Source organism: Anastrepha obliqua, chromosome 4 (genome assembly GCF_027943255.1).
Source record: "Anastrepha obliqua isolate idAnaObli1 chromosome 4, idAnaObli1_1.0, whole genome shotgun sequence".
In the NCBI taxonomy this organism is placed as follows: Eukaryota; Metazoa; Arthropoda; class Insecta; order Diptera; family Tephritidae; genus Anastrepha; species Anastrepha obliqua.
The window spans coordinates 25,494,523-25,566,611 of record NC_072895.1 but is presented as its reverse complement, the minus strand read 5'-3'; the positions used below and the strand labels follow the sequence as shown (position 1 = coordinate 25,566,611).

At 36.9% G+C, this 72,089-nt stretch overlaps 3 protein-coding genes across 3 annotated transcripts; 1 reads left to right on the top strand and 2 right to left on the bottom strand.

Moving 5' to 3' along the window:
* The first annotated feature begins 37,566 nt into the window (after window positions 1–37,566).
* On the top strand, window positions 37,567–38,550 carry LOC129246203 (uncharacterized). Its single transcript, XM_054884804.1, has 2 exons — window positions 37,567–37,746; window positions 37,819–38,550. The coding sequence occupies exons 1-2, from the start codon at window positions 37,730–37,732 to the stop codon at window positions 38,354–38,356; spliced, it is 555 nt and encodes a 184-aa protein (XP_054740779.1). The 5' UTR covers window positions 37,567–37,729; the 3' UTR covers window positions 38,357–38,550.
* On the bottom strand, window positions 38,534–39,978 carry LOC129246202 (uncharacterized). The gene is made up of 2 exons (XM_054884803.1): window positions 39,604–39,978; window positions 38,534–39,545 (listed from the first exon to the last, which is right to left on the bottom strand). Exons 1-2 carry the CDS (start codon window positions 39,934–39,936, stop codon window positions 38,634–38,636), a joined length of 1,245 nt encoding a protein of 414 aa, XP_054740778.1. The 5' UTR covers window positions 39,937–39,978; the 3' UTR covers window positions 38,534–38,633.
* A 6,483-nt stretch (window positions 39,979–46,461) lies between these two features.
* LOC129245225 (uncharacterized) lies at window positions 46,462–48,233 on the bottom strand. The gene is made up of 2 exons (XM_054883268.1): window positions 47,022–48,233; window positions 46,462–46,657 (listed from the first exon to the last, which is right to left on the bottom strand). Exons 1-2 carry the CDS (start codon window positions 47,969–47,971, stop codon window positions 46,654–46,656), a joined length of 954 nt encoding a protein of 317 aa, XP_054739243.1. The 5' UTR covers window positions 47,972–48,233; the 3' UTR covers window positions 46,462–46,653.
* Between the last annotated feature and the right edge of the window lie 23,856 nt (window positions 48,234–72,089).

The following is a 72,089-nucleotide window of genomic DNA, read 5'->3' as shown; positions in this document are numbered from 1 at the left end:
TCACAACAATTTGTAAATTCTTTTCACAATAATTTTTAGGGAATCCTTGCTTATGGAAGTTGTTAACAATAAATATTCACTAATTTTCACTTGATCTGCCAAATTTAGCTTACATTACAATCACTTCTGTAGCCGTTGGTTTCTCCCACGATTCTTTCCTTTTCCAAAACAAGTTGTTGTGTCCTTCGTTGACTCCAGTTAGGCTCAGTTCTTCTGCCAGTTGGGCGCCAATTATTGTTAGAGCACTATGTGCTTATTAAAAAGAAAACCGGAGGTTTTTTGTTTTTAGCGCGATGCGCTCTTCTTTATTACAAGTCAAAACAGAACTGGACTTAACTTGTACTGTACTATAAATCAAAATCTAACTTGTCCCTATTCTTGGCACAATTATTTTTCTGGCAAATACTCTATTGTTGTTGTTGGTCTGAAAAGCGTGGAATTCCAATGTTGTTGTAGTTTGCATAGGTAGATGAATATGCAGTTGTTGTTGTAGTCTGCACTTGTCGGTAAGTATGAATATGATCCCTACCGCTGCAGTTGTGTGAATTTAATTTGTGGGACCACGAAAAGTTTAGCTTTCCCACGCTAATGCAAAGTAGCTAAGTCTGCACATGGTATACTTGTGTCACTCGTGGGAGTCATGTGTTAACTTATATTCTTTAACTCTTTGTAGTACTTTGTCACTGTTGGTGCTTTTGCGTATGACCTCAATATTAATTGGAGTTTGTATAGCGACAACTTGATTAATTTCACCATTGTCGAAGTCTTCATCTGGACCCGATGCGTCAGCATTTGCTCGATCTGTTGTTTTCCGATATTTTATTTCAAATTGGTACCCCATGAGCGTAATAGCCCATCGCTGGATACGTTGAGGCGTCATTGTTGGGAGGTTTTTATCGGGACTAAATATGCTGACTATTGGTTTGTGATCCGTAATCAGCTTAAACTTCTGCCCGTATAAAAACTGATGACATTTTTTGACTCCGAATATTATCAGATTTTGACCCTTTTAAATGACTTATAATTTCACTTCTCTGAACAGAGTGACTTTTATCGGAATATATAAGAGATGGATCTACCACATCTGGAATTTCAAAACATTTCTTTAGAGGGAGTAAATGCTAATTATCTCCGAAATTTGCAATGACAGCCGGAGTGGGCCATAGACCTTGCTCAATTATATCACGCAAGGGTGAGGGATCCATTTTGGGTGCATCGACAAACCAAGTTTTGGTCTCGTGGTATTTTTTCTTCAAAACTTTGAAAGCTAGATCACTTGCTAATCTATTTGCATAATCAGTATCAATCTTCTTTTCCATGGTGACTTGTTCATAAAGTGCTTGAAGTCCTGCAATGTAGTCAATGAACGGATGTCCCCAGTGCCTGAATGATCCGTAAATCGTTAAGACCATCTCTACAGAATTTTCCTCCATTATTAAACTTTTTATCAATTCAATTTTTTTCAGAAAATGTGGGAAGTCTTTTATTGTCTGATTTATATGACCTTTGAATTTAGGGAATTCTGGTATCTTATCACGAAATTGTCGAGCAAGTTCGGTAAGACGTAAATTGCAGATAGGCTCAATGGTTTTAAGAGCAGTGTAGGCTTCAGAGCCAGCCGTAGACAGGAGCATATCTCCATATTGATATACTTTATGCATTTTATAAATGTTCTCCTTAGTGAACTTGTTGCGGTCAATTAACATTTTCAAATCTTTGAAGAGCACGAATCCCTCGGTGACTAGAATGAAACCAAAATTGGGTAAGGTGAACGAAAGTCCTTTAACAGTTTCTGTCCACTTCACTTTCTTTGTGGGTCCAAGATTGAGATTTTTAGCTTCAAAGAAAGTTTTTGAGTTTAACGCCAAAACGACGCGGTGTAATTCCCAAAAATAGGTACCCCATTTCAAAATATCTTTGTCAAAATCATAAGGCTTGTTTAGAGGGATCTGTTGTCCTAACCAACCACGAATGAAAGAATCAGGAATAATTCTCGTCTCGTTAGCGTCATTAATACAGTCTAGTAAGAATTTGTCAAATTCATGGATATCCGGTTTGTGATTAAGGTTGAACGATCCAAACTGTTTATGAAATTCGTTCTTGTGCAGTGTATCATAGTTTATCACGTGATTTCCTAGTGCAGTTTTTCGACTGTCCCAAATGGTTTTTGACCAACGTTTGTTCACATCCCCGACTAAGAGATATTGCTTGTGAAGCATATTTTCTGTTCCCTCTACAACGTTACGGTAAGTCGTAATGTTTGTACAATGTGTCATGTAGTCAAAATTTTCCCAAATTGCAGCTTTCCCGTACGATATCGGTATATAGTTCGATTTTGAAAAGTCCGTTATTTTACCGTATAACCCTTGAATTAAAAGTAGTATACAAAATCTGAAAGAGAAAAAAAAACTTATTACTTCAGGTTGCCTTTGTGGACCTTCCTTATCTATTAGAACGGTGGATTCTAAATCTTTCTGTACCGTTTTTTCTATAAAAACTTTAGAAAACTTATTGCCTATTCTTTTATTTGTCTTTACATAGACCTTATCTCCTGGATTGAAAAATCGCGTCACTTTATCCTTATTGTGTGTTTCCAACTTATTTTCCTGAGCTTTTACTAATTTCGCCTCAATTTCAGTATTAAGCCACGTTGGCATGGAAGAAATTAACTCAATCGGTTTCCATCCAGTTACTGAATGAATGGACCTGTTGTACTTTGAAGTGGCAAGAAGTACTAATTCATCAGTGTCATTTATTGCCTGTTAGGTTGCGTATAATGTGGGGAGTATTGCGTCACATATGACCTTCCGTTGTTATGTCCTGACTGAATTTCACCACTGTTATTGAAAGAATTCGCGAATGAATATCGGGTATGATTTGCCTCCAACTCCTGTACTAGTGCTAAAGCGCTGGGCATATCCGCGGGTTGCGATGAAAACATTATATCGCTCATAGGCCTACGCAAACCTGATATAAACACCCTCAGAGCGTCTTGCCTATATTTTTGGCATAGTGACCTAATCAGCTCATTGTTACCCTCGTGTAATATTATTGTTTTATTTATTATCAGCGGAAACTTCATCATAAAAATCAGCAATAGAAAATTTTCCCTGGCGTAGAGTCGACATTTCCTGTTCAATTAAATAAACTGGTCTTTTGGCGGCGTATGTGAAGTCCAGACGTGCTAAAATTGCCTTAAAATTAAGAACCGTATTGAATGACGACAACACTTGATCGGCAGAACCGACAATTTTGTTTCTAATTATCGCTACAGCTTGGTAGTGCTTGGAGCTACCGTCGAAACTTTCAAACAGTTAATAAGCAGCAAATGCTGCTTACCTCCAGCTAACATACCGCGTGATGTCGCCATTAAATTCAGGCAGCGACTTTACGATTTCTAGAGACTCTTCACATCGCACAGTTTGATCTATTATTACTTGTTGATATTCTTCAACCCTAGTCGGGGTTTCTAGGATCCTAAGCCTATCAGTTAGTTGTACTGTCGTTGCTTCAAACGAAGCTCTAGTCCTTTCTGTAGCAGCTGAAACTGCGGCTGTCACTATTCTCAACTGATCCTCGTTCATTTTAATATTTATCACTGATCACTTGACAGGGAAATTTCTTTTTAGAAACGCTATTAACTCAAAATAGTTCTCACATTAATTTTTAGGGAATCCTTGCTTATGGAAGTTTTAATTTCACAACAATTTGTAAATTCTTTTCACAATAATTTTTAGGGAATCCTTGCTTATGGAAGTTGTTAACAATAAATATTCACTAATTTTCACTTGATCTGCCAAATTTAGCTTACATTACAATCACTTCTGTAGCCGTTGGTTTCTCCCACGATTCTTTCCTTTTCCAAAACAAGTTGTTGTGTCCTTCGTTGACTCCAGTTAGGCTCAGTTCTTCTGCCAGTTGGGCGCCAATTATTGTTAGAGCACTATGTGCTTATTAAAAAGAAAACCGGAGGTTTTTTGTTTTTAGCGCGATGCGCTCTTCTTTATTACAAGTCAAAACAGAACTGGACTTAACTTGTACTGTACTATAAATCAAAATCTAACTTGTCCCTATTCTTGGCACAATTATTTTTCTGGCAAATACTCTATTGTTGTTGTTGGTCTGAAAAGCGTGGAATTCCAATGTTGTTGTAGTTTGCATATGTAGGTAGATGAATATGCAGTTGTTGTTGTAGTCTGCACTTGTCGGTAAGTATGAATATGATCCCTACCGCTGCAGTTGTGTGAATTTAATTTGTGGGACCATGAAAAGTTTAGCTTTCCCACGCTAATGCAAAGTAGCTAAGCCTGCACATGGTATTCATGTGTCACTCATGGGGGTCATGTGTTAACTTATATTCTTTAACTCTTTGTAGTATTTTGTCACTGTTGGTGCTTTTGCGTATGACCTCAATATTAATTGGAGTTTGTATAGTGACAACTTGATTAATTTCACCATTGTCGAAGTCTTCATCTGGACCCGATGGTAATCTCGCTAATGCGTCAGCATTTGCGTGATCTGTTGTTTTGCGATATTTTATTTCAAATTGGTACCCCATGAGCGTAATAGCCCATCGCTGGATACGTTGAGCCGTCATTGTTGGGAGGTTTTTATCGGGACTAAATATGCTGACTATTGGTTTGTGATCCGTAATCAGTTTAAACTTCTGCCCGTATAAAAACTGATGATATTTTTTGACTCCGAATATTATCAGATTTTGACCCTTTTAAATGACTTATAATTTCACTTCTCTGAACAGAGTGACTTTTATCGGAATATATAAGAGATGGATCTACCACATCTGGAATTTCAAAACATTTCTTTAGAGGGAGTAAATGCCAATTATCTCCGAAATTTGCAATGACAGCCGGAGTGGGCCATAGACCTTGCTCAATTATATCACGCAAGGGTGAGGGATCCATTTTGGGTGCATCGACAAACCAAGTTTTGGTCTCGTGGTATTTTTTCTTCAAAACTTTGAAAGCTAGATCACTTGCTAATCTATTTGCATAATCAGTATCAATCTTCTTTTCCATGGTGACTTTTTCATAAAGTGCTTGAAGTCCTGCAATGTAGTCAATGAACGGATGACCCCAGTGCCTGAATGATCCGTATATCGTTAAGACCATCTCTACAGAATTTTCCTCCATTATTAAACTTTTTATCAATTCAATTTTTTTCAGAAAATGTGGGAAGTCTTTTATTGTCTGATTTATATGACCTCTGAATTTAGGGAATTCTGGTATCTTATCACGAAATTGTCGAGCAAGTTCGGTAAGACGTAAATTGCAGATAGGCTCAATGGTTTTAAGAGTAGTGTAGGCTTCAGAGCCAGCCGTAGACAGGAGCATATCTCCATATTGATAGACTTTATGCATTTTATAAATGTTCTCCTTAGTGAACTTGTTGTCGATCCGAGAATGGATATCAGCGTGTGAAAGCGTGCAGCATATGTGTCTTTCATCATTAGGACACAGTTGCGGTCAATTAACATTTTCAAATCTTTGAAGAGCACGAATCCCTCGGTGACTAGAATGAAACCAAAATTGGGTAAGGTGAACGAAAGTCCTTTAACAGTTTCTGTCCACTTAACTTTCTTTGTGGGTCCAAGATTGAGATTTTTAGCTTCAAAGACAGTGTTTGAGTTTAACGCCAAAACGACGCGGTGTAATTCCCAAAAATAGGTACCCCATTTCAAAATATCTTTGTCAAAATCATAAGGCTTGTTTAGAGGGATCTGTTGTCCTAACCAACCACGAATGAAAGAATCGGAAATAATTCTCGTCTCGTTAGCGTCATTAATACATACAAAATACACAATGTAAATAGTGGCTTTATATTGCTCATAGGTTTTAATAACAAGTTTGACTTCTTTGCACTTGAATCCAAGAGTATTTAGTTCATTTTTCACTTCTTCTGTGGTTTTGTTTTCATGTCCATAGAGGACAACAATAAACGACCTTTCGTTTTTAAGGTCATGAGTAAAAAACTGGCACGACTTTTAACAGTTCCTTTATTTTATGTTTTACGTATCACTTGATTCACTTATAATTTTAACACCGATTGATATTTTTTTTAAGAAAAATCGGATATACCATTTTTTAGCAAAAGATTCATTATAAAGTCACTATCTTGCACTAAAACCTTGATAGGTGGGAGCACCACCTTTGGTGGGTGGTTTATCGTTTGGGACGTTTTCATTGCACTCCATATTATCTACCTGATTTTCAAGAGCCTGTAAGGGCGTCCAATAATGTCTCCTGTTATCATTTTTATTACTCACACTTGGTTTATTAGTGCCCAAAAGTTTGGTTAATTTACCATATTTGAAGACATTTCGTCTTCAATTTGGTTGCAATTTTTTCATTTCACTGGCTGCCAGGGCCGTCGGCTAGAAAAAAAAAGAACATTTTTTTTTAACATACTTATACAAGTAGTTGCGTGTGTTTGGCAATCGTGTGTCCAATTCTTAGCCTAATAAAATGTTTTATATTTTTGATTGGTAAGGTAAGGTAACTTGATAGCTTCGCGCATAGAGCATTTTTTGTCGGTCTTTATTATTACGACTTGTTTCATTTGTGTGAACTTAGGACACGAAAGAATCGAGTGCACGGTTGAGGTAAGTGAGGAGGAAGACTGCATGAGGGAGTTTATGTATGCCCAAGAATCTGACATATCCTGCATCTCATAGGATTTGGGTAATATGGCCTAACTTTGGTGGTGTATGTATGGAATTCATGTCCATAAATATTAGGATAAAGTTGAACATGCCAGGGATATGAACACTGTTTGCCGCAGGTATAGTGGTTAGTTCTGGTAGAAACTTGTCAGTCCCATCATTTCCGCCTGTGTATGCCGCACAGTATCTTCCTTCCCACACGTAACTATCCAGATGGGCTAGTAGATAGTGTATTAGTCCCATGTTTGTCAGTTGTTCATTTCGGATTGGTATTCCAACCCACGTCACATCTACCTGCCGATTGTTGAAATCGGTGGGCTGTTTGTTCACTGTGACTTGGGTGTTTGGCAGTCTTGCAGACATCCATCCAGTGAATACCTCAAGGGACATAGCTATGCAGTTGTATTTCTTGGGCTTTGGTGCTGTGTACGTCAGGGATTGAAAAGTTAGTTTAGTCCCAGATAGAAACTTATTTGGAGTAGGGTCAGTGCGGTACAGGTGAGATATTAACTTTTTCTGGTAAATGATACGTGTCAAATGTTATTAAAACTACACCACTCGGAATTGGTTTACCGTCAACAAATTTCGGGAACTTAAATACGGAGACAACACCCTGTTCGCTTAAATTTTCAATAATTTCGCTCTCTGATACTTCGTTCAGGCAAGGTGCGTAATTAGTGCCTTTAGTTGATGTTTTAAGATTTATTAGTGGAAAAATGAGAGCGAAATAAAATACTTGTTTACCCATCAAGCTATCCAAAAGAAGAAGGACGTGTTTATTATCCTAACACTCTAAGTTGGCTGCTGTTTACATATACATATGAAACACGCCTAATGTGTGGTGAAATTAGCAATTAAGTTTCGTTCACAATTACAACATTACTGCAATTGAGATTGTTGTGAAGCTCTATTTTTACATTGCAGACTCCTATAAGATGTGTAGTGGAGATACATTTTTTTGCAATGTTGTTGTTTTTTACTAGCAACAACAAATTACCGTCCCTATGTTCCGAAATACTTACAATTTCTGTACTTATGTTTTTTAGGGCTTTGTGAACCGCGAAGCATGAATATTTATTACGTGTCCGGCCGGTTGGAATTTATGGCGCTTGCAACCAAGTATATGGGGTTATCTTTTTTAATGGATGGTAATGTGGGAAAGTTTTCACTAATTACGTTTTGAGTTGTTTTTCTTTTGGTTTTTGGACTTGCTGATAACAGGAAAAACCTGTTATCACCAAGAGGGTGTCCCCCGGGGGACATAATGATTAAACACTACACTACACTATGCACAACGATACACGTGGCTGTTCGAATTAGAAAAATAGTATGTGCGTATGAAAATGCAGAATACGCTTTGAAAAGAATAAAGCACGAAGTAAATCACCAGAAACACTGTACGCACAACCTTCCGCGTTGAGTATCAGTCGATGACTGTTAGGATATTTAATAAGGGGAAAAAATGCTATCGCTATCTTGTAATATTCTTAGCTTAGAGGCCGTTAAAATATCACTTATAGTGATATTAGCAAAGTATTCGGTGAATAGAACTGTTTTAGCATCTTCACTGTCTGGAAAAGTAGGGCTGATAATGTTGTGCCTTCCCAATGTAACCGATTGAACAATATTTGTCAGGTCCGCCAGTACCGCTCTCTTTTTATTGCCGTGGCCAACCCTAATAAATGGCCTGAGTCCACTACCGTTGCCTTCGTAATCTGTGGTTCGTTAGCCTCTACAAGCTTGCGTTCCTTAGTCGTTACTTCATTAGAATCGCCAAAGTCGGGTGTTCCGGCTATATATTTAAGTGCAGTGCCCGGGATGTTAATACCATGCGAATGACGATGATGTGCCTTAAGAGTTTCCAGCAAGGCAAGGATTTGGTCGGCGTCTACCTGAAGTAAGTTCTTCGCAGGAATTTTATTTTTGATTAATGCACACAGCAGTTGCTTGACCAGAAGTTTTCCGTCACAGACTCCCAAGTTTGGTGTAAAATTTTGATTATTCCATCTCCTTTGGCCTGAATTGTTCTCCCTATTTCCCCAATGATTTGTAAAATTTTGTTTATTCCACCTCTTTTGGCCTGAGTGATTATCTTTATGGCCTTCGTGGGAATATTTTTCACGTTGTTTATATTGGTAATGTGTTTTATTCTGTTTAAACTAGGGGTGGGACTATTCGAATAAAAATTATTCGAATAATAAAATCTTTTATTCGAGAGGTATTCGTAATTCGAATAATATTTATTCGAATTTTTTATTCGTTTATTCGAATAATGCTATTCGAATACCTCACTATTCGAATACTTCACTATTCGAATATTTTTGGTAAATATTTATTTAGATTAGCGGACTACTAATCGGTTTATGTACAAGTGCATGCACCATGAGAAGGGCCAATGTAATTTTTATATTTTTAAAAGCATTTTCTCCCTGATGTTAATGAATATATAGTGAGGTATTCGAATAGTAAGGTGTTCGAATAGTAAACTATTCGAATAGTGAGGTATTCGAATAGTAAACTATTCGAATAGTAAGGTATTCGAATAATGAACTATTCGAATTATTTGAAACGAATAGTATTATTCGTTTTATTCGAATAATGTTTATTAACTCGTTGAGCCCGGCGTCGGTCCCTAGGGACCGACAGTGAACTTTCCGTTTGGCCGGCGTTAAAAAATAAATGTATAGTAAGACCGATAGTTAAAAAATAAATGTATAGTAATTTTAATGAAGTTTATTGAAACACTCTAAACAGAAATATGGGTTGTTTTTACATCTATTACAAAACGTGATGACCTTTTTAGTCACATTTCTGGCTTTCTTGCGTCCAAATAACGTTGAATTTTTTTCATAACATCCTGAACAATATCTTCTGATTTTATGAACGTCTCCTTCTTTTTTTTGTAATTGGTGAACAGATTTTTTTTCAATATGCCTGGGAATTTCCTCATCTGATTGTTGTGTAAGTGCATCCACCAATTGTCTTCGAAATAGTGTGACTGATATATTTTTTCCAGTTACTTCTTCAAACATGAGCAGTGCGTTTAAAACAGCAGTGTTCAATAAAAGCTCGAAAGCCAACTTTTTATACCATTTTGTAGCCCTTCTCAAGGGACTGCTATAGGCACTCATCTGGTCCGATAAATCAATTGGTATCTTTGCCTTATTATATTCATCAATGATTTTTGGTTTGGTGCAAATTCCTCTTTTCGTATTTACATTCACCATTTCATTAGAATATTTTGTAGATAAGGCCAAAACATCCCTCTTATCTTTCCACTTCAATACTGTAATGCCATTATTATTCTCTTTGACGATAATTTCTCCGCGTTTCAATTTAGTAGTTAGTACTTCCTTTGGGTTTCCTTTACGGTTTATTCTAAGTGTGCCAATTAGATGGGTATTTTTGTTTATTAGCTTATTCGCCAAATCAACACTGGTGTACCAGTTATCGGTACATAATGTGTGACCTTTATAAAATAAAGTGTCAAATAAAGACATTACAATGTTTGAAGGCGTTGTATTTTCCTTATCAAGTGTTTTCCCGGCGTAAACACGAAAATTGTATGTATATCCACGCCCACAACACAATTTAAATATTTTGATTCCATATTTGTGCTTTTTTTGTTTCATATATTGCCTGAATATAATTCGGCCTCGGAATGGAATCAGTGACTCGTCAATACATACTGCCTCGGGTGGATCGTAATATGTTTGAAAATTTTTATTCAATTCGTCTATGAGATATTTAATTTTCGATAGACGATCACGAGCGTCAAAAAGTCTATTATCTTCGAAATGCAACATTTTCATGAGAGCTTCGAACCTATCTCTGCTCATTACTTTTTGCGGGAATGTTTGAGCAAATAATGGGTCTCGGGACCAATATAGACGATAGGATGGAAGCTTCACCATTCCCATCCATATTATCAGCCCAAATAAACGTTTTACCTCATTTTTGTTTGTTGGTTTCCATTTACCTGAATATCTAGAGTCGACTCTGGACTGAACAGCATAAAGATTTGTCTGCTCACTGATGTGTTCAAACATTTCGTCAGTGACAAAAAGTGCATAAAAATCTTCGACTCTTCTACAATTCTGCACTTTCTCATTACTTTTCTTGGCACCGCAAGCACTCGTAAAAGGACCAAAATTTGGTTGATTGCCTTTTGAATCAAACCATTCATATTCATCACTAATTTCGTTCGCATTTATGTCAATGTCCATTGCCTGGTCTGATGAACTGTTATCTTCCAACGATGGCAATCGTAATACACGGCCACGGCGACGTGTGGATGATAAAAATAATTCACTTGACGCCTCACTATCGCTTTCTCTTGCGGACATTTTGGGTTTTATACAAATATTTTTAAAAATAAGCAAAAATTTTTAGCACTGAATATCTAAGTATTTTCAAAGTGTACTTTTGTCTGCTGCAATTCGTTTCTAACTAATCGCTCCAGTCTCCAGTCTGAATATTCCCGATTGCTCGCTCGTTGCCGGCCAAATGGAAAGTACAGTAATATCGATGCCGGGCTCAACGTGTTCGTTTCTAACTAATCGCTCCAGTCTCCAGTCTGAATATTCCCGATTGCTCGCTCGTTGCCGGCCAAATGGAAAGTACAGTAATATCGATGCCGGGCTCAACGTGTTAATAATCCCACCCCTAGTTTAAACTGTTCGTCTGTTCTTCTAAACTTTTTGAATTTTGTCCGGGCGCAACTGTCTTAATATCGTCGTTTTGTCATTATTTCTAATATTGTGTATAAATCATGTTCCTCATATATCTTGTCCAACAATGTCCCCTGAGTGATTTCTTTTAAGCTGTTCACCAGTACACTGTCTATATTACTTAAATCTATACCTGCATCTCCTTTATAATAAACATTAATTTTGTCTGCTTTATACTTAATTTTTTGGGCTTCTGTGTCCAATTCACTTACCGTGTTTGCTCGCAGATTACAGATTTTTCGATATATTTGATGAGGCTCCACGTCTGGCTTGTATCGAAGTTTAAGTGCCTTCTTTATTTGACTCCAGTTGGCCGGTTGACGAATGTTGATGACTACGTCCTTTGCTTCACCTTGGATAACTCTATAGAATATTGCTTTTGTCGCTTCTCTTCGCGTTCCTTCGTCGTGAATAGTTGATAGCACATTTTCGACACTGCTCATGAAGGAGTTGACTGTTACCTCGCCTGCTCCCGTAAATGTCGGAAGGTGGGTAATGTTGTTCATTATTCTCTGTAGATCGTTGTCATTGTTTGCGTGTCGTTGTAGTAGTTCGATGTACGCCTGTCTTAGCTCTTCCAATTGCTGTTCTCTCCTCGCCAGTTGTTCCACTATATCCTCTGGCGGCATCCTTCCTTGAGCCTGCTCCATCTTGCTTCTTTCGTCAAAACTTCGCTGTCTTTTGCTAATTTTTTCGTTTGTTGGTTTATCAGCTAGCTTGTTTGCTAAGCTGATGGTTCTGTTTTTTATGTTGGTGGTGTCTACTTTATAAATATTCACTGCACTGCACTATTTGTGTTTAGTGGTGTTAACTAGTGTTCACTGCACTGTAGTATTAAATTATAGTGGCGTTCACTTTGTAAGTGTTCACTGCACTATTTTCTTAGTTTATACCCTGGAGGGTCCGGTCAACTCCTGAGTTGGCTACGGATTCGCAGGATTAGTATGGGTATTATAGTGTTTATAATTTTTGTTCACTACTTTATCCCGTATTTTTGTATCACTATCCTTTCATTACTTTTTTTTTAGAAAGTACAACCGACTGCGCCAATTTTATATTTGATAAATGCAAAAGGGTTTTAAAAAAAAACACACAGCAGTTGCTTGACCAGAAGCTTTCACTCACAGACTGACTTTATTAACCAGTTAACTGTGGCGCTACCATTTAAAAGTGCGCACAGATTTGTGTCGCCAGAATTGAGCTATGACGAGTATATTCGTCAATCACAGAGTAAGTTGCGCTGGTAAGATATTGGATAAAAAAGATGGGTGTGGATATAGTGGCAATTAATTGTTTTCGGTTCAGTAAAACATATCTTTATTTTTAGTTTTTATTTACAATAATACTTAGGTTAAAATTAGGATTAAATTAGATTTAAGGAAAAATGTCTGTAATGCGAATTAATACAACACGTCTGTACTCGCCGGCGATTCGATCAAACTCCTCGTGTTCAATTGCGTTTTTATATTCCTGTTATTGTCAGGGTTGCCATCGGGTCGTCCGTTCAGTCTGGTTGCCACAATGGGTTAATTTTATAAAATTAAAAATTTTATTTTCTTTGCTTCTTTGGTTAACATAAGCATATATTACATACATATTAAACTAAAAACGCATTAAGGGGTTAGTCTACTTTGTCACTTTAAAATTTTTCAATTTTTTTTTTTTGCATAATTTGAAAGTATATATATCCAGAAATATTGTGTAAAAATTTTAAGAAAATCCGAGCACTCTAACTATTTTTTTTTTACCTGAACATCATTTCGTCTACCTGCGCATATAGCGTGCATTAAAAACTTTAAACGCGTTTTTCTCAAAACAACGTTTTCAAAATCTAGCTCCACTGTATCTCAAAAACTAATCAACCGATTTTCATAAAATTTGGATCACCTATTCTAGACATAATTTGCACCAAATTGACGCTCGGGGGTTTTGAAATTTTAAATTTTTACTATATATTTTTTTTAAATATGCGAAAAAAAAACCGTTCTATCAAAAATTTTCCATTTTTATCAGCCATTTTTTTTGTCTTCATTAAAACCTAATATCCGAGGGTCATTTTGTAGCCAGTATCTTACTGAATCTGAAACATTTTGATTTTTTTGTTTCAGACAAGCCGTTCTTGAGTTCTGATGGAGCTGCCTCACCAACCCATGTTTGAGACGTTACGCTTCACTGCTATTTTTTTACTAAAAATACTATAAAATTGAATAAAAAAAAATTTATTTCTGAATTTTAAGACTTTATTTAATAAATCAAACAAATTTTATATTACTATCATTTATAGTTTTCTCAAAAAAAAAATCACGAATATAGCCTTTTTTTCGAGTCTCCAAAGTAGACTGACCCCTTAAATTCAATTAAATATTATACATATAAAAGTAAGAATTCAAATTCTTGCTGTGGAGTGATACTTAGCGAAACAGGGTATTATACATAATGGAACTTTGCAAATCGAACACCAGTACCGGGACTCCTTCCTGATTTTTGATTTTTGCTTTTGCCCCTTTTAGGTTAACATCTAAAAAACGTTATCATTGCACATAAATAAATTCATTATGCGAACTGGTGAACTTTGTCAACCAGTGCATACGGGGAAGCATGACATCATCTCAAACTGTTTATATTTTCTATTTGATTCTTTTATTCCGGCATAGCCTCAAAATATTCTAAACATCTTGAAATTTGAGAATATGTGTTGTTTTTCTCAAAAATTGTAATTTAAATAGCCAATGGTCACTAATTTATACGCATGACGAGTATACTCGTCAATACATATAATTTTGCCTTTTATCCATGACGAGTATACTCGTCAATCACAGTTAACTGGTTAATTGACTTTAGGTTTAATGAAAGCTTACAACTGTGTACATAATTGCTTACTCAGTAAATATTACAATTGTACATAAATGTTTACTCAACATATTATATTTCTCAATCATAAAAATGCTCATTTATTAAAATGCTTATTTTTTGAGTTCGATGAAATATTGGGAAATCAACGGAAATGATATCATACGAGTATTACTTTCTATTGATTTCCTGTTGTTTGACTTATTTGACTGATAAATTCTGCAAACTTATCATTTTCCTTTGACCGTCTATGTGCATATGTAACTTAGGGGATAATAGATATTGTGTAATCAGTTCCTTTGTGTCTGATGCCAAAGCTTCATAATTGGTCAAGTTAGTTCTATGTATCAAAATTTCGTATTGGTCATAAATGGCAACCTTCACCACAGAAATCAATATATAATGTGAGTTTGTATAATTAAATAGCATCGCTCGCGTCCAAGCAACAGCCACTTTACAGAACAGTACAGAACAATAAACAGAAATTGCTACCTGAGGTATTTATTTATTTATTTATAACAAATTATACAATAATAAATTACAGAATAAATTAAGAAAAGCGACACTAGCTACGAGGCATTCAGTCGTCTTTCTAATAGAAAAATTGTTAATTTATTTAAGTCCCGTAAATTCAGTGGGATGATGTGAAATGTAAAAAATTATACTGATTAAAACTAATTGGTTATTGTTAAAGAAAAATAAAATAAAATACTACTTTAATCTGCGCTAAATTAAATTTAAGATATCCTGGTTCCTTAAGAAATTGGATTGCAGGTGACAGCGCCTATAAACTGTCTCGTACAGTTATACCGCCATTTAGGGAAAATTCCAGAGAACTGACACCGAGTCGAAGGACTTTTTTTAACAAAACATTCAGTTGTTACAGAATACGAATTGAACACTGTTTCGGTATGCTGAAGGAAAGGTTTGGCAGTTTAAAAAGTTTAAGCCTTCAAAGTAAAGATGTAAATGGCATGAAAAAAGTGAACAAGTGGATTCTCTGTTGCGCATTGTTACACAATCTTATACTTCAACAAGATGATAATTTCGATTACCAACTTGAGGAATCGGAGCACGGTATTAATGAGACATTACCTAGTGCACGAACTAATGAGGGAGAGGCAGTGCGACGAACAATTTGTGAAATGTTAGAATATGCAAACAATCGATAAATAAATTCGTATTATTTTAATTGCTTTTTAACTTTGTAGTTTGAGCTGTGCTCATTTATTTATATTACAAACACATTTTGGCAGCTTATTAATTATTTACATTTTTCAATCTTTCGTGTTCCAATCTTAATTTTTCCATCTCGACTCTCTTCTGTCTCCAGTTGTAGTTTCTGCAGGGTAGGGTTAATTACACTAAAAATATGCACTTATTTATGATTTTTTTTTTGGAAAGATGATTCATGCAAATTTATTTATCCAATTAGTATACTGTAAACTCATATTTCAAAAATATTTTCAAAAATTTTCACAAGAAAATATACAAAATTGAGCCGTTGACAGCAGATCTACGCAGACGTCTCGAAAAAAAGGCAATTTGCCGTGGACAGTTTTTCTCAGCATTGGATCATCTGAAATCAAAAAATCAAAGAGTTTTCATTAGGTAATCAATTGTCCGAGGTAACCCTGTCGAGTTTTTATTAAAAAAAAAATGTTTTTCAATTTTTTTAACATTTGAAGTAGAAGTGTGATTTTTAGACGATAAATCGCATAATATTGTTTATTGTAAAATAAATAAAAATTGAAAAAAAAAAACCTCCCAGGGTTACCTCGGTAATTATGTAGAGAAAGTGTGTACAAAATTTCAGGAAGATCGGTCGAGTAGAGACAGAGAAAAAGTGTCGACTGACTTGAAAAACGTCGTTTTCCAGAAAATGTGTCAATGGTGTTCGACCATAGCAGGTAACCGAGTCGGAGCGGCCAACGGCTATAATGCTCTAACTTTGTGAGTTTTGCACCGATTGACTTAAAATTTGGACACAACATCCTTGAGATTATGTACATTCATTTTCTCAAATAAACCAAAATTGATTTTTTTTTACCCTAAAAACCCTACCCCCCTCATCCTTGTCAAAAACTCCATCCATAGACAGCTGCAATAAGTCCTTGCCTGATGATGATGCAGTTGCTAATGATGAAGGAGTGCGCTGATTGGATTCATCAATAAATCTTTTCAAAACCGTCTGGATTTCCCAAGCAGCGCTCTGTTGTTTGTCGTTGCATATCTCCTCCATTTCATTTACAACCAAAGTGCCCAACCAGGCGTATTTTCGGGAGCTTTTCTTTTTATGCATCATTTCTTTAAATAGAGAGAACTTCTGATGGATTTCATTATACTGCTTACTTTTCTATAAAAAAAAAAAAACAAAAACAATTACATATATGATATATTTTTTTATTAATCGTAATGTTATGTACCTTTTTTCGTTTTTTCGATGGCTCGTCGTTAACGCTCGAGCTACTATTTTCTGCACCCGTATACGTTGAGGTAGTCGAAGAAGAAGGCATCTGAAAAAAAAAAAATGTGACGTATGTTAATTATTCTTTCATATCAGTTATATAGTATACGTCTGACGATACCGCAATTTGTATTTTCTTAAAATTTGTAACACATTGCATTTTAATATTACCTCAATATTGTCTTGGCTCTGTCTAGTTGCTACATGGCCTTCTAAAAATGAGAGCTGATCAAAACACCAAAGCTTTGTTTGGTACACCTCATTGATGCCGCTTCCACTTTTCTTCGAGTTTTTTATCAACCGTAGCCCCCTCATGTATTGGCTACGGAGGTTTTTCCATTTTTTTTGGATGTCGTCTTGTGTAACTCCAACCATTTCTGTTGCCATTTTTTTATGGATTTCCGCAAATGCCATAGCTTTTTTGGCTCGGTTCATATAGTCAGTACATCTTATGCTGTATAAACAAGCATTTTCTTGTATATACACTATTAGCTTTTCTATATTTATACGGTTCCACTTGCACTCCATTTTCAAAATAGGTTTATATTAAAGTACTTTCTACCACAAAACAAGAAAACGAATGAAGCGACTGTCAAAAATTGTTTTGCAGCCAACTTCACAATTGGAAATACGAATAAGAAGCACAAAGCGTGTCGCCAGTACAGGAGACAAATTCCCTTCTCTCTTCCGCGGCCGTCCTTCACCCCCGAACAAAATGTTTCCCTTCCAGTTGTCTCCTCGTGTAAATGGGCACATACTCTCTGTAAGATTGGTGCTGCTTCATGTCCCGTTTGAAAAAATCGTAACGTGCTGCGATGATGTGTCGCCTTGACTGGAAATGTTCCGTTAATTCTTTGAATGTTTGTTCTTGCAATTTAGTACTTCCAAAAAGATTTATTAGAAGTTCAAAGACTTCTGCACCAATCCACGACAAGAAGAAGGATTTTTGCTTTTCAGCACAATTGACACCGTATGCACTGAAATGTTGGTTGAGTTGTTCCAAATATGACTCCCATGTCTGCTGATCTTTGGAAAATTTCGGGAATGAACGCACTATGGTAGAAGTTGTACCACTGGTTATACCATCTGCTTGCTTTTCGAGCAGCGCTTTCATCCAGCGCTCTTCATCCAGCGCTCTTCATTTATTTTGCTGTTCAAGCAAATTTTGCGCGAACTCTTTCTGTTCCATTAAGAGCTTTTTTAAAAATTCACTGTCGTTCGACATTTTTGTTTTCCTCGTCGCCAATTGTAATAAAGGAGACCGACGCGTTTTCCATGTAAAACTCCACTCCTCTAATTTATCCAAATTCTATACAGAGCTGCATAATTTATCGCAAACATCGACACCAATTTTTCCAGACCCCTATTGTCCTTTCAACAATGTTGCGGCCCTTGCTATGGCTGTTATTAAACCGACTTTCTGGCGTATTTGCTCGAGTGTTACGAAAGGGTGTTATCGACCAGGGTAAAAGTGGATATCCTGAGTCTCCTATTAAAATATTGCGAAGTCGTCAACTATATTATTTTTTTTTATTATTTGGTGTATATTTACCCAACAATCTCGTGCTTCTTTCTCCACTTCATACAAGGCTTGAAAATAAGTCGAAGCATCACTATTTTCCCAAACAAAAGAATCGTGGCTTGCACCTGCGTACCTACTGTTTACATACCTTATTCGCTGCTTATGGTCACATATCTTAAGCCGCACAATAGATTAATGAACTAATTTAGTCTGACTTTAACAATTAACTTACTATCATAGCATTTATACTATAATATCCTTTTCTATTATAGTAAAGGTACGCATTCTCTCCAGTTGGTTTTAAAATTTTTATATGGGTACCGTCTACACACATAATTATTCCCGGAATTGTCGTTTTTTCAAAAAAATATCTTTTGGCCTCTAGCTTTTCACTGTCCGTCATGACTAGGCTTATCCATCTAGGACATAATGTAGCCTCTAAGATATTTAAAACATCTGAAAGTACTGTAGAAATTGTTGACTGCGCCATTCCTATGTTAAAATCTTGTCCAGTACCATTTTGATAGCCCCCTTCGGCTAAGAACCTTAAGCATGCTTCAAGCTTAAGCTTTGGTGATAGCGACCATGATCTTCGAACGGGAGGCATTTTTCCATTCAATATGTTCAAAATATATTCAAAGGCTGCTTTATTAAGCCGAAACTGTTTTAAAAACCTTCAAAAGGAGCTCACATTATCGTAACTCTACGTACATATACCACAACGAAAAGCTTACACATCATCAGGCAACCGGAGTACATCATCAGCAGTATCCCTAACTTTTTGGCGGCTTCGCCTTAAATTACCTCTTGTATTTTCACCAAAATCCAGGTAAAAGAATATAGTATCCATATTTTGCGCTAAACAAAACTTTATTTGTGCTTTGAAAATTTAAACAGCTGATTGTGTCGATAACAAAGTTTACGGATTGTAATGCAGTGCATTCGTCGGTATTCATAATACAGTTTAAAGAAAAAAGTGAGTCGAGTGCGGATCGAGTCAACTCCCGCCGCAGTTCAGCTGTCGTTTAATATAATCACCATGAATATTTCTTTCTGGAACCACTCTAAAGCATTTTTATTGGAAATAGCTGGTGAGGACATGAATTTATTGATTTTTGCTAGCACTTCCACTTGGCTCGAAATGGCTGTTCCAAAAGGTTCCTTTAGTAATGAAATAATTGGTAAAAAGAATGTTTAATTGCAAGATCCCTATATGATATGGAATACCTTTCCAGGATAACCAAAAGTATTTATGTTTGAATTCAGGACATCAAACCAATCATTAACAAGTTGTATAAATTCAGCAGTCTGTGTTGGTTTATACATCTCGAAACCTAGCATATAACAGCGCTTTATTGCATTCGCTGTGGTGCTTGAAAATAACTGCGCTGCTAGCCTTACCTTTTGCCTACCTAAAATTTAGTTTTGGTTTTATGAAGTAGTGGGCTTATGTGTATCTAAATACATACCTATGTATTCACATCAGTGAGTTTAAATGCTATAGATACATCTGACTTTTTTGTGTGATTCATAAAATAGCAAATTATTCGCATTGTCAGGATACGAGTATCACCTTTCCATAACAAGACCGTGTCTAGGAAGTGGTTACGTATACGCTTTAATAAATGGGGAGCATCCGCAAACGTGAAAACTTTTGCTGCTTTGTCATCTGCAGGGCTAGGGAACCATGGCTTATCTAAATATAATATTGTATAATATAATATATTCATAGCTCATCTTAGTTTATTGACGAATCTTACCTACTGTCACGCCTAAATCTTTCCAAAGTCTACGATTGGTAGGGGAAGCGAAAACCCCTTTTCGTACAAATGCTTGTACGCCTTTGGTCCGGCTGCATGTAAGCATATCGCATTCGAAATGTCCTTCCACGACCATTGCACTGTTTTAGCTATTATAAAAAGATACATATATAGTACAATTATATAATGTTTCCAATTCCAATCCTAAAAAAAGAAGGAAAAACTTAAACCTACTGGGTGTGACCATTTTTCTAACTTGTCCCTCTGTGAATATACTTTTTATATTGGTCATTACTGCATCCGCCTCTTCTAGTTGGCTCTTCAAACGTCTATTTTCATATCTAAGCCTTCTAATTTCTTTTTTTAAATGTGAAATTTCCAGTTGCATGTTAGATTCCAATATATCAAAGCTATAACCATGTTTAAAGAAAATGGGGGTAATTAATACACTACACCCATTTGTTAATGTGCGCTTACTCTGTTTGGGTTTCACTATTTTCCATAACCAATACAGTTTTCTCAGCAACTAAAACATGCAGGCTAATTGAATTTAAAAAATCTATAATATGAAGCACGTTTCAAAGTATTATTTATAATTCACATACTTGGCTGAGGAATAAACATTCGACTCCTGCATGAGTATGGATGAGAAGTTAATATTCGCGAAACGTGAACTAAATTCGAATGAAACGCATATTTACATCAAAACTGTGAACTTAAAAATTATCACTTTGTCACTTACTCTAACTGTCCATTATTTGCATTCCTTCTTATTTGCAACGGTTGAGGATATGGTACAGCGTCCGGCAACAAGTGCTTCCTTCCCCTACAGGTTATAATATCTGAAGCCCTAAAGTGATCTGCACATATCCTCTCTTTTGCTTCTAATTGCAGGCAACAAGCTTTACTCCACACCAACCGTGTTTCTAACAATTTGGGTACTTGGAAAAAAGCACCCATTTTCTTTCCCATCGTTTTTGCGCACAATACACACTTGACCATATTTTCATTCGAAATAATATGATATTTTATACGGATAATCTTTATTTTTTACGTTGCTGCGAAAATTACTTCGTCGTGTTTTGATACCACAGTTCGCGTAATTCTTCGAAAAGTTTATGTCGTATCCATTTTTCAGAATTTTCGCGGCTGATATGAAATTTGAATGTAGATTCGGTACAAATAAAACGTTTGTTAGTTCGATTTCGCGTTTATTCACATTAATCTTTACATTTCCCATTCCACTTGCGTTAGCTGTTTGCCCACTGTTTTAGCGTAGGCAACGAGTCACGCGTTTCGACTGCAACAACAAAACTATCCATGTCTTGAGGAAGACTGCAAAGAAGAATAATTGAGAGCAATTCATCCGACAATTGTATGTCTATTTCCTTGAGCTCTTCAATTATTTCGGAAAACCGATTAAGTTGGCTTGAGAACTTTTCGTTTTTGTCGAATTTGAACCGCATCAAACTTTTAAAAAGCATCACTTTTTTCGCAGGACCATGAGTTTTATATAGTGTCTGTAGTAGGTATATCCCAAGCGCCTTTTGCAGTCACACAGTTTTTTATATGCACCAGTTCGGACGGTTTAACACTGAGCAAGATGGTGGCTAATGCTTTTTGGTCAGCCGCTTGCCACAGCACCTTTTTGCTCTCTTGATCCGGACACGATTCTGAAATTGCACTCCACTGATCTAACGTTACGAGCAGACTTTTTAATTGAATTGTCCAAATAGCGTAATTTTCGCCGTTCAATTTTTCAATTTGACCAACGTTGACCGACCTTTCGAATCACTTTTTTTTTATTTTCTCTTTAAAACGAACACACGTAAGCGACAAAAGGCCCATAACCTTATATGTAAACAAAGCGAATTCGGCTTGGCACAAATTTTTGACAGAAATGCCAATTCGCTCAAGGCGAATTAATCGGCTCTTCTAATGATACTACCTTGTATAAATTGTTGTGTTTTACGTTTTTATAATTAATAACCTTCCAATTCAAACTCGACTGCAATCCAATTCTAGCGTGTGTATATATATTTCAAGGAATTTTTATCTATTTCTTATGTTTGACAATGTTGTATTTCTGAGTAATAATTTAGAGGCAGAGTTACCAGCGGATTTAATTACTTGAATCGTCAACTTGAATATTAACAATGTTGCCACTTATTACTTTAACGTATATATGCCTTGACATTAACAGTGGCTGATAATCCTCGTAATGGCTCTGCCGCTTTCTTGGCCTCTCTTAACACAGCAGCAGCAACACAAGCATTAATGCCATTTAACACACTAGTTCCGTGAGAGGGCGAGATAGCACTCGCATTTACAGTAGATGTAGGAGAGTTAGATTGGTGTTTTGTTTTGTTTTGATTTTGGTTTTGTTGTTTGAGTTCGGCGCATTGTTATCATGGTCAGCGTCCGATTGTCTTTTCGTGGGTCCCCACCGGCGACGGCCCGACACCACGGTGCTCAAAAGCACAACGGATCAAAACAATGCGTTGATCAGCGCCCCAAAAATGCCGAAGCATTTAAGGATACCAATTGGTAGTATGGAATGGACACACTAGCCACCTTGGTAGGGTTCGAGGTCTATCTAACCCTCTGCCGTTCTATGGGTTCCGGCACCCGATTGCAATGCAACTCCACATCGAGCCAAAGGCACAGCCACCACGATACTCCTTGAAGGGCCTACCTCAAGAACAGGTCGGAGCAAGCTCCGAGGGCCTCTGTTCCCCGTGGTACCAGATTTAAGTCTCCGGTCGAACCTCGTAGCCGAGACTACTACCAGTTGAGCTTCCATACAGCTCTGGACTGGTGGCCATTCCCCATGTTTTATCCCCAATCCCGCAGCAGAATGACCAGACAAGGATTACTAGAACCTACTCAACTGAACGTCTAATATTTCTTCGCCGCTTAAAAGCCTCTCGCGCATATTGCGCTAACTTTTCGACATACCCACGGTTGGCAAGCACACCGCTTACATCATACCGTCCGTCAGTGCAGCTGATCCCTACACCCACAAGATCTCTGATGTCTGAGTACATCGGGCATTCACAGAGGGCGTGCACCCAGTCCTCTCTTGCCGACCCACATACACATTCCTCACTTGTAGGCAAGTGCCTCTCATGCAGATACGCATTAAGAGACCCATGTCCAGTAAGGAGGAATCCTAGGCTGAGGGAAAATCCAAAATCAGGATTTTCCCCGACAAATGAAACATCCCGAATGTACTCGTATGTCACGCGACCTTTGGAACTATTGTCCCAACGGTCTTGCCACCTACGAAGCATACACTCATTTAACATCCTTTTGCATTCCAGATACCCCCTTCCTACATCACCGTCGGATAACCAAGGATCCTGTGGTAGTGGCATACCTAGCCTCCTTCGCAGCCTGAAGGCAACAGCACGCTGTATAACCAACAGGTCAAGAGGAGGTGCACCCATCAGTACCTGCAATGCATCCGTGCTTACTGTACGGCATACAGGCATGCAGGCAAGCAGCATAATGCGCTGGCACGCCATCAGATGACGTTGGCCACCAGTCGTTAACGCTGATTCGTACCATACAGCGGCCCCGTAAGTGGCACAGGCCACAAACAAGCCCCGATATATGGTGCGAACCGCGCGACGGCTAAGGCCCCAGTCACATCTGACCACGCGACGAACTTGCCCGACAATTGACTGCAGCCGCTCCCTCAACAACACTAAGTATGGAGTAAAACACATCCTTTCACTCATACTTAACCCCATGTATTTGACTTGCGTCACATACCTAATCCCTACCCCATTCAAACGTACAATCGGCGGACGACTCGGGGACAATCTGCCCTTAAGCAGCATTGTCACCGTTTTGTCCATCGATATGTCTACTCCCACATCTATCCCCCAATTGTGGGTTAATGTAAGGATCTGCCCCCCCCCACTCGCTCCAGTTCCTCACGCGAACGACCCTCAACCAAAATGAGAAGGTCGTCCGCATACGCACAGTGTTTACAGAGTGGCTCTAACTGCCGAAGCAGAGATTCCATCATGAGGTTCCAAATGAAGGGACCACAGATGGATCCCTGCGGACAGCCTCGCGCCACCCCAATCTCCACACTCCCGCCCACACCTACCATAGATGCTTTTCTGTCCGAAAAATAACTCCGCCATAGAGTAATTTCCGGACAGCCAAGCTCCTCTAGCCGTTGTAAGACACGGTCCCAGCGCAAATAGTCAAATGCCCCCTTGAAGTCAATAAACATGCCAAGGACATGTTTATTGGCGCTTTCACTTACTACATTCTGGACATACAACCACGCATCTTCTATACTACGACCTTTCCTGAAACCATACTGCCTATCCGACCTAACACCCCGAGTTAGCTCCTGTAGGCGCTCTACCATAACTCTTTCCAGCACTTTTCCAAGTACTGGAAGGAGGCTGATACCACGATAAGATCGAGGATCACTCCTGATCTTATCGGCGACTTCAAGAGTACAACGACCCTAGCAACTTTCCACTCACGTGGAAAATATCCCTCCCATATGCATTTATCATAAATGGGCTCCAAATATTCCGGAATGAATGATCTCTCCGTTCAAACCATCGAGACCTGGAGACCTTTTAGACCTGACCAGGCCAAACGCGTAATCCAATTCTCCAACGTCTAGTGGAGGGACAGGCACCTCTTGTGCAGGAGGAACCTGAACCTCAGCCCTAGGAAAGAACTCGCCTAACAGAACACTGGCGCATTCTCTCCACGTGGATGACACAGTGTCACCCACGCGAAGAGAGCTAGCCATCTCGTTCCGACGACCCCGACAGATACTAAAGACCTGTCCCCAAGGGTCGTCCCTATTTTCCCCGACAAACCTTCTCCACTCTTCCTCCTTAACTTTTACCAACATTCTCTTGTACTCATTCATTCCTACTCTGAATTGAGACTTGAGCTGGGGCAAATTCTCTGAATTGGCCCGCCTGGCACGTTGAAACAACCGCCTCAAGCGCCGGACAGACCTCCTCTTTGAATTCAACTCGCTAGTCCACCACTTAACACCTTTAAATCTGGCAACCCTAGCTTTTCTAAACATCGTGTCATTAACCCCCCAGACACATTCTGATAAACGAGCAGTTTGCTCGTCGACCCCCAAATTCTCAAACACATTGAGCGGTATACCCAATACCGCTTCTCTAACGGTCTGACCATATCTATTCCAGTCGGTGCATGCGGTACGCCATAGTCTCAATGGACTCGCACTTTCCGACTATGGGGTACGAGGAGTAACCATGATTTGTATTAAATTATGGTTACTAATTCCCCAACCACCCTTGACACTCCAACTACATTCAAACCTGCTCGCGGCTGATTCATTCATGAGCGTCACGTCAATGTCGCTCTCTCCTCTAGGCCCATCAAACGTATACCATTCACTCGGTTCGTTTGCAATGAGGAGGCTATTCGCCACCACCCAATCGCTCATGACCTCACCACGACTGTGGCTCTGATATCCTGCTGTGTGCCTGGATGTCTTGCTGAACCACATCGGGGAGGTGGCATTAGCATCGAGACACATGATGACAGGGTTGCTACTTTCACGTAGTAGCAGCGCCTCTATGTATCTCAAGTATGGTTCTAGAGGTTCATTAAACTTGCAGTATAGGCTAGCGACATATATTTTGCCGAAATCCCCCTCAACACACACACATACTCCCCATTGTGATGAGTCAACTACTACACAAGAGTAGCTTGGCTCACATACAGCTACTGCGGCATTGACTCCAAGGTCAGTAAAGACCCTGAAGCCCCCAGGAAGACCTCTCACCACCCCATTGGTGGAGTATGGTTCCTGGAGCAAGGCAATGCCGCAGCCCCCTTCCAACATACACGCCCCAACTCACACATAACGGCATAAGAACCCTGACAATTCAATTGGTATAGCTCCATCATCAGTGTCTGGCTTGCGCACGTGCAACAATTGCACCATATATCGGGCAGACAGTGGACATCATCAGATGTCCGGCTGGCTTTCCCTTAAATGCGCAGTTGCGACAATGCAGGGCATTGCCGCAACCTGTACTCCTGTGCCCCTCCTGCCCGCACCTTCGGCAGAAATCTTTCTTCGCCCTGCACTCCGCCACCCTATGGTCGAATCCCATGCAGCGGAAACAGCCGGGCGTCAGTTGGTCCGGCCGCACCCGGAACGAGAACCACTTTATGTAGCAACGCCCGGCCTCCAGGAGGGCGGACATTAGTATGTCCGTGCCCTCAAGGACTACGTTTGTTGCCCCATCAGGGCTAACCTTCCAAGGACGGCTGACCATCCTGACGTCCTTCTGCAGACACCCAGGGCTGAACTCCTTCAGGTTCAGCCGGAAAAGCTCCCCCATGAACTCATCAGGGGAGATCTTTGTGTGGACCCCCTGGACCACAACCCTAGGCCCCAGCTTCCGACGTACGCTCACATCGAGCCCTACCTCGGAAAACTTGGCATTTTTCGCCAAGTTGTCCCTCTCGGCAACGGATGGGGTGCGAATAATCGCACCTCCATCCTTCAATGGGCGCACCTCGTGCACCCTAACCCCCATAGAAGGCCCTACCTCTTTTACTACCTTCTTAATCACCTCTTTTGATGTAGTGGGGGTCTTACCCCTCACTACGACCGACCAGGTCTCAACTGGCTTGGGCACCGGCAACACAGGCGCAGGCGCCTGAGGTGCCGGCATCATCGCTGCACCAGCCATCGCAGCTCCAGCCGTCCTCCGAGGTGCTTCCTCCCTTGTAATCTTCGTGGCTTCTAACTGCCCACGAAGATGGGCTATCTCCGCCACCATCTCAACGAAGAGCTCCTCAAACTCCAAGGAGGTCCTTCGCTACACTCTTCGGGACGCCGTCTATGTCTATGACGGCTCCGCTGAAGGCAGCCTCCACGGACTTAAACCGCCCCATATACTTAGCCCACTGCCACCACTCTCACTCGCGACGCAGCACTCGCACAGTGAGCAATTGTTTTCTACCGAACAATTGTTTTCTACCGAACAATTGTTTTCTAGCGCACAATTATTTTCTACCGAACAATTGTTTTCTACCGAGCAATTGTTTTCAACCGAACAATTGCTTAACGCGCAATTATAGCGCACAACGATAATTCTTTATTTTTTCACACGTGTTACACCGAACAGGTGCACGCAATTATAGCGGCGCCCGCTAGACGGGAGAGACCGCCGATAATTACACACACAGTTTTACAATGGTAATTCACACACACACACTTACGAGTTAAATTTATTTTTGAAAATAAAATAAATTGTTGAAGTTTTATTTTTTAGTTTATTATAATTTAATTTATCTTTATTAAAATAGCACAAGTTTGAATTTGTCTTTACTCTTCAAGGTGACTTTGAAGACTACTTTTAACATTAAAAACTATACTTATTCAATTTATTTTAACAGTTAGATTTATACTTAAAATGAAGAGAGAAAGAGTTCCCCATTTACTATTACAACAATTACAACAATTAAATATATAACTTACATAGCTATAATAATTATTCCAGTTAGATAATGAAGAGAGCGAGAGCGAAAGGGGAAAGTTACTTATAATATATAACTTACGCAGTTACGCCGTTATAGCGTTCCTCGCTACCCGCACAACGATTATAGTTTTCCCACACGTGTTACACCGACACAGGTGCGCGCAATTATAGCGTCTCTCACTAATGGCGAAAAGCCCACCGACGGTCACACGAAAGCCGAACGGCACTCACAAAACCACGCCGAAGAATAACGGCACACATGCAAAAGTATAATTAATAGTTCACAGCACACTGTATTATACTATGTACAGCCACGCAAATTAAAGTTATAACGCGAGTGAGCGTTAAAAGAATAAAACAACACGATTGCTTTCAAAGTCAAACTTGAAGTGAATCTTTTATTCTTACGTTATTTCTTTTATACCAAATTTTTGCTTACTCTATACTTAACAAATAATTGTTTGTGTTTACAATAAATCTTTCACTACTGGATGAGCTTATTTCATCATCCTCTAATTTGTGCTTATGCTAGCTTTAAAAGTACTTGACAAATAATTGTTTATGTTTATAAATTTGTGCTTATGCTAGCTTTAAAAAGTACTTGACAAATAAATGTTTATGTTTATAAATTTGTGCTTATGCTAGCTTTAAAAAGTACTTGACAAATAATTGTTTATGTTTATAAATTTGTGCTTATTCTAGCTTTAAAAAGTATTGCTTATTGTAATTCTATCCTTAACAAATAATTGTTTATATTTACAGTAAATATTTCACTATTGGATGAGCTTATTTCATCATCCAATTAGTGCTTATGCAAGCTTTAAGAAGTATTGCTTACTCTAAATTTTTGTATATATTTGCCGTTATGCGGCTTACCAGAGTAGGGTATTAACTCGCACACAATTGGCGTCACTCGAATAACGGGCACAATTCCCGTATTCGCACAATGGCACTCACTAACACAGTTGCCCGTCAACAACGTACAGCTACTGTACAGCCACGCTAAACGTAGCGTCACTAAAATTCCGGTGAAACACAGCGGTATTTCCCCGTACTCACTTAACGGCACTCACTTAACACAATTCTCCGAATCAATGTACAGCTCATGTACAGCTACACTGTAGCGTCACTCGAATAGCGGTAAACACTCGCGGATATAGCACAAAACAGAATTCGCAAAAATTTATGCGCTCACGATACGGCACGTCTGCACTGCTCAACAGTCACAATGAGAATGAGTGTTATCATGGTCAATAGGCGGACCACGAACAGAAAGAGTAGAGAGCAAGGAGCTCACATGTTTTGAATTACCACTACCACGAATACTAGCAGAGTTAGCAACAATGCTTTTGAGATTTTTTATCTCAGTTATTAATGTAGAGAGAGCGACATCTTCTACTAGCCGGCGAGTAGTGAGAACGCAAGTTTTTGTTATCTAATTTTAGGCAAAGGTGGAGAGTTTGAGAAAGATCTACTGGCTCTCTCATTCCAAAAAGTCTTGGTATGTCGCCTTTCAGTCGTCGTATGAAAGTGCCGAGGGCTTTCTCTCCTTTGCAATCCTTGTTAATTGATGGCGAAACGAATTCTATTTGCTATGAGACACCTGGAAGCTTGATGACCTGGGTGTGAGACTGACTGAAGTGCATCGAAAATTTGTCGCCTCAGAGATTGTGGAACGAAAGGTCGGGCTTTGCCTGTTGATATTGTGAGTAAGTAAATGGATAGATTATGCACCGACTTGCATGCATCTAAGTTTGTTTAGAATACCGGAGAGATTGGAAATCTGGTAGAAATCTTGAAAAGTGAGGTTTCCCTGCACTAAAGAGGTCATTTAGTAATCTTGGGCACCTAAATCTCGCTTATAAGCGTAATGGGATGTAAGGCATCTTGAAATAACCTTCCAGTACAATGCTGTGTTACAGGATTCGAGGATCATGTCGGCGTTGTCCACAAGCATTTGTATTAGGGCAAGGGTTTGGCCCTTGCTCGTCTCAAAATATTATTGACAAGTCCCGTCACTGTAAGCCTTTAATCCGATAGCTGTAGTCGAATTATTAGGGAAATGCTTATCTAAGAATTTCTTTAACTTTTCTTCGTTATCAGGTAACTTGAAGAAGTTGGTCTGTTGAGCTTTTGTCAGCACAATGAAAGAACTTTTCAAGTATATTCCTAAAGGGTACATTAAGCACAGCGGCTCGGATAGGGTTATTCGGGTTTGACATTACTGAGAAGAAAATTTCCTTAATTCAAAATTTTTTATTTTATATATACACAGCTGCTTCTTCAATATTGCCAATGCCTGCGATTTTTTTCATTACTAACATATCGCACCCCCGCAAGAAAAGTGACACAAGTCAAAAACATTAAATTGTGCAGGAGAGTAAAAATTAAAAACTGTAAAAATAAAAATGCTATATTTAGTCAAAACTAATCCTTGGTCCACATGAACTTATTTTTATATAGTATATAGTAAGTATTATATAGTATATAGTAATAAAAAACATAATAATATTTCACTTTATTTAGCTTTATTATTTATGACTAATGTAATTTTAAACATCAGTAGGTACAACAAAAAATAACTCTGCTTACAAAGCAGTATGTAATTTAAACAAAACTACTGTTGTTAAATAGGTACATACATTTAAGAAAATAGTGAATTAAAAATACTGAAATAACTTTGCGGGATGTGATTTGAACGGATCAACTCCAAACAGTCTTCTTTTTTTTTTCCTTCGATCACTATTTTTTTAGAGTAAGCTTTCTTCAGAGTAACAGAAGAAGATTGGGGTTTTCTCTTTCGAACTTCAATTTCTGCAAATTCGTCCTTGTATGACAGTTTGAAAAGAAATGAATCTGGTCTAGACTTCTCAAACCTCAGAACTTTAAAATCAGTCATTTTTATAGTGTTGCCAGTCACATCTTTAGCATAATTGGTGCCTGTCATACTACTTAAATGTTTTAAATCAAAGAAATCTAAATGACTCATTTCGTTCACCTGATATGGATTTCCACGCTTCTTGGCTGTTCGTATTATTGTGACATACTGTTGGGGAATAATAATTGGACCACTTTTGAGTGACTTTTTTATCTGTTTCTCAATTACAGAATGGGCTGCATCACCCTCATTCTGAGTATGGCCGCAAATCAAGAATTTGTGTGTAATAGCTTTTATTTTCAGTGTTTTAACTGCATGCATAAACATTGCAATTATATACCGATTCTTGTTTTGTCCGCAACAGTTGTCCGAGTAGAACGTGAATTCCAAATTGTCATTATTAATTTCAGAAGCTTTCTTCTCCAGATACTTTAATATGCAAGATCCGATTTCATTCGCACCACGATGTCCTTCGCCCTCGTGCCAAAAAAAACATTCCACAGAATCGTTACCAACTTCGCAAATCGTAAAATTATAAGAATTTATTTTCGATTTGTAATAAAATATTGATAAATTTCCTCTAGGACACGGCATCACCGCTTGAAGATCAAAAGTTGCAAGAACAAAATTATCACCAACACATCTTTTATCCTGTTCTTTAGATTCACGACTTAACCTTTTTTCTTCCTGATGCTTCTCGTTTTTTTCCTTTGTGCCTGGTACTTCTGGTGCGTTTTTGTAAGATTCGCACAAATTGCATAAATCTTTTTTCGGGGAAAAAAATGAAATATTAAACTCCCCATTAAAAATACGTGAGTACATCATAAGATTTGCTGCTGGTTGTTTTTTTTCGGCTTGTTCTTTCATGTAGTCTCTATGTAAGTCAGCTAAACTTTTACCTCCATCTATGTACTCTCTGGAAGTAGTGGCACGGAGGTAATGGCTTTCCATGCGTGGTATCGAGTTGATATGGTTTCTTACGGATTCTTTTATACCAGGTGCAACTGTGAAATGATTTGAGTGTTTTCCCCTCTTCTCTGGTTTAAGAAATCCATTTTCTTTTTTTTCCAAAACTGTTCTTATAGGTCTGTCGTTGATTCCCAACGTATTCTTAAAGAATAGTTTGCAAACTCTCAATTTTTTTGCCTCTATCTGAAAGTAGAATGCGTTGTTCAATTTTCTGTGGTTTTCCGTGCGCGTGTACCTATATTTGGGCTGTATACTTTCAATGTTCCCAGCAATAAAAGATCGTTGTTGTTCTAAGTTGCCAAGTGCCCAATAGTTGTTGAAAATGGTCTTTCTTTGATTTTCTGAAAACTTGGTTGAGCATGAAAGTTTGCATTTGTCTGTGCATGGTGCTAAAATTTCTCTGGCTTTGATTATTTTGGACGTCTTGGAAACGGATTGATATTCTTTTCCCATATTTCTGAGTCGTTTCGCTGTCTCTTTTTTTCTTGCTGAAATTCTAATTACTCTCTTCTTACCACGTTTAGAAGACGAACTTGGTGGTGATGATTCGTCACTTAATGTTAATTCATTACTTGATGTTGATTCATCACTTGATGTTGACTCAGATGAAGAAAAGCTGGGGTCGGCTATTGAATCATCGCTTAGGTTTAAATCAGCATTGCTTTCATCTGATACAGTTTCTAAATTTTCATGATCAGATACTTTAGATACTACACCATTTTCTATTTTTCTTAAGACGAATTTTGTATCTATTTTCTCGTCCATTTCCATAGTATACTGCTGTAAATTATCTGGAACAGCCGAGGATTCAGCAGCTTGCATGGGTTCCCCAGATTCAATATTTTCAAGTTCAACATAATTGGGGTTTTGTACTTCAATACTCCCAATATCAACAGATGTTTCCAAGGTATCGGTGTTATTCTCATCTTCCAAGCACAATCGTAAAATTCTCGAAGCTCGAGAAGACGAATCCATTTTATCTAAAACAAAATGAAATATTTGATAGTTTTAAAATCAATGCTTATTGAACTGTCCCTTAATTAGTTCGTTTATTTAGAAAAATAAAATAACTGCACATAACACGTTGTATTATATACGATTATGTGGTTGTAACATAAACGAAGAGTTTTTTTAATGGCATTCCTGTCATAAATGCAAATAAAATAAAAATGACATAACAGAAAAAGTGACATATCACAAAATAAATCGTCAACAATATACTTACATGGAACAAGAAAAGTGTCCTAATCCAAAATATTATTATAATGTCTTCTTGTTACTTTCAATTAAAACAGGAAAAACGTCATAAATCAAAATAATGTCTATTTTCCACTTTCAAAGCAAACAGGATGCAACACGAAAACTGTCACAACTTAAAATATGTCGGTTTTCCGGAGCAGCGTAACAACCTCACTCGTTGGAGATCTAGACACAACTGTAATGTGTCACCTTTCTTGAATCAACAAAGTTGTTTGGCGGGAAAGTACAAAACGACACTAGTGGCCTCTCGGGAGAATTACAGAAATTTAACTTGTGACATTTTTCCTGATTGACTATTGACTTCTTTAGAATATAATGGGCACATAATATGAAATTTGAAAATTTTTGAGTTGTGTCGCTTTTCTTGCGGGGGTGCGATATATTCATGGAATGTTTCCTTTCTGCGTTCACGCAGCTGCTGATGCATCTCTGCACTATTCCAAATATATTGAAATTCATCGATAAGCGCCTGTTTCAAGCCGATGTAATCGGATACTGTTTCTGCTTCTAAAAACAACTTTGCAGTGCCACACATTTTCCCTCTCGGCTGTACATACTTTTGCTTATCTGCCAAACCGTATGCGTCGGCATTTGCTTCGAAGACTTCAAACCACTTAATAATTGGAATAGAGCGGCCATCACACTCGCTGATCACTTTGTCAAAATTCTCTGTTGATATTTTTACTTTACTGTCTCTTTGTTCGTCAACTTGTATTTTAAGAGTAAGAAGTTGTAACAATTGCTGAATTTTCTCTTCCATTCGTTAATTCACCTCCCGTTGTCATTGTTGCTTTTGTTTCAACTTTTTTCTCAACTTCCTCTTGATTATTTCTTTTTGCTGGTGTATGTTTTACCTTGCCCATTACAACTTATCGGCGTTTCAACTTCGTTCTTTTGAGCACGCAATAACTGCGTAGCTACAACTCTTCCCTGCGCTTAGCAACGCATAGTCGAAATATGTATAGATGTTTGTCGTCAATTCGCGCACACAACAGCAATTGGTCGAGTTCTTTCTATGAATTTTTCCACTTAATCTTGCCAGCGTCAACTCGCGTCACTACAAACAACTGCTCTTACTATGTCCAACTACGTATATCGACTGTACTCATACAACGCTTCGTTGCATGCAGTGTTGCCAGAACATTTTCAGAAATAAAGCTAGATGGATAAAAAAAAAAGCTAAAAAAAGCTAAAAAAAAATCGAAAAAAGGCTAAAAAAAAAGCTAAAAGTACAACGCCATTTTTACGTTTTATTCGTTATTTTCATTGTAAAAAAAAACAATACTTAGCATAACTATTTTACACATGTAGTGAAACATTAAATTTAATTTGTACTTCAATTTCATAAAAGTATATATTGTATATACACTGATGCTTTGCATCATATAAATATAAAGCTACGAAACATTGCAATTTGTATTTCATAAAATTTTTCATAAAAAACAATCTTAGCATAACTATTTTACACATGTAGTGAAACATTAAATTTAATTTGTACTTCAATTTCATAAAAGTATATATTGTATATACACTGATGCTTTGCATCATATATGTAAATATAAAGCTACGAAACATTGCAATTTGTACTTCATAAAATTATTTCCACTTCCAGTTAACAAAATAAAAAATGCGCCTTTTACTAACTGCCCAACCTAATATAAACGCACGAACATAAACGACGTTTTTTGCTCTAACCGATATAAACACAAGTTTTCTTGATAAAAATATGTGTGTATATGTCAAACCCTGGTGTCACGCAGAACCAAAATTGGAAATCAAATTAGGTTTTTACGCACGCAAATTAATTTATGTTACTTTCATACAACTTGTATGTACATGAGACAATTTTTGACAAAAAGTTACCGCAATGCGTTTATATTAGATTGGGCTGTAAAAGTCTTATTATATTTCTATGTCAAAATTTTCTTCATCATCCGAGGAATAAGAATAAATACTGGAATTGTTCATGAGACTAATGAGATCTTTTGTTATGACAAAGTCATGACAGCACTTCTTTTCTTTTTTTAGTCCATACCTTATACATAAAATTGCATTTAACATTGTAGTACTAGTCCTATTTCGCACCTTAGTTTTTACATTATTCATCGTACTAAAAATACGCTCAACCTCCGCATTGCTCAGCGGCAGAACCAAAAATTCAAAAACAAAATTAGAAAGACTGGCAAAAGGATTTTCCCCGAACGCATTCTTATACTCCCGAACCTGTGTCCAAAATGCAACTGTGGAATCTATGCCTTCCCATTCGATTAGATGCAATTTCTTCCATTGCATTTCTATGTTACTTATCTCGTCAGATGTATATCTACATTTTTCTTGTTTGAAACTATCAAATATGTTTGTTTTTACAGCGCTCAGTGCTTTTTCCATAGAAAAGAAATTAATATTTTTCAAAGTGCCGATATTACTTGGCAAACGTTGGCGTAATTGCTCTATTAGTTTAATAAGAAAACTACGGCAGTTATCTCGTATATTTTTTTCTGTATCTATATCATTAATGTTTGTTTTCATAAACTCCTCAAAGGAGTAATGGAAACAAGGAAGAGGAATTAATAACGGCAACAACGGAGAAGACAATGGGTCAAAAGTTTCTGAGGAGTAAGTAACAAGTGAGCAAAGATTTGAAAGTAGATACTTTAAGTCACTGAACATCTTGAGGGGGTCTACAGAATTGCTTTCAAAAAGCTTATTCACCATTTGAACTTCTTTTAATATAGGGCCAAGGAACATTAAATAAGCTAAATTTTCGTCAGAGAACAGATTTGCCAACAGCTTCGCTTTATGACAGCATTCCACTGTTGCAGCAATACCAAAGTGCGTTTTCAATTCCAACCATTGACTGGTTACTCTTTTAGCGGCAACTTCGATAGACAGCCATCTAGTAGAGCAGGCTCTAACCATTTGTAAAGGTTCTAGCCCATCATTTATGGCAGCATACAACATGGAATAGCTATTTTGTCTACTTGCGGATTTAGAAAACCAGTTATATGTTTCTGATATCAAAAATTCAATTTTATTGGGAAGTAATTTCGAAGCAGACGAAACAGCCAATTGGATCGAATGGCAAACACATGGAACTAAAACAATATTAGGTTGATGTTGCTTTAATAAAGAAATCACGCCTCGGTTTCTGCCTACCATAACACTAGCATTATCTGTTCCTAAGCCCCTTAAGTTTTTAATATCTAACCCAAACTCACTCAATGTTTTTAAGATTGAATCTACTAATCCTTTTGCCGTGCAATCCTCGATAACTGATAGTGTAAGAAATGTATTAACAATTGATTTGCTGGTAGCGCTATAATATCTTATCACTATTCCGAGGTACTTTTTAACGCTTATATCTGTCGATTCATCAATAATTAAGCTGTATGGATTGCTACCGATATCAGAAAGTAACCGATTTTTAAAATATGGACATAGCACATTTCGAATTAAAGCACTACATTTTGATCGAGCCAGTTTTATTCCTGTAGCTATTGAACTGTCGTGAAACGAGTTTCTTTGAATCGTAGATAAATGATCTACGGAACAGCTTTAAAAGAAATTGTTGCCTGCTTTCCTCTTAAAAATGGACCTGCTGTTGCTTTGTGTTTTTTCGTATTTGCATGCGCTATCAAAGTGCATAATTTTGGTGTCAATTTACAGCCGCAAAACTTACACAATATTTTGTCATCATATTCAGATATCCAATCTTTAAACCTTTTATCGCTGAACCAAGCTTTTCTTACTTGTTGGGTATATCTGCGCCACAAAAAAACGTCATTTAATATAAAAAACAATAAAAGCGGCATGTGAATATAATACCTTTTGGTCTTTCTGCGCGGTGATTCCTCATCCGAATAGCTGCACGAACTTTCACTCTCGGATGTTTGTAAATCAATTCTTTGGGAACACCTGTTTAATACACAACTATTTATTTCACAATAGTTACTTCAGGGCTGCATGTTAACGTTAAATTTATCAATAAACGAAAATAAATTAGATTTTCGTTGCTTTTATTGATAATATTTACGTTAAACGGCAAACTCTTAGAATTTTCTTGAAAGTATGCAATACATTTGTGCATACAAACATACATAGGTATGTATGTACGCACTTACCTTTTAGTATTTTTCGGTTCAACTTCATTCAAATTGTCCTCTTCACTCGAAGATGTCTCAATTGGAGCCGGCACAGCTTTTTTAAAATATCTAATAGGTATAATAACATAAATTTAACAATTTTTACCTTTAAATGCACAATTTTAACTTACCTTTCCATATTTCTGCAAATTTTACTCGATGCAACAACGCGGCGCGAATCGTTAGGAATGTTCGAAAATTATTTTGCATTTATACATGGAAATGTTGGCGGTGAAAAGAACAGTGCAATAATCGATTGTTCGTGCTGCCATTCAGTGTTAAGCGGACACACACTATACATACTTTGTGGAGACTAGATTAACAATTTTTATACTATCGAATTTTATTAATCTTAGAAAAAAGCTAAAAAAAGCTAAAAAAAATTCGAAAAAAGGCTAAAAAAAAGTTAGAAGCTAAATTACATTTTTTCCGGCTAAACGAAAACAAAAAAAGCTAAATCTAGCTTGAAAAAAGCTAAAATGGCAACACTGGTTGCATGCATCGTTCAAAATTACACACTTGCAAAGTTCAGACATGTACGCGACACTTTTTTATTGGCGGTTGAGCCCCCAAATGTAAGAATTTATTAATCCAAATGTATATACGTTACATATATATGTAAAAAAGAGTATTTAGTTAGAATGATTTGAATGAAAAATGTCAATGACTATTTCGCTCGCGCGCTCCCTGCGACTTTTTGCTTCAGCTGTTCGCCGACGACTGCTCTATCGCCAGACCCGTTTCTCTCTCTCACTGCTGTCAGGTATAGGCTGACTTCCTAAATGCCATTTGCGCTGCATAAGTACAAAGTCAAATGTTCCTAAATGCAAAAGTCGATTATACGTTACCGTCGAAAATTCCTAAATGCATGCATCAGGTATCGACTTGCATCGTAATCGAAATTTGCGCATCACTAAATTTTGTGATACTTGTATTTTAAAAGGCAATTAAAATGGCAGAGGTTGAAACGTAAGTAAATGTGCTTAATTGTAAAATAATTTGAGTTGTACCCAACTAATTTATTTATTATTTACATTTTAGTGAAAAGAAGTGGACATTCAATTTGACCAAGTTATTGATCACGACCAGGCTGGAAAGTGAACCGGAGTTTGCGGGCAAAAAACGCAAAAAGACAGTTTTGTGGCAGCAGGTGCTCCTTAAAATGAAAGAAACTGAACCAGGACTGACATTCACTCGTGACGATATAACTCGAAAGTTTTTAAATCTAATGGTAACCTATAGGCGCATTAAAAAAAGGAACAACACATCTGGGCAAGGTGCGACAAATTGGGAGTTTTTTGATCTTTTAGATGAAATTTACGGCACACGCGCAGATATTGTGGTTCCTGAAGATATCTTGGATTCATCAATATTAGAATTGTCTGAAAGTGAGGAGCAACCTGCTTTCACTTCAAAGAGATCTAAACGTGATGTTAAGGAAATTATGAGTGATATTTGTGAGACAGACAAGAAGTACATGGAGGAGTTTTTGCAAATGGAAAAAGAGAAGTTGGAAATTGAACGCTTGAAAATAGAAGAAATGAAAAAATTGCGAGAGTTGTTATCAAACATGCAGTGATTTTCCTATTAATTTAAATTTTTAATAAAACAATTTTTATGTTAATTTTATTTTGGTAACATAAAGACTGAAACAAAAACGCTACATTTGAACTGTTACCTGAATAGGTTAAAACCTGAATAATAATAGAAAATAAATGTGTTGAAATACAAAACATTAGTTTTATTTTTAGTTGATATTAGTTTTATTTTGTTTATGTTAAAGGAATGTACGTATACATATGTATGTCGTAAAATGAAATTTAAAGTTCAGGTTGCTCTTTGTAAAAACTAAAGTTTTAAGCTGATAATAAATTGGTTAATTGATCTCGTTTTGATCTACCATCCAACTCTTCGATGTCTGCTCGGGATTCCGTACTTGTATCTTCTAATATATCAGGAAGATCCGAAGTGGTAAAACTTTCGTTATTTATAATGATGTTATGGAGTATCATACATGAAATTATAATATTTTTTACAAGCTTGATGTTGCGAATTTCAATGAAATTCAGTATACGGAACTTTTTCTTTAAAATTCCAAACGCTTGTTCCACGCAGACTCTTGTACTACTTAAAATAGTATTAAATCTTTGTTGTCCCTCACTTAAAAAGCCGGTATCTTTATATGGTACCATAAGAAATCTCTCCAGTGGATAAGCTGCATCTCCCAGCAAATGGCACTCAGGAGGAAAGGGAATATCTCCGTTTATTATTGCTTGACGTAAAGGGCTGCTTTGCCACACGGAAGCGTCGTGACACCTCCCAGGATATCCAGCAAAAACGTCGATAAAACGCAATTCGCTATCCACAACAGCTTGCGCTATTACTGAAAATGTGCCTTTTCTATTATAAAAACTGATGCTGCTTTGCGTTGGTTGGGTGATTTTGATGTGTGTCCCATCTACGCATCCTAGGACAAACGGAAATGGGTTGCTGCGCATTGCCTGAAATTTTTCCATAACAATCCGACGCTCTGATGCGGTCAAGGGAAATTTTATGATACGACTTTTTAGTTTTAATAAGATTTTAATCGTTTTGAAAAATACCCGATAAGTAGCACCAATACCAACGTTAAATATATTACTTAATTCACGGAAACTATTTTGATTTCCTAATCTCCAAAGCGTAATATGCAATGCTAGCTTCAATGGTATATTGGGACGTCCTGCATTTTTTGCCGGCCAAAAGGGTTGTACTATTTCGCAAAGAGTCTGAAATATAAAATATTAATATAAAACTACGTTAATATTTATTATTTATGTATACTACCTGGAATGTTTGTATTTGCATCCTGAAATGGCTATAAAAGACATCGTTGGGCATTTCTTCAATGCACTCGAGAAACTTTTTGCATTTTGGAATATTTCTCGCGATTCTCTGCGTCTTCCACAAGTGAAAAATCAATTTGTGTCTTTTTCTCATCTTTTTTGCAATAAGTAAATCACTACTGGATTGATTTTCACTAAATAACTCAGCGAAAGAGCAAATTGCTAATTTTTTCACCGTCACATCCATTTTGATTGCATCAGCTGTGTTCTTAAATGAAACAATGCTGCCACCTAGATGTATGCAAAGCAATGCAGTGGTATCGAAAAATTGCATCGCAATGGATTTCGCATCGCAGTACACATTGCATCGTGACGTTTAGGAAGTCAGCCATACTCGGTCTTACATATATGTATATGTATATATTTTTTTTCTTTATAATTCTCTGGAGGCTCCCTTGAGTGGTGAATCGCAGAGAATGCTCGCTGTTATAAGCTGGAGGGTCCCCCCGAAGGTGGTGAATCCCAGCTTCGAATTATATTATTTTAGATGTTATTAAAAGCCCGATATTATTAAAATTGATTAAAAAATTAAGGCTTGCTGGGGCATCTTGTTGCTGTCTAGACTTGATGCGCTGATTATCTTGTTTTAAGTTATCCTCCAAAGTTTGGTAAATATTATTATTATGCAAAAAATAGCTGTTGATATTGCAACTGTATTAAAACATTTTTTGCATCGCCTTGGTATCTCCCCACCACTGGGCGCACTGTTGTTTTTATATAGCCGATATGTATTTTTGTTGGTAAAGTAGTTGTAGCAAATGTTAATGCAGTTAAGCCTGTTTCAATAAGATCATTATTCACTTTTTTAAGGACTTTTCCTCAAAGCCTTTCACTTTCGGGCATTGATCGTAGCTCGCTGCAATATATTATATTGCACCTTTTCAATAATTAAGGGGTAATTTTATCGATAATTGTATTTGAAAGTGCTGTTAGCGTCGTCAGTTTGTTAGCTTGTGAGCCGTTTTTTGTTTTGATTAAAATTTGGCCGCTTCTAATTTTTTTACAATATTCAACTTCGCCGCAAGCTGTGTTGATGATTGCTTTTTGTATCAGAAATGGTGATGTATTGTTGAAATTGTCTGTATTATTGGACCTAGAGGGTGAGTAGGTATACTGGTTCGTTTGATGCAAAATTCGATTGTTTTGTTTTGACCCATTTGAGTGAGGGTAAATCGGGAAGTAAATTTATTTTATTGTCAGGTGGCTTATTCGTTTTGAGTGGGCAATAAGTAGGTATTTCCCATTTAACAAATTGCAAATTTACTTGTTCGATGGTGTTCATACAATTCAAGTTTGTTTATTCACTGATTGTTAATTTAATTCTCACTAGTTTCGCTTCACGTGTTATGTGACCATCTGGTAGGCATGCTTGTGATGATGCTCTGCCACTGCGCCGTGTGCACTTGCTTGTGTCCCGGAGCTTCAGTACGTGGGTTCGAAAACACAGCAGCAGAACAAAGCTACCATCATAACTATCGTCTCACAAGATAAACTAAATAAATTGCTTACGGAGAAAATTAAAAACTGCCAACATACATAACTTCCACCTATGTACACTCCTAAAAGGCATAGGAATCCTTAAGCCTGGTAGCGCATGTGTATGTCGTGTGGCTACTCTATATCCTCTCTACCTTGGCTTTCTAGATGTTAATAAAGTCCTATTAGATCATCTACACTTCCTCCGAAATCAGACCAAAATTATGCAAAATCTAATGAATGTAATGAAAATACAATATTTATTAACACTATCAGGGCATAACAATTCACATATTGAAAACTAATATCATATATAAGTATATTTAAAACTATGGTGTACTAACATTAACCATATAGCAGTTCAACGACGCGTAGAAGGCTTCCTCGCTATGTGGTTGTTGCTAGATTTTTGTGCTTAAATTACATTAGGTTATTCCTTTACCATGATAAATTCACTTAAGCTTTCTTATTATTTAAAAAAATGTATATAAATTTATAGAAAAATCCTTTTTTTTTCTTTTAACTCGATTCCGTTTTCATTTAAGAAAAAAAATGATTATTATAACATATTTATAAAGATGTAAAAAACTAAAAAAAAAAAAAAAAAACTATTTTTTTTAACTGTTGCTGTTAACAGTTAACAACTGTTAAGTATTACATATATAAGTTAAGATGCTCCCTTCAGGGAGCACCAAAAAATTAAAGTTGGGGGCCAACCACTTGGCCCCTTTCCAATACTTACTCCTATTTTTCTCCAAGTGAAAATGCGTTGTGCTTTTCTTCCGTCCAGAACCAAGAGTGGCTTGACAATTTATTCTTATGCTTAAGCTAAGCTAATTCTTAATCTAACATATTGCTGACATAGCGGTTCACATGGTGCAGCGGTGGTTATATACTAACGCTGCAGCGCATGTGCCATCTGATACGCATTGCTAGCGAATCGCAGTCAGGCAGCTGCCTTAACTTGCTGACATAGCGGTTCACACGGTGCAGCGGCGGTTATATACTAACGCTGCTGCGCATGTGTCATCTGATACGCATGGCAGTCAGGCAGTCGCTTTAACTCCTCCCCCTTTAAATACCTGCGTCCCGCAGATTAGGTGACGAAGGACGTTTCTCGATCTTTCGACTAAGTTGGTTCTCGATTTTTATTTCGGGTAAGTGGATCCTTGCTGTGAGCTTCCTCCAGATAAACCAAATTATCACCATAAGTAACAATATTTCCAAGTTGTCAATTGCCATTCCATGTACCAGATCGAGGTTTATAGCCATTGTGCGGTTCGTGACGCTAGTTAGGATTGGTGGGAGCACCTGAACTCCTGAGGTGGTAATGCTTGAATATGTTTTGTTGTTGATTACTACCGTCTCGTTGTCTACCCGGAGAATATAGGAACCGTTAAGATTAGTAGTGGTTTTACCTGAACTTATGTTGCCAACGAAATTGTTCAGGAAAATAGTATCATCTTTGATTACTTCGACGGTAGGTGCGTTGCTTGTCAGGTAAGGACAACTTGTTTCTCCGCCCTTGAGAAGACGAGCCAAACAACCAGCCTCCGATAGCAGGTCCAAGGATTTCTTTTCGCATACCATTGCTGAGGATAAGTGCAAACAGTCTCCCCTCATGCCAAACGTCTCCTGTTTGCTTATAAGGATAGTTTTGTACGCCAATTCTATCCGATGGCCTTTCTGGACATTAGCTCGTGTGATAAGGTGGTTGAATCTTTCCTCCGTGACCTTAGGCAGAGATAACACGTACAGCAATAGCGTGTTGTTGGTGTAGATCGAAGGTTTGCTATACTCGATGGCTTCAATGGCATTACTGTATGGAAGGATGTCAATCTCGCCAACAAGCTGGTTAACTTCTTCCTTGCTTAAGAGATTGCTATTGACGATGCCAGCCTTAGCCATTTGGCACGCGCGTACCAGCTTGTTCACGTCTTCCTTCAGGATAGCTATCTTGTTTTGGACATCCTGCTCGAGCCTTTCCCTGGTTCTTCGATCGACGACGTCATTTGTGATCGTCACAACGCTGTTTAGCTTCTGCAATACGGTGTTGAAGTATTTTAGGTCAATAGCGTGGATTAATTTAAAATGACCGCTGATGACATAGCCGCTACCGTGCTCCACCGTAACAATTGGGGATTCATATTGAAATTTCAAGTTTAAAGATATTTTTAAATATAATAATTTGTTCTAAAACTATTACAGTGCTTTAAACTTCTAGGCAATTTTAATATGTTCTATTTTTCTTTTAAATTTTTAATTTTACTTTCAAATTAGCATTAACCTATCTTGCAATGAATTTTAAAGTTTAAAGATATTCTTAATAATTTCTTCTAAAACTATTGTAGTGTCTTAAACTTCTAGGCAATTTTAATATGTTCTACCTTGTTTTTTAAATTTTAGTTTTACTTTATAATTTTGTGTATTAATTAATTAATTAAAATTTTGTGTATTAATAATAGTTAAAATAAAAAAAAATTTTATTATAATTTTTTCTTTCTTTAAAGTGCCATTCTTTTTCTGAAAAGCTCTCTATTCATTTCATCATTCCCATGAGGAGTCGAACCCCGATATTCAAAGAATATCCACCAATTTTATGGGTTGAGAGAGTTATTCTTATTGTATTTATTTTTTATTTCAACGTGGCAAAAAATATTTGTATTTTTAATTTTTATGTGCCTTTTAAAGTGCCATTTTTATATATTGTATATATATAGGTATATATTTTTTGTATATTTTTACTCATTCACTCTTCCTTATGAGGAATAGAGAATATCCACCAATTTTATGGATTGGAAGAGAGCTGCTTTGCTTTGTACTGTGCCTCCCCCCATAAAAATCGTGAGGGTGAAACTATCCAAAAATTAAACACGTTGGGCAATGGGAGGTGGCTGATTCACAGCAGCTACAAGTGCTAAATCTTATTTTACGTCGTGCTATGGCAGGGCTGAATTTAGAACTTCTTGGGCGTAGTTTCTTTGATCCGAAGGCAAAGCATTGTCTAAACAGTTTTTACCTCGAATTATGACCTGAATATCAAACTTCAATACGACAACATGAGCAAGACATTCTCTTATGTGCTGAAATTGCTCATAAAGTAATGCGCACTGATACGTTATATAAAATTTTACAAGATTGCGTCGGTAAACCAGACTACCATGATGCTTTTAAAGGAGAAGTCGTTGGAACAATAATCCTTACCGACTATAATAATAAAACATATCGGATAAATGACCGAGATCGTTGACGTTACTCAATTTACTTATGAACATGGCTGTAATTACACTAGCCAATTAACATTTTTCTTCTTTTTTTTTTTTTTGATATTTACGAATCCGGGCAAGGAGTCGAACCTTGTGCCAATGGCACCCACCAATTCGCCACAGATTTAAAATATGTAATTTTTCTCAAGCATCTTTTTGTATTCTTTTTTTATTCTTTTTATATTCTTTCCTTCTGACGAGGAGTCGAACCTTGCACTATGAATGTTTCACAGTGCCCACCAATTTGTCAGGGATTTTAATACAATTTTCTGCGTAATTATCTTTTAAAAAAAAAAAAATTTTATTTTTGCAGCCTTTTTTATAAAATAAGGCATTTAGTTAATTAACAAGTACTTGGTCCCATGCAATCTCCAATGTGGAAGGTGTAGCAAGACTACTATTGCGGGCACACAAGACTGTAACCGACCGACATTATAGTCGTAGGAGTCCGTCCTCGTAGGCGTAGGCATACGGCCTCCTGTGGCAATTCTAATGTCACCGAGCGCAGACGAAAAATTGCTGTGGTGCAGTAACAAGTAACATTTTGTTTTATTTCTTTGACAAATTTTAGCCATCTTCTTTTATTCTCGTGAGTAAATTGCCAGGAGGGTCCCCCCGTAGGTGGTGAATCGCTGAGCAATTTACTTCGAGATTCATATTCATTTTACAATTAATTTTTTTTATTTGAGCATTCACTCTTCACTGCACCTCACAAAATTATCGTCGCACTCCGCTCCATTTTGCCGGGTATTCCCTTACTAAACAAGGGAATCCTTTGTGAAGCTCGCATTGCGGCTGTTATTTTGCACAAGTGCGGCTTCACATTGTGGAAGGGCATTTTCAAGTGATTTTTCGTTTTGCGCCGTGAATCTTTTCAAACACTTAATTTGATTTAATTTGAATTTATTTCAAATTCACTTTTGATTTTAGTTTATTTGGTTAACTCCGATTTTTAATATATTTATTAAATTTAATTTCATTTGAACTTAATTTATTTTTTGTTAATTTACATTAAAAAATTTGCTTTAGCTAGGATCTCAATTTTAGTTTCCTGTCTAGTTTCAATTAAAATTTGATTTATTTTATTTTATGAGATTTAATTTTATTTTTCATTCATTCTATTTTATTTCATCACATTTTTTTTATAACACGGCGCACTCACTTTTTCACTTTCACTTTTTGCCACTTCCTTTACACTACAAGGATTCCTTTGCGGAGATCCTTGTTAGGTACCCCATCTTTTTGAAAAAAGAGGGGTCCCTGCTCGGGCGCCAGTTAAGATGCTCCCTTCAGGGAGCACCAAAAAATTAAAGTTGGGGGCCAACCACTTGGCCCCTTTCCAATACTTACTCCTATTTTTCTCCAAGTGAAAATGCGTTGTGCTTTTCTTCCGTCCAGAACCAAGATGGGCTTGACAATTTATTCTTATGCTTAAGCTAAGCTAATTCTTAATCTAACATATTACTGACATAGCGGTTCACACGGTGCACAGTGGTTCTAAATCGACGAAAAGCGGAAACAATTCAATATCTTGCAAACGGATAGTCCGAATGAGCTGAAAATTGGTACACTGAAAATTCATAAAATGTCTAAGCTAAAACTAGAAAAAATTTTGGAAATTCTAAATAGTTTTGAAAAACTACGGAATTGAGAATAATATTTTACAAAAACTTGTCCTTTTTCTATTATGAATAAGAATAAAAACGGATTTCAAACTCGTAAAAATAAATTGTTAACCCTTTTAACTGCTTATTTGTCAGGGTTGAAGTGACCCAAAGGTCGTTTAATTGCTAAAAATAAATAAAACTCAATTGCATTATTGTTTTTTATGTTTTAACTTATGTACTAAATCTAGTCGCAGTAGAAAAGTTTAAAGAACTTTTTTTTTTAAACCTTGTCTCAAAACTTGGTATTGGTATTTCGACATTTCCGTTTGTTTAAATATAGCAAGTGCTTTGTCAGCGTCGATATGGTGCATTTTTGGAGCCTTTGTGCGTGATTTAGCAGCATTTTTAAGGGGTTATATCCACTTGCGAGGCAGAAAAAACGCGTTTTTTTGTGAATTTTTTCCAAAGAGGCATTTTATTTTATACATTAATGAACAAAATGTAATTAAACAGAATTTAATGTACTTTAACAATCAGTGGTTTATTTTAAAAAATATTGGATCCCCTAGCTCCTGTAGATGATCTGCGGAAAGACCTCCAAAAAAAAGTGCTTGGCGGTGAGCAAGATATCTCTGGTCCAAATTATCTGAAAACCAAAAACCAAAAATATTTAGTTTAGTAATAAATAAATACAGGTAATGATCGAAGGTCTAGTCAAAATTTTGATTTTTGACAAAATGGCGGCTGTTCAAAAAAAAAATTCAGTTTTTCATGAAAATTTTTCACTTCAAAGTGGCTTAAAAAATCGAAATTATTGTCCAAAACCTTATTCCTTCGATCATTACCTGAAAAATATATCTGAGTAAGTCGTGTGAAAATTTCAAACCGATCGGTTTAGCGGTTTCGGAGAAATTTTGCTCACCGACTCTGAAAACACGGTTTTGAGATAAACGCGTTTAAAGTTTCGGGAACGATTTACACTAAATTAAAAATTTTTTTTTTCAACTTACATCGTGTCATCTATTCCAGCACCATAAGAGGAACCCTCTGCTTCGTCGTTTGCGTCCAAAATGTTTAGTTGTTGTTGTCTACGAGCCATTCTCCCCTCGCGCGTCGACCCTTGCGCTCTTGCGTCCGAAATTGAGATGCGCTCTGCGTCCTCTTTGCTCACGTAGGAATGAGCATTGGGTCCAAGTGATAATCCCATAGCACTCATATAATAAAGAAGAGATGTTTTACCTTCATTAAAGACCCCGGCTGCAATGTTTGCAGCTATTTCAATAATTTTAGAGCCAGCTGGAATAATTTTTGGAGTTATTTTCCATATCAGCTGATTATAACTTTCATTATTGTTCTGGGTAAAACCACCAACGCATCGTTCCAATAATTTTTTGTTACTTAGATCTTCGTAAATTGGAAAAATAGCTGATGCAACATCAGGTGGTAAGGCCTCATAATCATGTTTATAGCTGGGCCAAGTTCCCAAGGCTCGCGCTTTTTGCCACGAACACCACGAGTTTTCTCCTATAGGGCAATTATCATGCTGAGGGTTTTTATCTGTAGAGCAGTTATGGAAATAAGATGCCCAAATGGCTTTATACATACTGTCAACAGAATCACAGTGTCTCCTAATCGCTAAACCATAGTAAACAGTTAATTTATCAATAAGTTTCCCAGTCAATTTACCTTTGCCACCAAGTAACTTTTTTTTTTTTGTTTTTCCATTCTTATCTTTCATTTCTTCTACTGTATTATTTACTATGTCTCTTAGCCGTTTGCCCATTCTTTTTTGAACATGCCCAATACATTCTTTCTTCGTTACTTCTGTCTCACCATAAGGAGCAGCCTTCAAAATCCCCGAATAAGTTTTAGAGTCACCATCACCGATGTAGTTTATAAAACGAACTTGAAACTTTTCCAATGAACGTTTGAACATGGTAATAACAGCATCAACTTCCATTTTTCCTGATGACCCCTTGTGGTTAGCTGAGCATACGTCTTTGTGCTCTTCCCACCATTCCTGATATTCAGTCGTATCCTTGTGAGATTTCCAAGGCTCGCATTGCTTACAGTAAGAGCTTTTAACTAAAAGATCAATTATTTTTCCACTGTAGTATCCAATTAGAGATGTAACTCCAAATAGAGAAGTAAATCCTCTTTTTTTCCAAGTTCCATCTCCCGAGACTGTTAAATCACTCTTATGTTCATCACCTTGCTGTTCAGCCGTGGCATTCATTTCCTCAACACAAGCTTTTTTTTAAAGTTTATCTGTGACTACTGAGACACATTCGTGGATATTTTTAACGATCATATCATATGAAGTTTGGAGCAAAAAAGCTGGCATGTGCATTAGCCCACAAAATTGAGTAGCACCTTTCAAACCTAACCCAAGGGTTCTCATCACAAATATAAATCGTCGATTTATTTCATACGAGTGTTTGACATAGTTACAAGAGTTTACACTACGAGGATTACATTTATCACATAAGATAACAATTTTGAAACCAAGTCCACGTTCTGAGGCTGTTTCAAATTTTACTGGCTCACGGCAAGTTTTACACAATACATACTCACTAATAGCCGTAAACACAGTTATAAAATTTAAAATTCTATATTCAACTGACGTATCGCGAGTTACATATATTTCCTCTTGCGCTTTAAATTTTTTTGCTGAGGCGCTGAAACTGCTCTCATCATATTCCACGGTTTTCGGATTAAAAACGTTCTTCCGTTTATTTCTTCGAGACAACTGTGCTTTGGAAGTTCTACGAGTTTCTCTGCTAATTTTGCGAGGCATTTTTTACTTTAATTAATTAAACTATACACACTGAGAAATACACAAACTGAGCAGAAACACAACTTGTCCACGTGGAAGATCACTTTTAACTGATGAGTTCACATATTTTTAACTTAAAATTCCTCAACATAGGTTTCAGGTATAAACTAGACCTTTGTATTATTATCTTAGGGTCCCAAACACAATATAAGTGGAGAACAAAAGTATAGCGGCTAGCAGAACCAGGTGCTACTCCGGCTCGTGCTCCGCCTACTTTCGAACGCTCGGAGACGTTCTTACTAATACGCTCATATCTTCGAAACTAATTGTCGGATCGATTTGAAATTTTCAGAGAATATTCTTAAATATATGTACATTCAAAAAATGAAAAAAAAAAAATTCGATTTTTTGAAAATCACAAGTGGATATAACCCCTTAATTTGCTCATCGGAATATAATGAACGAACTTGACTTATTTTATATCGTTTAGCACGCGTACAGCAATTCTCAAACTTTTTTTGAGGTCTACCGACTCTTTTTGTAATTTTTTTTGAAACAGAAGCAATCTACATCTAAATTGAAGTGAAAAACTCTTTCAAGCCAACTACTATACTTAGCTTCAAATTTGGTTTTTGTCCTGCTACAAGTATTCCATTTTTTATTGAAGTGTGGTAAAAATCGCTGTTTTATTTGAAATAAAACTTTTTGAATTTGAGAATCGCTGACGTTAGGGTAAGTATTTTTAAAGAATAACTGTAATTTATCAAGATCGCGATTATTATCAATGATCTTTTTATACAAAATTTTATAGGAAATCGAAAAAATTTCCATTTCAATAAAGTAATTCAATAAATTCTAATTATTTAAATAAGTATACTCGTATAGAATCTACGGAATGTTTGGTTTGTAAGAAGGAGCGAGTATTTTCCTAGTAAGTGCAGTATGTCAATGAACTTACACAAAAAAAGATGGCATCAAAGTAAATCCAACTGCATTAATCAGAGACTGAACCCATTACAAAATGTTGTCTAAAAAGCTAAAAATTAATGTCAGGGTTGAAACTTTGATAAGATAGAAAATATTTATTCATTAACCAGTACACAATATACTTGTAAAACAAATTATTTAAATGAAATATGAAATTAAGCAAAATGCAATTAGAAGAATGTTTTCTTGCTAATTTCGAATAAAGGCAGCTAAATTATATTTGTCGAACTCTCCAAGATAACGCTGCGATTCGCCGGTGGCTACACTTTTTAATGACATTTATTTCAACTCCTTGACTTTATTCTCAAAAAGATTTTTTTATTATTCCAAATGCTACTTCGACCAGTATTTGTATTTCATCATTTCATTTTGAGCTAATACGAACATTTAAAGACCTCAAACGGCCAAGGTGGCAGCTGGTGGCAGCTGATTTTACATCTATCTGATTGCGCAGAATGTACTTAATACTAAAATATAGTACTCAGCTTATAGAAGAGTGGAGCTTTTTTTATAGACCTCCTAATCGCATACTCTTTTTACATATTTTCTTTCGATTAACTGATTTATGTTCTACTAAGACCATGATAACTGGAGGAACGATATTATATATTCTATCTAAGGTACTATCCATACCTAATATAAAAATCATAAAAGATTTTAAATATTGTTCATCCAGCTAAGGAACTTATTAATCAACCTTTTATGAAAAATATTCAGAAAAACCTGCTGCCAGCAATAGTACAACTTTGGCGATTTTTCCTGCGCAGCACATATCATATAAATAAATGAATTTCTTTTTTTCAGAAACCTCATTAAATTAGCTATTCAGAAAAAATTTTTTAAAATATTTTTGTTAATTTTCATCATTTGGAATTTTTTCCGCCCAGAAACCACTGTGCGGTGCAGCGATGGTTATATACTAACGCTGCAGCGCATGTGCCATCTGATACGCATTGCTAGCGAATCGCAGTCAGGCAGCTGCCTTAACTTGCTGACATAGCGGTTCACATGGTGCAGCGGTGGTTATATACTAACGCTGCAGCGCATGTGCCATCTGATACGCATGGCAGTCAGGCAGTCGCCTTAACTTACATATATAATATATAAGAAACGCACTTTCGGTCCGTTACACTTAAAAAAATTAAAGGGCCAACTTGCCCTGCAAATCAAACACCGAAGGATTACAGTTACAATTAATTACACAGTTTATTAACTTCCTAAATACACAGATAATTAAAGGTTACAGGTATGATTAGTGTCCACTACGCAACTTCCCCTTGATGTGCGCTGTAGGCCTTTATAGGTGTGAAAAAATATTAAATAAAACACGCTATTTTCGTCCCGAGTTCGAACAGTCTCGGCGGTCAGATTCTTACTATATTTTTAAATCGTTATTGTTGGCAAAATTTTTTGCAATTCTACTACTTTATTAACAACTCAAGAACTTTATTTAAATAAGGTGTACAAAGAGAATTAAAAAATTTGGTAGCTCTTTCTGCCTTGCTTACTGTTCGCGTACTGCCCTTTTTTCCTACACGCCTTTCGATTTTCTTTGTTTCTCCCGTTTTCTTCCTTTTTCATCGACCAATCACCGATCGACACGTATTCAATATTGCTTGGGAGCCACAGTGGGATCTATCCCGACCGTGCTGCCAGACTGTTCGTAACAGTTATAAAAGGTAATACAAGGTATGAGCTTAGATTTTTACTGTGTTGAGCTTTTCTCTCTCATTTTTAACAAATCGGAAAACAAACGCTGTAACTCGCAAAAGCCGCTTCAACTCACTGTAATTTTCAAGTTTAATAACAGTTTCGATAATGCTTCCCTTGTTGTTGTCTGTAGATTCGGTGACCAGGCTCATTGATTTTTCTAAAATATTCTCCGAAGGCCAATTCAACTTCCCTTCAACTAACCATTCAGGGCCAAACTTCCACAGATCGGATTCCACTAATGCTTTTACTTTTATACCTCTGGTAAGGAGGTCTGCTGGATTATTTCTGCCCCGGCAATGCTTCCAATCATGAATGTTCGTTATGTTATTTATCTCGTTAACTCTCGCTTTTACATAGGGTATTTGTCTTCCTTGCCCATTAATCCAGTTGAGAGCTATCGCAGAATCGCTCCATAAGGTGATGCCAATAGACTCTAAACTCCAAAATTTTTCAATATCAAAATATTCTTCACTTGGCTTTTCTACACTCTCTACACAATTGCACGCTACGTATTACATTTCTTACCAGAACTGCCTTGAATAGTCCATCCGAAGAATGTTTCTATGGCAACTAAATTTTCTTGTGGCCGTTCAATTTCACCGTAGTTAGATATCCAGTAATAGTCTTGCCCAATCAAAACATTAATGCCGTCAACTAATTTCTCCTTGCGTATTTCACAATATGCTAATTCTATTTTGATGTATTAAACTGCTTGTTTTTAAATTTGGGCACTGGCAAAATGTTAGCACAGATAGTAGGTACAACAATCGCTTTTATTTTTTGCACTTTATCATTATATCGGCTCCCTAATGAAATTTGTACGCTTTTCAATTGAGTTGCCTTTTTTGCTTTTTTTGTCACCAAATGCAATAATTTGAACGTTCTCAAAACCACAAGTGGGAAGCTTAAGCACCTCCGCCAATTTTTCGCTTATATAGGTTCTTTGACTCCCATTATCCATAATAATTCTGGACATTACGCTATGACCGCTATTCACTTCGCTAATTATTGCTTTTGCGGTTTGGAGAAAAATACCAGTCTCTTTTAATTCAATTGCATTTAATGTTGTTGCGTCCGCTGCATTCGTTATTTCTGTAGACTCCCCGTTATGTTTACTTTTTGGATGTTTCTCATTTTGCTCTTTGTCATTTCGTTGTTGTCGCTCGCACATTGCTGATATATGTCTACCACTACATCTGTCGCATTTCACCCATTGTGCATTACAATATTTGGAATTATGGTTACGGTTTGTACATCGAAAGCATCTACCTTCTTTTCTCAATATAAGCTTCTTCTCTTCGACAGGTAGGTCGCTCTTACAGGTTTTCGTTGTATGCGTATTTGTTTTGCAAATAACACAGTGATAGTGCTGGCTGTTGCCTACGAAGAGCCGCGCTGCAGTACCTCCATCTCGAAACCGTGTTTCTCTTCTTTCCTTCACGCACGCCTGCAGTTGGGCACAGGAGCTGGAGGGCTGGAGGAAGAATTGCATCATATGTAGTTGATGAAAATTTGGTCATTAATTTCATTCATTGATCTTGTTATTTTATGTTATCACTTAAAAATATGAGGTCCACGGTTCTATGCAGAGAATTAACAAAATCATTGATTTGTAATCAATTAAGACTAAGAACATTATCAATAAAATATAATTCATGATTTGCAGTAACATTATTTGGTGTGAGAATCGAGTTAGAGACACTAGTACACCAATTTATCTTACTTAAGTTGAAATCACCCAATACACATAAATGATTGTCATTTAGATTATTTAAGAGTCATATGAACTTTCAAGCGGCGAATACGCGGCAAGTAGATATAAAGAGCCTTGTGAATTGGGACAACTTATGCAGACGCAGATCTGATCCAACAGAGAGTCACCGTTCATGAGAGAACAAAAAAATCTTCGTGATTTCAATCTCTTTTTCAATTATTTTGATTTTGGGGTCTGAATATCTTTTCGTTTTAGCAGGTTGTACCTCGTCGATTTCCACTTCCTCGCGTATATTAATTTTTGGAGGCTCAGACTTACTTGATGTTTTGCCTTCGTCGCCACTCGAAGAATTATCTGCGCTCGAGATTTGGCTCAAATATTCGCAAACGAAAGTATCGTCTGCCTGATGAGGAGCCGCAGTAGAACAGCTGGGTCCGTCTGTATGGCAACCATATGAAGTTGTGCCTGGTACTTCCGATATATGCTCGCTTATTTTGGCTGCGGCAACTATCCTTCCTCCATATGGTTCAATGAAACCGCATCATATGGACCTCCACCCGTTTTCGTCATGCTTTTCATGCGCTGGGTAAGCTTGCGTTTTGCATTATATTTGTAGTCAGTCCATACCTAGGGGTATTACAAGAATTTATTACCACAAATGAAAATGTTTAAAAGTAATGGTAAGTGTTAATACAAACTTTCTGCCATGCTTTTGTTGGCTTCATGGGAGGTTCGTTACTGTTTAACAATTCCGTTAGCTTATCCCATAACTCTTTCTTTTTCGAACGGCCATTAGCTGCACTCTGTAAGCTATTTTTAGCTAATGAATCGTGTTTTTCCATATATTCCACCATTATCTTTAGTTGAGCAGCGTTTGTTTGTTGAGACCTATGCAAACAACTATATAAAACTTAAAATTAAAAAAAAAATTTAAATTTTTAACTTACATTTTGAAGAAATAATCAGCTGAGAAAATGAAAACGAGAGCAAAAGTGGTGTCGAGCTGTATCTATCGAACGTTCGATATAACGCTACGACATTTTTTGTTAGAGAAAGCAAAAACGATACTTCGACTGTCGTTTTTGCTCGATATCGAATTACAAAAAGCCACCCCAGGTCTCAACAAGAACGAAGATATCGTAATCTAACTGCACACTAAGGGAATGTACTGAGCCTTTGTACGCATGCCGGATAGGTTCTGAAAAAAACCTTAAGGCCAACACTAGGAAGATTCAAAGATGCTAATATGCCGGTGGCGGCTGCTGCGAATCCTTTTGAAAAAACCGAAACTGCTTCACAGTTACATTTGTTGGCCAGATTTCTGAGCTTAACAACTTTTCATAAGAAGGCTCCGGAACTCCTAAAGTTGATCCTTTTAGTGCTCGTTAATGAAACATCCTTTTTGATCAGTTTGAAACAGGAAAGTATATTTGTACTCAAGCCTCTATGCTTAGAGATGCAATCTTTAATATCATCTTCAGATACGGAGGGAGAGAAAGATGCCTAGTGAAACCATTTGTATTTGACCGCGACATCCAAATCATGTAAGAGTCATAAAATTGTATAAAATATGCCCGTTTAACTTTTAAAATAAAAAAGTTACATAATAATTCAAAATTCTGTTGCAAAGCCTTAAGGCACTGTTATGCACTAGAGGGTTAAAATAGGCCATGAAGTTACGTTAGGATGTCGATGAATAGTTTCTCTAGTTTTACCAATACATTTGTTTTTTATGTAACCAAATAGCACATTACTATTAGCTGAGTTGAATTCAGAAATTGTAGGCAAAATATTCTCAATTTGTTCTATAAAGTCTGGTAATTGGTTTGGATCATTGCCATCCAAATTTTCAATGTTTTTAATGTACGCTAATACTAAATTAAATTTACTTATCTCTAAAGTTTCCATAATGATAATTTTTTTTTTTGTGCGAAATATATGTATATAGTATATGTATGTAATTTTTAATTACTCAAAAATATAAAGTAATAGGACTATGAATAAGTTCGTGCGGTTTTACAACAGATGGCGTAACTTGATTATTATTCCATCGATCCACATTTCCAAACATTCATTGGAGAGCTACTGTCGTAAGGCACAAACGTCAGTATAAGTTTTTTATTTGAAGCGTAAACAACAATATTTTTACCACACTTGAAAATGTCGAATTTCGTGCCAAATAATGTGTTTTTGCGGGGAATTTTTTAATATGAAGAAAAAAGCAGCCGAAAGTCATCGTATCTTGGTGGAAGTTTATGGTGAGCATGCTCTAGCTGAGCGAACGTGCCAGAAGTGGTTTGCACGCTTTAAAAGTGGTGATTTTGGCTTGGAAGACGAAGAACGCGAGGGTGCGCCGCCAAAGTTCATGGATACCGAATTGGAGGAATTGCTCGATCAAGATCCGGCTCAAACGCAAGAAGAGGTTGCAAAAACTTTGGGAGTTGATCAATCAACCATTTCCAAACGTTTAAAAGCCATGGGAATGATCCGAAAGGTAGGCCATTGGGTGCCGTATGAATTGAAGCCAAGAGACGTTGAACGCCGTTTTATGGCATGCGAACAACTGCTTCAACGGCACAAAAGAAAGGGTTTTTTGCATCGAATTGTGACTGGCGATGAAAAGTGGGTCCATTACGACAATCCAAAACGTCGGACAACGTATGGATACCCTGACCATGCTTCAACATCGACGTCGGCGCAGAATATTCATGGCCTGAAGGTTATGCTGTGTATCTGGTGGGACCAGCTGGGTGTTGTGTATTATGAGCTACTGAAACCGAATGAAACGATTACGGGGGATGTCTACCGACGACAATTGATGCGTTTGAGCCGAGCACTGCGAGAAAAACGGCCGCAATACGCCGATAGACACGACAAAGTTATTTTGCAACATGACAATGCTCGGCCACATGTTGCACAAGTGGTCAAAACATACTTAGAAACGCTCAAATGGGATGTCCTACCCCACCCGCCGTATAGTCCAGACCTTGCGCCATCCGATTACTATCTCTTCCGATCGATGCAACATGGCCTGGCTGACCAGCACTTCCGTAATTACGATGAAGTCAAAAAATGAATCGATTCGTGGATTGCGGCAAAACCGACCGAATTTTTCACAAAGCGAATCCGTGAATTGCCAGAAAGATGGGAAAAAGTAGTAGCAAGCGATGGACAATACTTTGAATATTAAATTTGTAACCATTTTACGTCAATAAAGTTTCAAATTTCGAAAAAAAACCGCACGAACTTAACCATAGTCCTATTATATACTTATGTATGTATAGTTACGCGAAAATTTTCAGTACTTATGCTCACAAGAATGACCTTCTGGTGTTTGTTGCCGTTTTCACTGAGGATAATTGTTGTTGTGGACCCACTTTACTTGTTTTTGTAATTTGAAACAATCACCATAAAGTTTGTGTGGGTGTTCAGCAGGTACAACTTCCAATTATGCTTGCATGTTTGTATGATTTTGCTGCTAAATATGCTCCGCTTGCTATAACTGTTGCTAATTTTACTCTCTTATTACAGAATTGCTCTTGTATTTATTGTTGTAGCCTATTCCGGAACTTTCAGTTAATGTTTAAGCAGGTGCAATTGTTGTTTTATTGTTTTAAGTCTCTGCCTTTTTTTTTCTTATAGGCTAAAGAGGTACAACGGAGTTGTTGTATTTTAATAGTTCACTGTCCTCACTGAAGGTCAAAATTAAGCACACTTCTGAAGAGTTTTTTCTTTGTTTTTGATTTTTACAAGTTCAGTTTGATTTTACAAGTCTTTGATAGGGGTCATCAGAACTTAGATAAATTTTCACAGTTAAAATTTTACACAAATATTTTCGTATTTTTGAAATAAAAGAAAAACGTTTTTTTATTCTTATCGGAAAAAATTTGGTGCCGAATTTTTTAAATAATGAAATAATAGACACAGTTTGACTCTGCTCAGAATACTGTTCTAGAATTTTTGTAGCTTTAATCCTCGTCGCCAATAACGTTTTGTGATTCAAATACGTCTCTTCAGTGTCTTTATCAAAACTGAAACTTCTCTATTTCTTAAAATAGTAACAAAGGTAAATTAACGGTAATACACATATTTATTAAACTTAATCTAGGTTCTCTTAAACATATTTGTAAATTAGTACTCATTTTATTTAACACAACTTCAATCTTTCTCTTTCTCTTTTCAATGCATAATTAGGTTTATATACTTATGTACATATATATACATAATATATGTGGCTATATACATATGTATTCATGTAGTTAGTATACGTATGTGACTACATGCGTTAGAGCGAATAGCAGCAGTCACATTAACGCCAGCCTCAGCATTAGTAGCAGTCGTAGGTGAGAGAGCAGCAGAGGAGACAACAACTGTTGGTGCCGAAATCTCAACGTGCGAATGTGAAACAGTACTTGACCAAGCATTAGATGAGGAGGATGGTAAATCATTAGTAGCGACGGGCGAAGAAAGAGCAGCATGAGAAATTAGTGATAACGGTGGGCGGGTACATTTAGCAGCAATTACCTCTTCAGCATTATCCCTACCACCAAACTTCTCACAAACAACAGTAATGTATGAGCGTAAATAATTAACCTCGGCTGTGAGTGAGGACATCATATTATCTTTCTCAAGCAAATTTCACTGCATAGAAAGAAGATCTGAGTGCAAATTAAATTTTCATTGGTTGAAAATGGTTTTTAAAAACGTTGCCGGAGCGAGCTCCGGACTTCTTTATTTTAATTTAACCCTTTAATGTCAGAATTAAAGTGGACGCGGTTACAAATATTTTTACTACGTTAGGTTGATGTTAGAGTCCTAAATATGAACTGATATCAATTTCAAGGCTCTAGGACTTCTGGTTTTACAGTTATGAGAAGTTGCCTATAAGCAACATTTAGCCATAGTGGTATATTTCAAAACACAAAGGAATATTGATATTTATTTATTTTTTTATTACTTTTATTAACTTTTTATGTATGGTATGAAACAAAACCGTTTTTTGGGGGGTTACAACATAAATGTACCTTACATTTTGAGCATTTGGATTTTGGAATCCCGGTATGGCATAACCTACACCTTCCCTTTGCTCCTATTGGGAATCACGTTGCTTCATCAAATAATGACACTCTATTTTTGTAGTTTTAAATATTTAATTTTTATTTAGTTCTCTACTGTAGGATACCACGTTGCTGCGTATACGCTATAAAACGGAATGATAGAAAAATAACCGAATATCTTCAAATTCAATAGATAGGTTTCATACATAAAAAGAGCAGAACAAAAGATAAAGTATTATAGTTTATTCTCTTTTTAATCATTGTATTTTTGCTTCAGTTCATTAACCCCACATTGTTGCTTATTAATGTAGTTTAAGAGAAATAAAAGAAAGAATTAATTCAACAGCTCCCCATTCAACCCAATGACCGACTTGATCGAGGTGTATGGATTTTGGAGGTTTAGATGTATATGATCGTTTTGTAGATTGCGATGAACCTTGTGATGAAACGTTTGAATTATTTGATGGTGCTGGAGACGACGGTGATGATGAATCTGAGTCTATGCTTGAAAGAGCTGCCAATGGGCGACCTCTTTTGCGTTGGTTTACTGGCTCCATATTAGACGCGTGTAAAAGCTCGTTTGATATCATCAGTTGAAAGTTTAACAGTGACATATGTTTCGTTTTCCCAGCTTGATTTTTTAGGTCCCTTCTATACCAGAAAACTGCAGCGGTGTAATGTTACTGCTTGCACACCGCTTCAATACTCTGTTTTTCTATAACTGAAACGCAAAAATTCCACAAATAAAATTTCAAGACCACTACTCACACTCAAACGCCAAGTTATTTGAGCTCAAGCATTCATTTCCATGACGGTCAAATGCAAAACCTGCTCTCTTTTTGTTCGATCTTCACAGTACATTTTCAGAAAAACTGCACGCATTTGAGCGGAAAGCAAAAGAGCGGTGTGTGTGCTGATCAATACCGCTATTACCGCGATTGTTGAGTGTATGAATTTCTCGTATACTCGGGTGTTAGATTTGAAAGTAATCGTATATTCAACTTCGGCTAAGCGGTGTGACGTGTGAAATCTGTCAAATGAGGAAAACACCGCAAACACCGCGTCGTCATCCCTTGCAAATAGTGAGATTGTCTGCAGTATAATTCATAGCAGCGCACGGAAAAAAAGGATTTTTATAAATATGTAACAGTATTTTTAAATGAAATGTTTTTTCTTTATTGAAGCAGTGATATTATTTTATTATATTATTGTATATTACTATTAATTATGACAGAAAATACAAAGAACTTTAAAATAAAAATTGAAAACAAAATTCATTCTTTTACAAATTCCTTATCGTACAAAAACAAATAATAATTTTTCTTTTAACTTAAGGGCGGGGTAAGGGTTTCAGCGTAAAAAAAACATCTTTTTTGTGAATTTTTTTTTTAAATGTGGATTGAGCAAATTTACTAAAACCTTTTGTATATTATTAAGTATACTTTTAACAATATTCTGTAATTTTTTTATGAGAAAATTTTGAAAAACCAGCCGGTGACAAAGCTTTTCCCCGAACGTCTTAAAAAAAAACAATTTGCGGTGTTCACTATATCTCGGTCGGAAATCATCTGAAATCAAAAAGCATTAAAATTTAGTTAAAGTATCATCAAATCCTCCCCCCAACGTTCTCTGATTATTTTTTTTTTCACTTCAAAATTTTTTATGGCCATCTAAAATATAAACTACAATTTTCCGCAAAAAATTCCGCCATTTTGAGGGTGTAAAACACTCTTAAATTAAAAAAAAAATGTTAACTAAACGTTGGGGGGAGGTATTTTATATGTAGAAAATGTATACTAAGTTTGAAATGAATCGGTCAAGTAGTTTTTAAATGACAGTGAACACGGACTTTGAAAAAGCAGTTTTGAGAAAAACGCGTTTGAAAGTTTGTAAGCTAAAAAACACCCGTAGCTGCCAGAGATATTCTGATAAAGGACAAGAGGCTAAATAAACAATAACTTCAAGACTTTTGCTCAGATCGACATAAAATTTTAGGAATATATTCTTGAAATGTTTAACAATAAGATAAGAGAAAAAAAATTTTTTTATTTTTTTAAAAATACAAACCCTTACCCCCCCCTTAATTTACTTTTAATTACTTCTAAAGATACTTATGTATAAGGATATAAAGAAAATATTTACATTTGCAACTTATTGAAGTTTTTATGCATTGAATGCAAAAATAACAAATTGTCAAGAGTTTTGGGCCCAATTCTATTTCGCTTTTCGGTTATAATGTTACCCGCTAATGAAAATGCACGTTCAGAAGCTGCACTGCTGGCGGGAATCGAATGTATCTGGAGGGCGAATTTGGATAATTGGGGATAGACATTTGAATGGTTTCGCCACCATTCGATCAAGTCTAAAACTTCTGTCATTCTAACTATTTCAGAACTGTATCTCTCTACTTCTTGTGCAACATTTTCTGGTGACGACATTTCTGATACTCTCAATAAATCCGCAAAAAAGAAATGACTATCTTGTATTGTCGATGGCGAGGGATCGGCAGAAGTTGTAGGTGGAGAAATTGGAAGATTTTCGCAAATATTACGAGGTGTGTTTAGTGAAAAAGGTGACGGTATAACAGGACTTGTCAGATCAGAAATAGTTGGTAAAGAACGATTATCCGATGGGAATATTGTTACCGCTGATTGCAATGTAAAATTTGGTGGTACAGTTTGTAGATCAATGTAAGTAATGCAAAAACTTTTCATTTCGTTGAGGTCGGTTGGTTGCGTACTTCCAGCTGGTGGAAACAAAAAAATGCAGTCTTATGCCATATACTCAAATTTGCTACCCATACTTTCTCGATGTTTTCCTTAACTTTGCCCTTTAAAACCGAAATGGCAGCTATGGGTATATTCAATAACGCATTATAATGCGCAACGTGCTGTCTGCATCGTTTGGCGCACAAAGATTTTGAATTTTATTTATTGATGGAAAAACGTAGCACAAAGAAGGCGATCTGCAAAGTTGCATTTTATTAAAAACGACTTGATAGTCACCGCAGAGTTCCACTAGACATTTCAACATTGAAATATTTATGTGCAATAGCCTTTGACTTTCTTCTGTCTCTTTTAATAACTCGTTTATATCGAACCAGTTATCTACGATAGATTTACACATCGTATAATTGGAATTCCAGCGAGTAGGACAATCATTTTTTAAGGAACTTGGTAACTTGTGCTGCAAATTTGCTTTCTTAAAATATCTCACATTTTTTTTTGCACGACTGTAGTAGCTCCATGAGTTCTGTTGTCTCGTCAAAGGACTTTTGTAAGACATTTGCAAACAAATGACTGCTGCAATTTAATCTCGTGTGATACTGAAGAGCTTTGCCAATATTTGATCCTCTATCCGTTACGAATTTTACTACTTTCGTATCTTCCACGCCGAATTCACTGAACAACGAGTTCAGTTTTTTTCAATATATTATCTCCCGTCGTCCTTTCAAAATCCATTGATTTCATCCCTAATACAAAATTCAATAGCTTGAAATCCTTCTGCAAATGCAAAGTTACGCCTAAAAATTCCGTTTTATGTAACTGTCAGTCCACATATCAACTGTAGCAGATGCACCACCATTGTTGACAAAGTCTTTTATATCGGATTTTAGTCGGACCTTCGCTTCATCTGCCGATTTTTGTAACTTACGTGAAATAGTAGCTGGGTCCGGTAGTAGATCATGCACATCTACATTTTCTCCGTAGGTTGCACCTATTTTAATAAAAAATTGTACAAGTTTTTTGAAGCCTGAACCAGAAATAGCCAAAAATGGACGACAATCTTCTATCACCCACGCTGCACATTTTTCAATGGAGTTGATTTTGTCCTCTGCCGTAACAGTTTTTAAAACTGTCGGCTGTTTGAGTGCCCTGCAGCATTTATGACGATTCAGGTTGGATGTTTGATGACCAATGCAATTCAGACACTTATGGCAGTTGCGGCAGTATAAGTTAAACTACCCGGTCGTGGTTGTTTATAAAACAAAAACAATTTTATTCCGGAAACCGGTCTTTATTGGTTGAAACTTATTTTACAACTGACTTAAAAGTATTTTAATTCTAATACTAAAGCTAAGCCCGTGTGCTAGCAACGTGACCAATTCTTTGCTGAGTAGGCGTTTCCCACGGGAACGCCAATCGCTGCTCTGGTATTGCCTCAAAAGCGTTGCGTGTGTGGGGTGTTGGGTTACCATCATATTTTGGTTGAGGAGTGTGAAGTATTGCGTTAGCTTATACCCACGTTCCAAATGAAACTTTTAACCTTTTGTTTATTAGATAAGGAGTAACTTCCATTAGAAATTTTCTCAGCAATAAAATTTGAATTCTCCGCCATTATAAATCTTTTAAAAATAAACATATACTCACATGCACACATTAATATATGTCGGAACATTGTCTTGACTCATTATTCTTTTCTTTGCAAATTTCACAACTCTAGGCAAGTAAGTTCTGCTCTAGTGCAAGGCGCAATCTCAACTGCCCGACCGCCTGACGGACTTAAGAAACTGAGCCGGTATAATTTCATCATCTCAGTATTCTATTGCTCTCTCTGTTTCGCTTATATATTCCGCGCCTTACGACCAGACCTTACTCGACAACAGAGTCCGTCTCTTTTCCTCTGTCGTCGTGCACAAAGTTATACCTGCAGAAATATGGCGCCACCGAAAAATATACACAGACGTACAATGGTCATACTTAGCTCTTATTTAGCTGGAATTGGTACAATGGGCAAATAAGCCTATTCTGCGACACGGCCTTCCTGACAAATCACACGTCCCTGTGTGTTTCCAGAAACGTTAGAACACAGTGGCACTTTTCCGCCTTAACAGATGTTTGTATTTCACATTCATTTTCTCTTAGCTTACAAGAATTAACAGGATAGTTTCACAAAATTCGATTATTCTTTGTTTCCATCACAACATTTTTTCCTTTTTTAATGCTTATCCAATTCAACAAGACAATTAGCTTAATGACGTCGTGTAGTTCCCTTTACACAATTTTTCTGTTATAAATCTATTTAACTATAGAGATTACATAATTTTTTTTTTTTTTTTTTTTTTAACAAAATAAAGTTTTTTTTTTTTTTTACGTAATTCCATTTCCATATTAGTATGCTGACCCCCGCTATAACAAGTCCCTTCTGTTATAGTGCGGTCTGTGGAAAATCTGACCCCCGCCATAACAAGTCCATTCTGTTATAGTGCGGTCTGTGGAAAATCTGACCCCCGCCATAACAAGTCCATTCTGTTATAGTGCGGTCTGTGAAAAATCTGACCCGTATCTGGTGTCGCTTTATTTGTCTTATTTAATTTTTAAACATTAGACACATCTTCCTTCGTGCTGTCTTCATTTTCACATAACTCTTCAATCATTTGGTTATTTGGCAATGCTCTTAAAAATTCGTGCGAGTATTTATAAGTTCGCTTACTACTTAAAGATTTCAGTGTGTATCGGTCTCCATCTAATACTTCAACTATTTCAAATGGACCTTTAAATTTTGGATCTAGTTTAGTTTGGTGACGCTCTTCGTTCTTAAGTAATACATGATCACCTACGTTATGTTTAATGATTGTTGCTTTATTTTTATCGAACCTGTATTTATCATATCGTGCGTTTTCTTCCATATTTCGTTTAGCCTGCTTTCTGAGATTATCCCTATCTATGTCATTGTCATCTTCTTCGATTATTGGCAGCAAACCAAAAGGTCTAACATCCTTGCCAATTAATAATTCTAAGGGACTATACTTTGTTACTCGATTTGCCGTGCAATTCATAGCCAACTGAACATCAGCCAACGCATCCTGCCACGATCTTTGACTGGTTTCTACGGCCGTCAACATATTTTTGAGTGTACTCATTACGCGTTCAACTTGGCCATTGGCTCTACTGGCCCCTGTTGCAATTAAATGCAAATTAATCTTTTGAGAAGAACAGAATTCGCGAAAACCTGAACTCGCAAAACAGCGACCTTGATCCGCGATTATCCTTGTGGGTAAACCGAATATTGACACAACTGATTTTACTGCCTTGATACAACTTTCAGTATCTATATTCAAGGTGTGGTAAAAATACACAAACTTCGTAAAAGCATCTATTAGTACTATGACGTACTCTTTCAAATCGTTTTTCCCACTCAGTTTACCAGTTATATCAATATGTATGGTGTGCCACGGGATTTCTATCTTGGGAATTGGATGCAGCTCCGCTTGCACCTTTCCTACAAGTGGCTTTGATACTTTACAGGTGATGCAATTGTCTACAAATCGTCGCACGTATTTTGGCATATTTTCGAACCAATAGTAACTATAGACCTTGTCTAACGTTTTCTCCCACCCGAGGTGCATAATAGATTCGTGTACGTGATTTATGACTGCCCATCTAAAACTCCTTGGAATTACCGGTAAGCATTTTGTTTTCCCATTTCGCTGTATTTTTCTGTGCAATATTCCTTTTCGCAATTCATAGGTCTTGGCTAAATTTTCGGACATTCCATTATTTTTAAGTTTCGTTAATATGTCTAGTATTTCAGTGTCGCGCTGTTGTTCTGATACCAACCAATTATCGGTTACCTCCGTCAAATTAATTCGCATTTCTGATACTTTGATTACGTTTCTAATTTTTTCTGGCACTGGATTTCGTGATAGAAAGTCGACGTGCGCCATTCGCTCGCCTTTCCTATACTCTAAATCAAAGTCAAATGATTGTAGAAACGCCCACCATCTATGTACTCTCGGAGTTAAATCCAATTTTGTACGACTTGATTTCAAAGAATTACAGTCCGTATAAACAACAAATTTACGTCCCTGCAAATAATGACGGAAATGTTTGATACCGTTAACTACGGCTAATGTCTCTAATTCATACGAATGGTATCTAGATTCAGCGGGCGATGTACATTTGCTGAAATATTCAACTACATGAGGCTTATTGTCGATTCTATGCAGCAATATTGCTCCATAGCCAATTGAACTCGCGTCTGTATGCAACTCTATTGGGAACTTAGGATCGAATATGATTAATACTGGAGCTTTTGTTAGTATCGATATTATTTTTGATCGTATTTGCTCATGCTCTGATTTCCAAACGAAATTTGAATTTTTCTTTGACGTAAGGTGGTACAGGGGTTTTAATATCTCGGAAAATTTGGGAACGAATTGCCGGAAGTAGGAAGACAAACCGATAAATTGCCTTAACTGTGTCACAGATTGCGGCGGTGGTAACCCTATTAATGCCTGAATTTTACGAGCGTTTGGCCTAATTTCTCCGTCACTAATTTCAAACCCAAGGTACTCGATACTAGTTTTGAGAAAAGAACATTTGCTTATATTAAAGGAAAATCCAGCTTTACTTAAAGTTTCTAGCACGATCTGCAACCGGTCTAATGCTTCTTCTTTGGTTTCTGCTATAATCAAAACATCATCGATGTATACGATGGCAAAAGTATTCGCTAATGGTCCCAATGCTTTTATTATAGCCCGCTGGAAGACAGACGGTGCATTTTTAAGACCAAAAGGCATAGTCAAAAACTCATATTGCCCTTCAGGCGTTACAAATGCAGTTCGCTCAATCGAATCCACATGTACTGGGATTTGGTAAAACCCGCTTGCCATATCTACGCATGAGAAATATCTTACACCGCGGAGTCTAGCAATTTGATCCGATATGAGAGGCAACGGATATTTGTCTGCCACTGTGTTATCGTTCAACATACGATAATCAACACAAAGACGATCGGTGCCATTTTTCTTTTTAACCAACATCATCGGACTGGCAAAAGGTGAACAACTTGGCCGTATTATATTTGATTGCAGTAATTCGTCAATTTTTTGTCGCACCCGGTTTTTCTCATCCTCACCTAGTCTGTATGGGCGTCGTTGTACCGTCTTTTGTGGGTCGATCAGTCTTATTTCCAACTGTCCAGTGGAGACACGTGTCTTTGGAATTCCGTCAATAAACGAATCAGAATATAAATTTAAAATGTGAGTCAGTGCCACTTTATCAGATTCATTAATTTGGGTATTGGACCTTATAATATTTTCGTATTCTGTTGAATTTACAAAATTCACCTCTTTTGTTTTATAGATTTGAAACTTAGCAGCGTCCATTGAAACACCGAAGCCCTGGCCGAGAATTTCACGGCCAATCAGCACATCAGAACTTAAAAACTTATCCATAACAACATGTAACAAAATCTCAAAACAATATTGTTCAATATTTATATTAGATAAAACTTGCTGTGTACTACATATGGAGTCCTTACCAATACCGTTAAGTTTTACAATATTAGTGATTCGTTTTCCTTTAAATTTATTAGCGATGCTCTCCTTGACCAAGGAACATTCAGCCCCTGAGTCAAAACAGAATGGAACGTACTCACCGGACAGATTTATCATTCCTGATGGCGGGGCTACTGTACAAATTTCAACGCGCTTCTCGTAGACTTTGCCGTTTCCACCTGATCGACCTTTTGAACAAACTGATGCAAAATGTCCAATTTCGTCACACTTAAAGCATTTCACACTAGGCCGCTCCTTTGCTCCAGACGTACTGCTTCCGTTGCGATTCTTTCCAGTGTTCCTACCCTGCTCCAGTCTAGCTCGACAATTGGCGTATTTGTGACCGGCCTTTCCACAAAAGTTGCACTTCATCTGATTCTGTAACTTGGGCTTCTTCTGTTCAAAAGTAGTATTCGCATCGCCATCATAACTACGCTTCTTAAAAGCGTGTGCTTGTAGTTGTTGTTGGAGCTCATTACGGGTTTTAACATTGTTGGTAAAAATCCAACGTGACAATTTACTATCAAGTTGAGCCATGTGTGCCAATGTTACGGAAACTGCTATTTCTTCAAAGTTTTGAGTTTTCCATCTTGACATTAGCAGCGTTACGATGCGAGTCCCATACTCAGCGAGTCCTTCTCCAGCTTTTGGTCGGCCATTAAATACGTTCAGTAGAACAGCTGCACCAGTCTCAATTCCAACAAACCGTCCAATAAACAGCTCCTTAAACTGCGTCCAAGTGATGCCTGCAAAGCATACTTGGGATAACCACTGTGACGCGCTACCTTCGAGTGCCTTGCTCAAGGCCATCACTAAATCGCTGCCCTCGACCACATTGTCCGCCATGATTAGATCGACTGTGGTGCACCATGCTGAAGCGTCCGCTTCAGCGCCGTCGGGATTAAATTTTGGTAGCGTTACGCGTTTTAACTTGTCATTGGTTGTTGGATTTCTTGGTGTCTGCAGATTTTTAATTATGTCCATGAGATTGCGGTTCTGCTCTATTAGCGCTGTTATATTTGATTCAGTAGGCAAAGCAGATCCCACTTCTGATGTCGGAACATTGTCTTGACTCATTATTCTTTTCTTTGCAAATTTCACAACTCTAGGCAAGTAAGTTCTGCTCTAGTGCAAGGCGCAATCTCAACTGCCCGACCGCCTGACGGACTTACGAAACTGAGCCTGTATAATTTCATCATCTCAGTATTCTATTGCTCTCTCTGTTTCGCTTATATATTCCGCGCCTTACGACCAGACCTTACTCGACAACAGAGTCCGTCTCTTTTCCTCTGTCGTCGTGCACAAAGTTATACCTGCAGAAATATGGCGCCACCGAAAAATATACACAGACGTACAATGGTCATACTTAGCTCTTATTTAGCTGGAATTGGTACAATGGGCAAATAAGCCTATTCTGCGACATATACATATCTGTTTTTGGTTTATTTAAATTATTTTATTACCTAGTTTAATGGTATATATGTAAATAATAAAAAAAACTGCAAGTAGAGTGATTCGTGCCCTTTGTTAATGCACTGCCGACGAAAACAAAGATAAAAAAACATAAATAATAAAGTGGACTCCTTCGAGTGCTAATCATTTATGTATTGAGTGAACGCGAATTAGATTAACTGATTATGCGTTTTGATAAAAAAATAGAATACTTTCATCAAAGTCAAATAAGACGCGACGTGTATATGTCAACTGATTATCTTTATTCAAAACAATTAAAATGAAAGCTTTACATCGATTGCTTAACTTACATACATTTGCCTTACATTCTATTAGTGTTGGTGCATTTAATTGGAGTTTAATACGATTTTCATATCTTGCTGATTAGACTTATTGATGATTTCTGATTTATAAGTGGAATATAATGAGAGTGAAGTAAAACACTTGTTACCCGTAGAGCTGTCCAAAACAAAGAAGGACGCATTTATTATTATAACACTCAAAGTTGGCTGCGGTTTACATGTGCATATTAAACACGTCTAATGTGTGGTGATTAAGTCTCGTTCACATTTACAACACTTATTCTACATACATGTAAAAATGAAGAATAAGTAATCGTCAAATTTGTAGTTTATAGTATTTGTATTTATGTCAAAATGAACTTCTTCGCTTTACGGCTGCTTCACAACTACTGACTACTCGCTTCTTCACTCATGTGACTTCTGCTCCTTGTCGCAGGGTTGCCATTTGTCACATACATGTGTCTTATATTTTATTTTATGTTGATACAATTAATTGGAATTGGAGACGTTGTATTTGTGTTTCGGTTGCGAAACCGGATGCTTAGTTGACAAAAAGAAGTTATCAACTTTTGACGCGAAATCGCTTACTTGGAATTTAGTGAGTTCAATAACTCCTGCACTTTCTGGCTAATTGGGCTAAGTTGAATGTCTGGATGTGCGTTGTGTTCTGGGAATGGAGTGAGCTTATGGAAGTTAAATTACCCGGTCGTGGTTGTTTATAAAAAAAACAATTTTATTCCGGAGACCGGTCTTTATTGGTTGAATCTTATTTTACAACTGACTTAAAAGTATTTTAATTCTAATACTAAAGCTAAGCCCGTGTGCTAGCAACGTGACCAATTCTTTGCTGAGTAGGCGTTTCCCACGGGAACGCCAATCGCTGCTCTGGTATTCTCAAGAGCGTTGCGCGTGTGGAGTGTTGGGTTACCATCAGGGGGTGTTGGGTTACCCCCCCTCACAGATTTATTTATAGATAGCAACTCGCTTACTCGCTGTTCTAATTGGTTCAGTGAGGAATAAACAGACGGACCGCCCCCTGTACCGGCAATATGGGTTTTGTTCCGACGCATTTTGGCTTTCAAATGGAGTTTGTAGTCAGCCCAAACCTGAAAATTATAATAATCCCATTATAGAAATAAAAAGTACACATGTCACTAAAGTTACTTTTCTCCAGCCGGCCATATCACGCATCGGTGGTCCAGCAGCATTTAGTTGGGAAGTTACTCTCTTCCATAAATTATTGACTGTTGTTTTTGCGTTGGGCGTCTTCATTAGTCCCTTTGCCAAATCTGGATGTGTTGTCATGAAGTCCACTACGATTTCGAATTGTTTCTTTTGTGTTTGCTTGTTGGTCTTTGGAGTTGTCCTATATATTTATAAAATTATCAATTAATACTTACATATTTGGAAATTGCGTATGGCTATTACTTGTAGCAAGAAAAATGCGATAGTGACAGCTGTTTGACATTCACTTTCGCAATACAGAGTGCTGCCGATGCGAAAAGGGGGAAAAAATTGCGAAAGCGCAAAATGTGAATGCGAATGCCAAAATACCGAGTACCGATTTTGCGATTTCGTGAATTTTTTGCTTATGTGTTATATACTAGACATCTGCATGAATGGCAGAAAATCGACGTTCGAATGAACAATGCGCAAATTGAGTTGAGTGAATTCGAATGCGACGCGCAATTTATTTGAGTGAGTGAGTACGCTAGCGTCGTACAATGTCTCATTCAACTCAAACGAAAAGCAATGAATTGAATGGTTTTGAATGTATTCGAATGCAAGACAGATTTTTTATTAATGCGTAGAACACAAAGCGTACAGAAAAAAAAGAAAATAAAAGAAAAACGCAAGTCAATGTATTTTACATACTTATATATATATACTTATATTTATTTTTCCTATATCTAATTATAGTATAATAATATGTACATATGTATTACATATGTGAGCCTATATTTATATATGTATTAAATTTATGTTTGTAAGCCTATATTTATACATGTATTTAGTTTACATATTTGAGTGCAAAAACATTATTTTGTTAATGTTTTCTGCATTAGTTGCAATAAGACATCGTTTTTCGGTAATGAGATTTCTTGCGTCTGAAAATGTCCTCTCAGAAGACGCGCTTCTCGCTGGAATACAGAATATTTTGCAACTGGTTTTATAAAGGAGCGGAAAAAATTTTTGCTGCATATTCCACCAAGCTAATGGATCAAAATCTACAGTATATGGAACACTTATATTGGAATATGATGCTATTTCTTGATCTATTTGGTCGTAATCTGAATCGACTTGAACTTCTATGAAGTCAGCAAACTCATCGTTATCTATTGGTGCTTGAGTTGGGCTACAAACATTTTCTATGAAGAAATGTTGCATTATGTTTTTGCAATCATTGACTACATCCTCTTTCTGCAGTTGAAAATTGTAGTAATTTGTTTGTTGGTGGGAAAAGGTACAGAGCTATGTTATGAAATTTGGTTAAGTTTGGTATTATTGTTGTTGAGATTTGGCTATTTAATGCGGATTTGAGTAACTGAATAATTTCAATGTCAGTGTTATTGATCTGGCAACTTTTCTTTAACTTATTTATATTTGGAATAAATAGATGTATGGTTAGACGTTTAGTTGCTTCCAGTTTTTTTGAAACATTTTCAAAAGGTTCGAATTCCTTAACTATTGCACCTAAATGATTAAAATTTATGCCTTCTATTCTATCTAATTGGTTTTTATCCTCTAGAACTGTTACAAGTTCGATCCAATTAATTTCTACTGATTTTACGAAACCGTTGTCTCCGTTCATTTCGCGTGTGTTTCGTTTGGGCGATGCTAAAGAAATGAATACACACAAAATCTATGCCACAACTCGAATACATGCGAATGTCTTCAGCTTCGCCAAAGTTTTCATTCCGTTTTACGCACTTATTTATTCTCGCTCATTTCGTTGAATGCCGTTAGTTATGAGACACAGTGTGGTGTGTCACTCATACACATTCAATTCAATGTGTGCTTCGTAATCAATCAGCTGAATTCATTCGAATACATTCAATTTTACGTATGCTGTGAGTGGACTCATGCAGACCTCTATTATATACTTCGCTAATTTCGCGCCGCAACTATTGTTATGTTTATGTGTTATATATTTCGCTAGTTTCGCGCTGCAACTACTGTTATGTTTATATGTTATATATTTCGCTAGTTTCGCGCCGCAACTACCGTTATTTTTATGTGGACAACTTCAAGGGCACGATTCACACTTATCTCGTACCTAGGGTATTCTTATGACCTTCTGCTTAAAATCACATACGCCAATCAGTTGCCACACACACACAACACTTAATTTATGCACTTTTGCTAATTTACCGCACATAGATTCGTTCAGATTATGCACTTTTATTAATTTATCGCAACGTATTTTGTTCAATCAAATTTTAAATCACCAGAATTTATAGATATATAATGGAAATCACACGCGTTTATTTGCGTTGTTTGGGACGAGCCCACATATGTAACAAATAAAAGGGTTCTTTATAGTACAACTGCTTCGCGTAAGCGATAATTTATTCAATTATTTGTTATACAGTATATTCCGTTTAGGTGCATTTACTTCCGCTGCACATGATTTCGTGCACCTAAGCGAAATGTGCAGCTAAGCGGAAACCCAAAACTCTGGTTTGTTTGATATATTTAGTTGAAAAAATTATGTATATATTTAGAAGTTATAAAGTATAATGAAGGTATTTTAATATGTACATATTGCGATAGAAACTCTTTTACGAAAAATAGC

Bases quoted from the DNA above. Each gene is read 5' to 3' on its own strand.
- LOC129246202 (XM_054884803.1), bottom strand. From the start codon at position 39,936: ATGCAATTTTTCGATACCACTGCATTGCTTTGCATACATCTAGGTGGC. The intron at 39,546-39,603 runs GTAGTATACATA...TTTATATTTCAG, and splicing joins TGCAAATACAAACATTCCAG to ACTCTTTGCGAAATAGTACA.
- LOC129245225 (XM_054883268.1), bottom strand. From the start codon at position 47,971: ATGGAAGTTGATGCTGTTATTACCATGTTCAAACGTTCATTGGAAAAG.